The sequence below is a fragment of the Peromyscus maniculatus genome, chromosome 1 (assembly GCF_049852395.1).
Source record: "Peromyscus maniculatus bairdii isolate BWxNUB_F1_BW_parent chromosome 1, HU_Pman_BW_mat_3.1, whole genome shotgun sequence".
Taxonomy (NCBI): domain Eukaryota; kingdom Metazoa; phylum Chordata; class Mammalia; order Rodentia; family Cricetidae; genus Peromyscus; species Peromyscus maniculatus.
This window is the reverse complement of record NC_134852.1, coordinates 186,607,204-186,678,108: the sequence shown is the minus strand read 5'-3', so window position 1 is coordinate 186,678,108 and position 70,905 is coordinate 186,607,204. Positions and strand designations below refer to the sequence as shown.

At 43.3% G+C, this 70,905-nt stretch overlaps 2 protein-coding genes and 1 pseudogene across 2 annotated transcripts; all 3 read right to left on the bottom strand.

The window, feature by feature from the left end:
• Positions 1-10,661: 10,661 nt before the first annotated feature.
• On the bottom strand, positions 10,662-23,829 carry LOC121832369 (antiviral innate immune response effector IFIT1-like; annotated as a pseudogene).
• Positions 23,830-31,883: 8,054 nt separating this feature from the next.
• LOC143271189 (antiviral innate immune response effector IFIT1-like) lies at positions 31,884-34,440 on the bottom strand. The gene is made up of 2 exons (XM_076563406.1): positions 34,394-34,440; positions 31,884-33,323 (listed from the first exon to the last, which is right to left on the bottom strand). The coding sequence occupies exons 1-2, from the start codon at positions 34,438-34,440 to the stop codon at positions 31,940-31,942; spliced, it is 1,431 nt and encodes a 476-aa protein (XP_076419521.1). The 3' UTR covers positions 31,884-31,939.
• A 10,125-nt stretch (positions 34,441-44,565) lies between these two features.
• LOC143272480 (antiviral innate immune response effector IFIT1-like) lies at positions 44,566-52,841 on the bottom strand. Its single transcript, XM_076567686.1, has 2 exons — positions 52,677-52,841; positions 44,566-46,453 (listed from the first exon to the last, which is right to left on the bottom strand). Exons 1-2 carry the CDS (start codon positions 52,679-52,681, stop codon positions 45,070-45,072), a joined length of 1,389 nt encoding a protein of 462 aa, XP_076423801.1. The 5' UTR covers positions 52,682-52,841; the 3' UTR covers positions 44,566-45,069.
• Positions 52,842-70,905: the final 18,064 nt, after the last annotated feature.

The following is a 70,905-nucleotide window of genomic DNA, read 5'->3' as shown; positions in this document are numbered from 1 at the left end:
AAAATAACTATGTACACAGAGGCTTACACAACAGAACTTTGCTACTTGTAACTTAGCAAATTATAAATCTCAGATTAAATTGCCTGCCTATATATTACCTCACTTTTAAGGTGTTTCTTCTTGACTTGCAGAGGGCCACATGACCCTTCTATTGTCAGGATGTCTTTCTGGTCTGAGCCATAACTTTGAGTGTGTGTGTATATGTGTTTGTACACGCTCATGTGTGTATGTGCATGTGCATGCGTGTGCATATATATGTGCGTTTGTGTGCCTGTGTGCACATGCCTGTGCTTGCATGTGAGTGTGCATGTGCTTATGTGCATCTGTGTGTGTTTGAGTGTATGTGTTCGCATGTTTGCACGCACTTGTGTGTGTGTGTGTGTATGTGTGTGTGTGTGTGTGTGTGCTCCTCTGTGCACTTGTGTGCACACTCCTGTGTGTGTTCCTGTGAGTATGGCGTGACTTGTGTGTGTGGGCATTTTTGTGCTAGTGTGTGTATGTGTGTGTGTGCGTGCGTGCGTGTGTGTGTGTGTGTGTGTGTGTGTGTGTGTGTGTGTGTGCATGTGTGTGTATGTGTGTGTATGTGTGAGCGCGGGGGTACGAGGGAGTGTATTTATAATGGGGGCCAATGTCAAGGCATGCATACTAAGGTCAGAGGACAGCATTAGGCACTCATCTTTACCACCTTGTGTTGGGAGAAGGAAAGGCAAGGGTTCCCTCTCTTCTCTCAGCAGAAACACTGAGATTGTAATCCTCATGCTTGCTTGCCAAGCCCTTGACCCACTCAACCCTCTGAGCTGCACCATTTGATATCTCCAAGGGAAGCAAGTCTGATGCTCATTCCCTCCTTTCTTATGGCATTTCATATCTTAAGGAAAGTGGCTTCTGATTGAGACCACAAAGAGAACAGGATCAATGACCATGAAGGAAGCCAGTTTGCAGAGAAAACCTGTATCCCTTCCTTTCCTAGGCATCAAGGAAAGGACAGAGGATACTCAAAGGGCCCTTGATGTACCAACCTGGAGAAGAGACAGGGCTCTTTGTTCATGCCCTGTAAATGGTCATGTGGAATGTCATTTTGTATGCTGTGAATGTGTTTTGTTCTGATTGGTTGATAAGTAAAATGCTGATTGGCCAGTACCCGGCAGGATATAGGCAGGATCAGCAGACAAGGAGAATGCTGTAAAGAGGAAGGCTGAGTCAGGATTCACCAGCCAGACACAGAGGAGGGACATTGACAAGGCCATACTGAGGAAAGTTACCATGCCAAGTGGCTAAACATAGGTAAGAATTATGGGTTAATTTTAATGTAAGAGCTAGTCAGTAATAAGCCTGAGCTAATGGCCAAGAAGTTAGTTATAAATAATATTAAGCCTCTGTGTGACTGTTTTATAAAAGGCTGCAGGAGAGTGGGTGAGAGAATTGTCCCGACTGTGGGTCTCGCGGGACATAGGAAACTCCTGACTGTAATGAAGCTCATGGCCCAGTGTAGCATGGAATCTTAAAAGTTCTCATTAATAAAAACAAACCAGAGCCAGGTATTGGGGTGAACCCTGAATGATCAGAGAAACAGAACAAGCCACAGCCACCTCACCTTGCCAATCCTCAGCTGATCATGTTTCCTCAGACTGGAAGTCTCTGAGAACTCTTCCAAATAGATCTCAGCTCAACTGCTGTTCAAAAGCCTAAAAGCTTAACCAGCTCTAGTTCCTGATTTTCATGCCTTATATCTTTCTTCTTTCTGTCATCACTTCCTGGGATTAAAGTTGTGAGTCATGATGCCTGGCTGTTTCCAGGGTGGCTTTGACCTCACAGAGATCCAGATGGATCTCTGCCTCCCAAGTGATATGATTAAAGGTATATGTGCCACCATTTTCTGGCCTCTATGTCTGTTTAGTGGCTGTTCTGTCCTCTGAACCCAGAAGAGTTTATTAGGGTGCAAAATATATTTGGGGTCTCAATATATCACCACAGCCCAGTGCTCTTTGGGCTTATCCCTCTGCTTACTAGTCTGTTCTCATTTTTCAGAGTGCTCTTTTGTAATGAAATGTCTCTATCTCTGTTAGTAATCATGTGGCCCTGGTCCAGTTCATTAATGTTGGACACAAATACTTGGATATTTCAAAAGTGTCCCAGGGAAGCTTTCCCAGTTGTGACTAGACTCAGGTCTTTACCTGTAATATTTGATGAGCCAGGGTAGAAAGAAACAAAGGCATAAGAAGTTTCTGTCCTCTCAGTCTCTGTCTCTGCCTCTTTCTCTCTGTCTCTATCTCTCTGAAATAATCAAAGGCATGGTAATTTCTTCTTTTACAGAGCATTTAGTAAAGATGGAGAGATTTGTGTAGACAGATTAATCATGACCTGGGGCATCAGATTCAATCCTGCTTTTCTTTGCCTTCCCTGCCTACAGCAGTGCACAGTGAATTAGAGATTGTGCCCACACCTTATGGGAAATAAAGGCATTGGCAGGACAGCTAAAATCACCTGAAATCTGAACACCAGCTGTCCAGGAAGATCTGCCTAGTTGGGAGGCTCACAAGGATCCTGCTCAGAACCTGTGCCCCAATGAGGAGGCACATGCACTAGTGCATAAATCCATGAAGCTGGAAAGCTGAGCAGGACACAGACAAGAGCCATTTAAGTGTGTAACCTGGACAGAGAGCAGCCAGGATCCCACAGCCCTTTTGGTTGCTCAGGATCCCCTGTGAAGTTGGAGATCTCCAGCCTTTCTCGTTCTGCAGGAACGTCTTTGAAAACCAAATACTTAAGCACCTGGGTCACTCACTCTATGATAATGACCATCACTTGACAGGTCCTATAACTTTCTAGGCTCTACTTACTTAGGCTCTATATATTTCTAACACTGTGAACTCTGAATTCTATGTCACCACTCCCCAACAGCTGTCAGCCGCCTCCATATTCATGTACAATTGATCGTCCTATGTATAAAGTCAGAAGAAAAATTCCCCAAGTTAAGAGAGGCTCACTGTAGCAAAGAGTCAGTGCAAACACCTCCACTGACTGGCACTTTTAATCTGAATGGCAATTTCAAACATAAACCCTGGGGTCATTCACAAAAATAAGATTAGACTGGGTGCCTAGTATTTCTTGAATATATATAGAATATATTGCATATTCAGTGAATATATATGTTATATGTACTCACACAGAAACCGTGAACAGCATCTCATGAGGTCCCTTGGGGATCTGATGGGTACATCTCAAGGACAATGAAGGATTGGGGTCAGGGGATGGGAAGGAGGACACTCTAAGCAGCTGCTCTCTTTGAGGGCTAAGTAGGTAGAGTGGTAACTTGTCCATTCCCGAAGTTCTCCTTGGTAACTGTCTCTCTCTGTGAGATGAGCATGCTAAAGTCTGCCCAGGAGTTTCCAACTTCATGCTTGAGACAGCCTTTAAAACTAAAGCCAGCTTGCTGACACCCATCCAGCCCCTGCCAACAGCACACCCAATAAACAGAGTCCCTGGACACTCAGGAAAATCAGCATCCTTGTTCCCTTTTCAGAAGTAGAAAGAGAAGGCAGAAGACAGAACAAAGGAACAGAAGCAGACTCAGTCAGACCTGGTCACAAGCAAATGTTTGAGTCCTGGGTTCACACAAACTGCAGAGCAGGGAAATCCTTACCCCATGGTTGCTGTGAAGGTGGCAGCAGTTCTCTGGGTTCTCACCAGGACAGGCTCCTCAGAATCCTGTCTTCTAACTCTGCTGTCTTGTGGACTTTCACACCAACTGGACTCTCAGAGAAGGGCTGGGAAACAGCTCTGTGAGCTGTGGTGTCTGTGTGTGCTTTTATAGTCACAGTAGGAAGCTGAAAGAGAAAGTGAAACTAAAGCCTGCAGGTTTCTCCTCAGGGAAACTGAGGGCAAACAGGTGTGGGCCTTCTCCTCTCTCTGAACCAATGTTAAGAGGGAATCTGGAACAGAATGACAGGTCAGTTTCATCCACCTGTCCAGGAAGACATCCCCGGAATTAAAAGATGCTCTTACCATATTAATGGAGGTGATGTGGACATGAAGACACAGACTGGCATCTCTACAAGCACCATTGTTGCTCAGTCAAAGGAACTGCACTTCTGCACTGACTGCTTGGAACAGAGACCACACTCATGGATTTGATGTCATGGCATAGGGGTAGTTTGGGGATGGAGGAGTCCATCAGCAGGTGAGATTCCATGCAATTTGGAAGGGGTACATCCCAGCTGTTGTGGTGTGTGGCTGTCCTTAGGAACTGCTGCAGGTGTGATCATTCAAGTCCTCTTCCCTCTGCAGAGCTTCTCAGTCTCCCTGAGGCTTTAGGAGTTTACCCTTCATTAACTAGGCCAATTTCCCAGAGCCTACAGTCATGGAGTCTTGCTTTCTGTTACCTTCTACTGAGGTGTCTGTTTGTAAAGGTCTCTGGCCACCTGTCACAGCCACATAAACAAGAGCCAAGCATTGAATCTCTAGAGAATGCTGTATTCACAGCCTTGATGCTATCCTATGCTAAAGGCTGAGACCAGTGTAGGAACTGCAGAAGGTGGGGCTCAGATTGGTCCAGGCCAACATCTGGCCCCTTGGTCTGTTGTCTTGTTTTCTTGGTAACCTACTTTCTCAGCCATATTGGTGACTGTTTCTTTAGCGTGGCCATTCCTTGCAGTGTCCCCATATATAGCTCATCCCTCACTCCTCCAAATATGATAAAATCATTGAAAGGGACTTAAATATCTAATTCCATCCTTCTGATAGATGATAAACTCTCATGAAATATTTCCTGACCAGAGAGTTTTATCCTTAAACCTCATTCGGCTGTCACCAGCAGGAGATGGGGGCTCCTTGACCACTTTCCCAGGGAAGTTTAATTATGAAGAAGATGGAGGTATGTGTCTGTGTGGTGGCTAGGTGTGTGACATGGAGTTTAAATGATTTTCATAAAGTCTGCCTTTAGAATCAGTCACCAGAATCCTTGGTGTAGAGAATTAAATCTGTAGGGTTATACTGTGACCTTCACAATATGTCATGACACATTTGCTGAGGGCCATGGCAGTATATGACAGGTGACAACCAGTGTTTGACAAGTTGACCCACCAGATGTGTAAGTTCCTAATGGGGGTCTCACTTGGCAAAGCTGTGGGATCACTGGCTGTGGAAACCAGTTCCTTTCTCTTTGTAACTTTCACAGATTCCACGGGTATGCATCCCTAATAAGAACAGCTGTGGGGTGCTTTCCATGGTGCCTTGGTAGTGTGTTTTACATCTCTGGGCACACATTTAGCTGTGGATTTCTGTTTAAGCTGCATACTTCTATGAACAGAAATATTCCCAGAGTATTCTTCTTACTGACACAAGAAAGTAACAATGTTCTGTATCCATGACAGCCTTTAACTCATTTTGCAAAGACCTTAGAATAAGTCCAAAACAGATTAATCTGCTCCTACAGAGAATACACAAAGACTAATTCCCAGTGTTGTTTATTGCTACATCTAGGCCAGGCTATTTACACCAGGACATAGTCTTGTAGTGGCTCCCTTTCTTCAGGTGCACTGACCACACAGGGTTCAGCCAATCATGTAATGTCTTAGACCCCTCACCAACTTAGAGTTTAGTGCATGGGTCAATGTGACATTACTATCCTAAGAGAAGCTATGTGACTTATCTGTGCTGTGAGAATGGGTGGGGCCCTGAAAATGTAACTAATACGTGTACAGAATGTGAGTGGTTTGTGTGTGTATGTGTGTGTGTGTGTGCTGAGTGAGAGTGACAAAGATTCATGAGGAAAGTGTGAGGGAGTGAGTGGGTGAAAGAGTGAGTAAAGAGTGAGTGAATAACCTGTCAGAAGTCTGTGTGTGAGTGAGTGTGACAGAGAGAGCTGTGTGAAGGAGCTGCTGCTATGTAGAGGGGCTGTGCCTAGGAACTGTGTAAAGGGCTGTCAGGGGAGAGAGCTGTGTAAATGAGATGTTCAGCTGTGGCTGTGTGGAGATTTGTAACTGTGTAGAGGCAAGGAAGATTAGCTCATCTCACTCACAGATAGAGAAAAGGACCCCTAACAATTAAATCCTTAACCCCTTACCTTCACCTGGAGATATTTACAAAAGACCCTAATTTAGGAGATTTACAGCTCACATTCCTGGGTTGAAGTTTGAGCCATTGCTAGATACTGAGTTAAGGCAGTTACTTCCCACTATCCAAGAAGATTGCCTCCAGGCCAGGCAGACAATAGGTGCCAAGCTTCTTTCTTGTGCAAATTAAGTTTTTCTTCCTCTTCAGCCAGGTGCTATTCCTAGATTTTCTCCTCAACAATTACTGGGAGTGAAAGTGCTTTTACTAACCAAATACTACATGCTCTGACATAGGTTGCTTAGCCACCTAACATATGTCCCTCTGCCTATCAGAAAGCAGCTGCAGCTGGGATGAGTGGGAAAAGTGGCACCAAAGAGAGTTTACTTTATTGTGACTTACTGACCCCTAACATTGTATGTACCTCGCCATTTCTAGATTACAGTTTGAGCACATAAATTCCCTATCTGATCTTAGCCTTTAGTTGACCCTACCAGAGAATTTCCCTTTAGTCATTCCCCTTTTGGGTTGTAATTGGAAGCTGACAATTAATTGCTTTATGTGTGGGTCCTTATCACCTCTCTCTGAGACCCTGAAAACTCAACCCAGCATTGTTTTACCAAAAAATTACTGGGTGGGTATAAATAATAGTTCTCTGAGAGCACTGGGAGAAGAGGATTGATGGAGAAGAACAAAGATGAGGACAGAGATGGAAAGAACTAGATAGAATGATGAAAGAGCAGCAGAAGGGACTAAGAGCAGGAGGGACTCAGAGGAGCTAAGTAAGAGAGCAGAAAAGAAACTGTGTAGATAGAATCACCATAGAAGAATAAAGTGAATGGACTGAAGAACTCAGTGTGCTTAGATTCATTAAATATTTCTCAGATTAAAATCCAAACAATATAAACTGGACCCAATATTTTTTGCATTTCTGTGCTGTATCTTCAAAAAGGTGAAACAGAGAACAGGAAGGTTTTCATATGTCATTCCTTCTCTGCATAGAGTGAGTGTTCTAAAGTTGTCTGCTCACACTCTCCTACTAATTATCCTTGCTTATCATTTAAGCTCCATGGAATTATCCCACAGTGAGTAGAATGCTGCTTGTCGGGAAACATTCCTAATAACTAGGTCAACTTCTAAAACATCATTGGGTCATGTTTGGGGTAAAAGACAGTCCATGGTAAGCAGAGGACCAAAAGGGATTCTTCCCCTACTCCTATAATATGATTGGTGCTGGTTCTGTGCAGTTAGGCACAGGCTGGTATTTCACTCTTCCCCCTTTGTCTCTGTAATAAATGGAACCATTTATGACTCTGGCCAAAGAGTTTTAGGAAGAAAAGAAACAAATAGCTAACTGTATGTGGTGCATGTGCCTACGGTCATGTATATTTGATTACATGTGAGTGTGTGTGTGTGTGTGTGTGTGTGTGTGTGTAGAATGCACAGAGAAGAGACAAACGGGAACTGGAAAATAAAGAAACCTTTAGGAAATAATGTGTCTGTATAGGCTATCAGACCCATCCCAGTTATCCAAAGCACCTGCATGAGACTGACATTTTGTGAAAGACCATGGCACTTCTGCTACCTGCGATATTCCTGGCTCAGTAGTGAGTGAGTGGGATGGGCTGGCAGATTTAAATCTTCACTGCATGTTAGAATCACTGGACAACATCTAAATGAATTGTGCTCAGGCTTTTGGATAGTCCAAATAAACACACTCCAGAATCAGATTTAAAATCAGTTTTAAAACAATCAATCAAGCCAGGTGGTGGTGGCACATGCCTTTGATCACAGCACTCAAGAGGCAGAGGCAGGCAGATCTCTGTGAGTTTGAGGCCAGCCTGGTCTACAGAGTGAGTTGCAGCAAGGACTGCTTCACAGAGAAATGCTGTCTGAGAAAAACAAAATCAATCAATGAAACAAGTCAGAATTCTCAGGTGATTATGATGTGTACCTGGGTTTGAACATGGGTCAAAATGATCCTAGGCATCCTCTATCAATTTGAAATTGCATGACTATTGATCTGGGACTCAGCTGAGGCTCCAGGCCATGTTTCAGGTGTATGGTGAGGGGCCCCAGGTGCAGTATCCTTTTTACATTATACCTATTGTTCTTGCTGACTCTTTAGAGAAGAAGATGGCCAGTGTCTTCCTAATGCAAAAGAAGACATGGGAAAAGAATGTGATTATGTATGCTCTATTCACAGGAGGGTGCAGACAGATGTTAACACATGTCTGCTGACATGGCACAAATATGTAGCATTTGGGAAGGTGTTCCATACAAATACCTATGACTTGTTCAAAGCCATTACTTTTCTTTAAAATTCTGTTATCTTAAGTCTATACTGAGTAGGTTGTAGTGACTTGGCTGCCTATCACTTCAGGAACAAATTCAGCAGCTGGAGGTCACTGCCCACTCCACCCTCAGCTTGGTATCAGTGTTCTGGTCCTTCTGTCACATTAGCATGCACTGGAGACATTGCTGTGCCTCTGGGGAAATTATAGTTGAAGGAATGCATGGCAATGACGGTGAGTGATCCCAGGATGCTTTTCTGCTAAGGCCACAATAAGCGTGGGCACAAAAAAAGCCGCTGATCCACATTCACTATCTGCTTCTCCATCTTTGGTATGGAGTTTTCAATGTCAGTCCACGGAACGTCAGGTTTGTAGACATTTGTCCTACATTTGACCTACAGTTCACCATAGAACATTTGGAACAGTAGTGGTAACTAAGCACACACGATCTACATTTAATTAATAATAGAGACCTTATTAGTTGTACCTTGATACTAAAAAACATAATGCACAGTGACTTTTCTTAACATGATTAATTTGATGTATTTGACATGTATTTACTTTGTGGGCTTCCTCATTCAATCAATCTCTCTCTCTCTCTCTCTCTCTCTCTCTCTCTCTCTCTCTCTCTCTCTCTCTCTGTGTGTGTGTGTGTGTGTGTGTGTGTGTGTGTGTGTGTGTGTGTGTGTATTGTGTCACCCATGCTTGTTCCTTGCACAGCTGTGGAGGCCACACCTCATCTTGCTGTAGTTTCATTCATGCAGTTGTGTGAATGGGAAGACTAGGATAACAAAAGGAGACTATACTCAGAGGGGATAAGGAAGAGCAAAGAAAACCCCAAAGAGCTGCAGGACAGCTAAACAGCAGAAACAAGGAGAGAGGAGATGCAGAGGATGGGGAAGTGCTCCTGAGCATGGGCAGTGTGGGTCAGCAGACACAGAGCACATGGGTGCATGCTGGGCTTGCTGAGCTGGGATCTAGGAACCACAAGACACTTTAATCAAGGGGAGAATTTTAAGCATTTATGTTTTCTAGTTTAGATCCTCTAGACTAAACCTCTCATGGAGGTAAGTTAAGGGGACAAGGCTTAGACATAATAGGACACCACAGGTGTTGAAACATCCAGTGTCTGACACACATACCTTCCTTGACAAACCTAGTAAAAGTGTGTTCCCTTGGGCAAGTGTGAAAATGTTCTCCTGGAAGAGAAGAGTCTGCCTAGTTCCCATACCCCAGCTTCTGAATCAAATTGCATGCCCACCTGCTGTCTCCCAATCTTTCTGTCTCCAACCCACCTTTTGTTCCCTCAGTTGCTCTTCCTCAGCATCCATTGAGACAATTAGGGAGCAGTATTATGAATCCTGAGAGTTTTCCTATGCTTGAATGTAATAAATATGTTTTTGGCTCATCAAAGAAACATCTATTAAAAATATGAGAGGTATTTTTTCAAGTATCAGGTGAATGAACCCAAACCCATCTGGAGCATCATAATTCACAATGACAAACAGCAGCTGTCAGGTAGCAAAGCAGCATCAGTCACCCTTACTATACCATAATATGGAGAATGACATATAGCCTTCATTTTTCACAGACCCCTTGCAGGGATCATGTGCAGAACTTTCTTTCCTGCCTGCCACTAGACTTGTGTTAGTTGATTCTGCTATCCTAAGCCTTCTTGAGAGACTGAAGTAATATCTGTTCAATTCCATCAACAATTTCCACTGAAAGATTTTGTGATTCAAGGAATTTTACTGAATATATTTTAGTTGAGGGGAAAACATCACATATAACACACTATCAATAGCACAGTAAAAGTGTAAAAATCTCCTTATATCGTCTTCTGTCTGTAAGGTCCCAGCAGGTTTCCTCTGCTTTCCCCAAATTTAAGACTTTTATTAGCCGTGAATGATTCTGCAGTTAGGTGAGAATTCTCAGCTTTCAAACTCTCCTTTTTGCTCACTTGGTTTCCTCTGACACTGCACTGTACTAAGTGTATCTGCTGACCTACAGTAAAAGCTTCCTTGGAGAAGACCTCTTTGTCCAGGACACTGGCAGGCAGAGGATGGAAGACTTGCATTCCCAAGACACAGACATAAGGAAAAGATGTCCTAGGATCCCACAGCTTAAGGGAGTGCAGATCAGCAGGGGCCAGTACTGGTAATTAAGTGAGCAGGTGCAGTGAAGTGCAAGTTCCTTATAGACACCACAATGAGGGGTGAAAAAGAGGATGGAGAAAGAAACCCGGAAGGAGGCCGGGAACCCTCAGTTTTGAGTACATTTACTTCCCAGATATGAGCTGCATTCAGAACTCAGCGTTCACTCCCCTGTGAGCCTCAGAGCCTTCTCCTAGAATTGCAGGGCCTCTTCTTTGTTGCCTTTCAGTTTGTTGACTACCCCAAGCAAGCTGAAGCTCTCCACAATTTGAACATCCTGGCAACCACATCTTGTTGCCACTTTCTCCAAAGCTGTGAGTAGTTTCTTCCAGATAAAGTTTTTTTTTCTCTCAGTTTCAGACCTCTTAAATAGTGGGTGATGACTTTGTCTTCTGATTTCGGATGAAATTGTTGGTAATGTCCATAGTGTAAATGAATATCCTGCTCTTTGTGACACTCAAGATTCATGTACAGTTCCTTCATGTTCAGCGCCTTCTGGAAATTTGCCTCTGCTTCTTCATGTTGGCCAATTTCTGCCTGAAATTCAGCCATGCAAACATAAGCCATCTCAAATCTGGGCCTGAGTTTCACAGTCTTGTAGCAGGAATCTTAAAAGTTCTTATTAATAAAATCAAACCTGAGGCGAGTTATTGGGGTCCATGCTGGTAGATCAGAGAGACAGAACAAGCCACAGCTATCTCGCCTCGCCGGATCCTCAGCTGGTCCTGTTTCCTCAGACTGGAGGCCTCTGAGTCCTCATCCAGAATGAATCTCAGCTGAACTGTGTTGCTCCATAGCTCGAAAGTTTAACCAGCCAAATGCTTCTAGTTTCTGGTCCTCACGCCTTATATATATCTTTCTCCTTTCTACCACCACTCCCTGGGATTAAAGGCTGGCTTTCTGGGATTAAAGGCGTGTGTCACCATGCTTGGCTATTTCCAATGTGGCCTTGAACTCACAGAGATCCAGAGGGATTTCTATCTCTGGAATGCTAGGATTAAAGGTGTGAGTGTCACCATTTTCTAGCCTTTGTATTTAGTGGCTGTCTGTTCTCTGACCCCAGATAAATTTATTAGAGTACACAATATTTTGGGGAACACAATACCACCACATTTCCTCTCTTTTTGTCTAAAATTAAAAAAGCTTATAACTAATACAAGAAAACTATCTTCAATAAGTATATGCAATATACAGTCAAGATTACATTAATAATGTCTAGTCCATTAACATTTGACAGATCCAGACAAAAACTCCATTATATATATTAACAATGTCCAGTCCAGTAACATCTGATAAACTCAGACTAAAAAGTTTTCATTACTTATCTTATTTAAAACAGGGCCAGCGTCGGGGGAACAGGCTTTCTGGTGATGCCCCTCCTAATGTCAGGTGGACTATTAGGGGGATCAAGGGGACCCCCGGGTGAGTCTTATCTTTAGTGGGTTTGGAGAGCGTTGAACCTTCCATGTAGATGTCTCGGTGTTCTCAGCTCCGTCAGGTAAAGGGCTAAAGGGAGTAGGAGCACCCAATCTCTAGTGCCAGTTGCAAGTGTTATTTTGGTTAAAGTCTCCTTAATGGTTCTATTTGCACATTCTACCTGTCCTGAGCTCTGGGGGCGGTATGCACAATGAAGTTTCCAATCGATCCCCAGTAGCCTGGCCACCTTCTGACTTACCTGGGAGACGAAGGCGGGCCCATTGTCTGACCCCAATATCTGGGGCATTCCATACCTCGGTGAAGTCAAGTTCCCAATGGACTTCGGGGCGGTGGCCTCGCAGGCGGCTCCCTCTGCTCAGATGGGCTTTTCCTGGATTAACTTGGGCACAAGCAGGGCAGCTGGAAGTCACCTGTTGGAGGACCTTCCACCATCCGGAGGGCCTGGGTCAGCACGATCAGCTCTGCTCTTTGGGCCGATGTTCCAGGCGGCAGCGGTGAGGCCCAAACTGCCTCTGATTCGGTGGTAACGGCTGCTCCGGCCCTCCGTTCTCCTTCTTGGAGGAAGCTGCTCCCATCCGTGAACCAGATAAAATCTGGGTTCGACAGCGGTTGATCTGTTAGGTCAGAGCGGGTGCCATGGGCCTCCGCCAGAATCTGGAGGCAATTGTGCTCCTCGGATGGGTCTGGCAAGGGCAGCAGGGTTGCAGGGTTGAGGGAGACAACTGGTCCGAACACCACTCGGTCTGTGTCTAACAACAGAGCCTGGTAGTGGGTCATCCTAGAATTTGAGAGCCATCTATCTGGGGGCTGTCAGACCAGAGCTTCCACCGCCTGGGAGGATAACACAGTTAATGGCTGTCCCAAAGTCAGTTTCCCTGCATCCTGAGCAAAACAGCAATGGCGGCTACCATGCGCAGACAGGGAGGCCATCCTGCAGCTACCGGGTCCAATTTCTTGGATAGATAAGCTACAGGTCTCTTTCATGGCCCCAGTCTCTGTACCAGCACTCCTTTTGCAAAGCCTGAGTTCTCGTCCACGAATAGTTCAAAGGGCTAGGACTTGTAGGGGGGTCCCTTTGGGTCCTGTCCAGATGCCAGCTGAACCTTTCTCTCGGTGGTCCATCGATATCTCCTGCTACCTGTGGCCCCCTGGACCAAAGCTGCGCGGTCACTGAGAGAGCCTCCAGTATGGGTCAGGACTGAATGTTGAGCCCCGGTATCCATCAGGAAGGTCACTGGCTGCCCCCCAATCTTGAGAGTTATCCTAGGCTGGGGGGGGGGGCTCCTGGCCTTGACCTCCCTAATCCTCCAGATTGAGGAGGTCCGTGGCCCTTGGCTTAGTTCTCCGACCTGTCCCTGAGACATTACAGTGGCCAGGACTTTACTTATTTCCCTATGACGTTTCTTATCTCTCTCTTCTTCCCCTCAGATCCAACACCTCTTCCTCTTCCTCATTTCAGGATCTTTCCTGCCTCTTTCCCTCTCCTTCCGTGTCTCTGTTTCTCGCCCTCCCTTCCTCCTGCTCGCTCTCCGCTCTCGTTCTCTCGCTCTCCTCTCTTTTTTCTTCTCTCTTCTCTTTTATTAAACACTTTCTCTGCCTCTCTCAATAAATCTGACAAACTGAATGAATGCAATCCTTCTAGTCTCTGTAACTTGGCCCTTATATCTGGACTTGACTGATAGATGAAAGACAAGATGACACCCGGCGCCTCTCCTGGATCTTCCGGATCAGATGGTACGGGGTATACATCCTATAAGCCTCTCTAAGTCTTTCCAAGAACGCTGCTGGCGTCTCCTCCTTTCCCTGGATCACATTCCTAACCTGAGCCAAATTGGTAGGGCGCCTAGCAGTCCCTCGGAGACCTGCTAAGAGCAACTGGCGATAGAGACGTAGATGCTCCCTACCTTCTGGGGTCTCGAAGTCCCAGTTCGGGCGGGTGAGGGGAAAGGCTGCATCAATGATATTAGGCAATTGGGTGGGTCTTCCATCGTCTCCTGGAACCTGCTTCCAGTTGTAAAGATCAGAGGCCGAAAATGGCCAGTATTGGAGCTGGTGATTGGGCTGGTTCGTCGTGCCTTCCTCGTAGGCGACCAGCAATTGGGGAGGGAGCTGGAGCCTCATCCTCCCGCTCTCTCTGTAGAGGCTGTTCGGGGCCGCTGCAGGGACTGCCGGTCCCTCCGGTGCTGCTGCAGGGGCCTTAGGGGGATCCTTTCGTGGGAGAACAGGGTAAAGGGAGGAGGTAGGAGGGGCGGGAGGGAGCGGTGGTGCTGTGGAGGAGCTGTAACACTCGGGGCAGGGTGGCTCGGCGCCCACGGGTGACGCCGCCCCCCGAGCCATCTTCCCCACACCGGGCCCTCCCAGCCATCCCGGAGCCGGTCGCGGCGCACCGCCACGGTGGAAGTGCGCCCAGCGGCGGTCCCCCACCGACCCCACCCCCGGCCCTGCCCGCGCGTCCCCCGCCACACCCCGCGCCCGCCGCCGCCGCCGGAGCGGCAGGACGCAGGGAGAGGAAATGACACGCAGGTGGAGGGGTCAGGAGGAACGGGGAGCGGGAGGGATCCGCCGATCCGGCTTTCTCAGCCCCGGGATTCGGCGAGTGCTGCTGCTGGGGGGCTGGAGGAGAGAGAAATGGCTTAACCCATGGGGGGGGGTTCTGTCGCCAGGAGTCTCCACATGGCGATGTATGGGACCTGGTCCGGGTGGCCATGGGGACTTGGAGCGAAAACTTTTCCCTCCACCTGTGAAATAAGACTGAGGTTAAAGGTTCCCTCGTTGTTGGCTCGGGTCTTCACGTCTGACCAGTGGTTAAGCGTGAGGCTCAGGGGGTGGTGACAGTCTGTCCCATGGCTGTTTCTAGGAGGAGAATGGTTAAACAGAAAACAAAGAACAACAGACAAACGCAAATAAGACTAACAAGCGCTGCGCGGCTTCGGTTCCAAACCGAAAGCAAACCAGAAGGAGACTGCGAGGGTCCGGACCCCTCGTCTCTGACCAACACCACGTATCCCTCGGATACGTGAGTGGCCCCAAAAAACCATGCCCCAGAGGGGACTTCAGACCGTGCCCCAGAGGGGACTTCAGACACCCGTGGAACGTCTTCCAGGGTCATGGTGGGCGAAGTCCGAGCTCATCAGCTCCTTCAGCCCCCACCGCCACAGACAGATTATCAGGCGCGCAGACAAACAGACAACACTCAAACAGGACAGGGATGACATATACCGAGGCCGGCCGGCTTACCTCCTGACTGTGGGTCGGTGGTCCCAGGGAGCGGTCTCTATCTCGCTGGGGCCTCCAATGAAAGACCCCCAGGGGAGATCTTCCTTCAGGAGAGACCCCAAACCCAAGGAACACACTGAAACCACAGATCAGATGCAAACAGCAAGAGGGTTTATTTTGATACACAGGTACCTGGGGCGAAGTCTCTCGGAGGACTTGCGCGCCTCCCTAGGGCAAGTGGGACTTTTTATAGGATCCCAGGGGCAGAGGCACGGTTACAGAAGTGAGAAGCATAGTTACAGGGTTCCTATTGGTTGTTTCAAAGAAGGTCAGGGTGAACTTGGGGACGTACTCTTAATTTTCGGAAATTTGATGTGTGTGGCTGACTTGGCCTTGCCTAGGGTACAGTGGACATTTTTCCAGCCCAGCTGCTTATTCCTCAAGGCCAGGGGGCCAATTATAAATATCCTGATTTGACTCAACGCTTTTTCTTCCAAGGCCGGTGGCCGACCACAGTTATCTCTCTCTCAAGGCCGGGTGGCTGGCCACAGTTATCTCTCTCAAGGCCAGGTGGCTGGCCACAGCTGTGAACTCCTGTTTTTCTGATTCCTTATAATGGCGTTTCTTAGGCTAAGTTATTGGGACGGGGGGTGGGGTGGGGGGGCATTTCATCGGCCCAACGCCCCATGTCCTCATAATGGAGTGGGGGTCTTTCAAAAGGTGTGAGTGCCACCATTTTCTAGCCTTTGTATTTAGTGGCTATCTGTTCTCTGACCCCAGATAAATTTATTAGAGTACACAATATTTTGGGGAACACAATACCACCACACAGTCTCTTGAAATTCAAGAATGGCCTGTTGTGCCGCCTGCCTTTGGGCCGGCTTATCGGTGGATGTCCTCAGTTGCATCACTTGTCTATGGTAGCAGAGCCCTAGTTGGTAATGCAGGTAGCCAGAGGCAGGTGACGCCTGCAAGGCCCTGTGAAGCAGAGGGAGAGCCTTGTCTATGCAGCCTTTCCTTCGGTAATACTTGGCTATAGAGCGAAATGTGTAGGGTTGGAAGAATGTGCTACTGAGGGCTTCTTCAATGTGTGATTCTGCTTCAGCTGCTAATCCTACATCCTGAAGCTTCAGTGCAAGACAAACTTAAATATTCGGATCTTCTGGATTTAACCTTAGAGCCTTTCTTAGGGGTGCTAGAGAGAGATTATTATCATCAAAGTCTATGTGATAGGCTGCAACTGAATAGCCAAGGTTGTATTTAGAGTTTTCAGGCTCTATTCTCAGAGCCATTTGAATGCAGGTCCTAGCTCTTACATAATTTTGTCCTCCACATATGGTGGTATTTTATTTTTACTGAAATGTGATTTTAATTGTATGTTAATAAATAAAGTTGTCCAGGGATCAGAGCTATTAGAGCCATAGAAAGAGTGTGGCGGTGGTGGCACATGCCTTTAATCCTAGCACTTGTTAGAAGAGCTAGGTAGATCTCTGTGTGTTCAGGGATACAGCCAGCATTGGAGACACATGCCTTTAAGACTTGGAGGGCTGTACTTACAGGCAGTGACAAAGCAGTCACGTGTTTGGGTTTATAACCAATGAGAAGGCAGAACAGAAAGACTTGATCAAGACAAACACACAGGAAGTAGGTCTCTTTCGGAGAGGTAGGACCACCGCGGGAGCAAGGGTAAGGTTTTAGCTCTGAGCTCTGACCTCTTGCTTTCTCTTTTACATTGGTTCTGTGTTTATTATTTAATATGACAGTTGGTTACATCTACATCCACATTTCAGCAAGGCCCAGGCTTCCTCACAGAAAATCTCAGCACACTCCATACTATAGTGGAAGGGACTGCACAATTTCTTGCAATTGTTCTCCACCTTATCCAAGTAGGTCTGGGCTTCTGCAAAGCTGCCATGTGGTAATGAACCCAGGCACAGTTGCCCCAGGTCACCAAGCTTCTCTTGCCCACCTGCTCTCCCTGGATCAAGGCTTCTGCTGCTTTCAAGCTCTGCAGGGCTTCCTCATGCTGGCCTTTCAGGTGTTTCACATAGGCCCTGAGGTTGAGCATCCCCACTGTGTCCTTGATGTTGGATATCCTCCTTTGCAAATCAGGTATGTCAATGTCTTCCAACAGCAGCCCCCATGTGAAGTGACATCTCAGCTGAATCAGATTCTCCTTGACCTGATCACCTTCAGCATTCTCTCTGTGAGAAGGAAACAGGTGATTTGTTATGTGAGTAATGAACAGAAATTGCCAATTAACGCCAAGCTAAACACATTTCACAACATTCGTGCTTATTTCTTGAAAATCTGACCATTTGAACCTGTAGAATTTCTTGATATTTTGAATCAATCTCTCATCTCCATTTATTTGTACTGCCAGAGACATCTTGTACATGCATTTACATGTACCTGTATTTACAAACATAGGTTGTATGTTAATCTTTTCAGTCAAGACTGGACATTGACAAACAGATACAGGCACACAAACATACATGTCAGTGTCCTTACCTGAGGTTTGGAACTCTAAAATTCTGTTACCCTTTTCCTTATGTCTTTGAGGACTATGTGTACAAGTTTATGCCACCTGAGCTGACATAGACAGGACCTGTCTCTGTGGTAAACACTGACTGTGGAGGAAAAGTCACGGATGTCTGCCTATTTCATCTCAGACACAAACAAGCAGCTGTTCTCCATGGACTGATGCAGAACTAATGGACCTGCTCTCTGCCTTGTGACACTGGGGATATGACTCTTCTCCAGAAATTTAACTTTGGACAATGTAGCTAGGGGGCTTCTGGAGAGTAAGTCCCTTAGCCCTCACCTCCTATGGTTACAAAGAATCCCTTTATTTTAAAGATGCTTATACAACTTCATGCCTTTTCTTATTTCCCTATAGAGCAGTACAAGTAGTTCCAAACTATGTATCACTCCTGTCTCAGAGAACCACCTATAGAATCTAGTCAGTTAGCTTCAGGGTAGTAACCCAAAAGCAAGCAGCGTAGAGACCAATCTGTACTCAGAAGGCAAAAAGGCCCTTGGTCCTGTTGGTAGCTGTCTCTGCCAGAGACCAGAAATGCCATCGTGCTTAAACCAGCTGTCTTCACTTTTCACCTGGCCATGCCAAGAATAGTAGAATACAGGTGAGCTGTCCTTTTAGGTCTTACCAATAGCTGAGCACACTAGCACTGTGCTATAAGGGTAGGCTAATGGAAACAGACAGCCATCTAGACATCTCATGGATCAGTCAATTGGTCAGGTTTGCATACCCATACCTCATGCCTCCATCCATGAATGTTATGAACAATGCACTAGCAACTATTGACGGACCCTCTCTTTCAGGTCCCAATTTTACAAGAATATAGTAGTTTTCAACATTCCTAATGCTGCAGCCCTTTAATACATGTCATCATATTGTGCTGAATGCCAACCTTGAAATTATTTCATTGCCATTTCATAACTGTAATTTTGCTACTCTAATGAATCATAATATAAATATCTGATATGTGTCTCCCAGATGGATGGTGGCATATAATTGAGAACTGCTGTACAATAGAAACTTTGTTTTCTTTCTTTCAGTGAAGTTCCCTCTTACAATCCCACAATAAATCTTTTGGAAACCACCTACTGTGGAGCATTAACATCAGTTTTCTATACTGTAAGATTGAAACATAGAACTCCATTGACTCAATGGAAGTTTTGTGTGACTGTGAGCTTTGGCACACTGAGTCCTGAATTAAAATTCAGCTTAGTCTAGAAACTTTCTGTCCAACTCAAATCCTCTTCCTTTTTCTTTGACTAGTTTTCAATGTTGAACTTCCCTAAACATTATTGACTGGAGGACCATGTAGTACATGCAACAGGAAAAGGACCATGACTGATTTGATGTGATGTTTGGTCAGCATAGTGTTTTCCTCCTTTACCTCTAAAGAGTATAGATTCATGGAAAGCTTCCCAATCAGTGCAAAACTCAGCTTTCTCCTTCACCGGGTTTTTCACTATGTACATCTTATACAAGTACAGTAGGAGAACAAGTGAGGAAACTGAGGTGGTTGCAACAACACATGGACAACTGTCATTCTTCCCCTTAAAGATCTAAGCACTGGAACTGACATTCATCAGCTGATGTAGGCTCCTTTATCACCACTGCCTCCAGTTCCTGCTATCCTGGACAGGCACACCTGTACATTAGTCCTCACAGATGTTTTAACCTTTGGCAATTGTCAACTCTGTCTCTATCACTGTAATCAGTCATTTAAGAATGGTAATGGAAGTGTGAAATGACACACAAAAGGTTGTTGAATGTGTAGAAATCAGTCACTGCAACAGAGAAGGTGAGAGGAAGTTGGAGAAGGGTCCATTTTGCCCAAGGGATGCATAAAAGTTGTACATAAACAATGAACACAGAAAAGTGTACAATCATCTACAAGAAATTAAAATAGAAAGTCATGGAATGATAATTTGTATTAATGAGGCAGAGTAGCATTCATGTTGTTCACCAAAGGCCCTTGAAGGGAAAGCTGTTACCTCCTAGACTATGGGATAAAATCTGCAACTCATGGAGACCTGTCCATGTCTCCTCCATTAAGAGCTATTCATGTTGGGGACAGCATTGATCTGGCTAATGATCCACACTAAAAAGATAGGAGGAATACTTCTCCCTTCAATGAGGTAATGGAGTATTCTTTCCCAGAGTGTCTTCTCCCTGTAGTGCAATGCCTAACATCTGCCATGAATTTGGGCTGAGCCTGCCTGCCTTCTGAGCGCTGACCTGGAAGGTAGGACTGTTCTGCCCATCCCCCATACTTGTCCTTTCTTTCTCCTCTAAAGCTCCCTTCCCAGCCATGTGTCTGCTTGTGTAATCTGTTGCTATCCATCAAGAAGGCTCAACACAATATTCATGCATATCCCATACCCCTTTTCTTCTCTATTCTCCTATTCTGAGCATCTGCTGAGATTGACAACTTGCTTGCCCTGGGGCTTGCCATGAAAATTGTGATAAATTATCCTGGAACTCTCTTTTCAGTTCATTTCTAAGTTCTTTTAAAAGGCAACTAAGCACCCTAAGAGGACACCCAGTCTTCACCTTATCACTAAGATAATACAACTAACCAAAGAAGCATAGATTTAATGTAATCTCAATTCATAGGCACATGACATTTTGAAATGAAGCTATAAATCTCAAATTGTATAAAGTGTCCCAAGATGCTACAATAATAAAAGTGTTTTTGAAAACATTGAATTAGACTCACTATAGTCTAAAACAATCGACATGTTTTTGTGCTAGCATGAGTACTCCAGTAAGAGAAAAAGGACATATATGCCATGAGGATTTAATTACATAAAGACCCAAGGGGCAAACACTGAATGCATGGCTGAGCCCTTCTGTCTAGGCTGCCTCAGGGAAAAAACTATGAACACAGAGGCTTACACAACAGAACTTTGCTACTTGTAACTTAGCAAATTATAAATCTCAGATTACATTGCCTGTCTATATATTACCTCACCTACTAGGTGTTTTCTCTTGACTTGCAGGGGGCCACATGCCTGTTCCATGGTCAGGATGTCTTTCTGGTCTGAGCTATGTCTTTGAGTGTGTGTGTGTGTGTCTGTGTGTGTGTCTGTGTGTCTCTGTGTGTGTATGTGTATTTATAAGTGCCAATGTCAAGGCATGCACATGAAGGACAGAGAACAGCATTAGGCACTCATATTTACCAGCTTGTGTTGGGAGAAGGAAAGCCAAGGTTTCTCTCTCTTCTCTCAGCAGAAACACTGAGATTGTAATCCTCATGCTTGCTTGCCAAGCCCTTGACCCTCTCAACTCTCTGAGCTGCACCATTTGATGTCTCCAAGGGAAGCAAGTCTGATGCTCATTCCCTCCATTCATATGGCATTTCAGATCTAAGGAAAGTGGCTTGAGATTGGGGACCACAAAGAGAGCAGCATCAATGACCATGAAGGAAGCCAGTTTGCAGAGAAAACCTGTATCCCTTCCTTTCCTAGGCATCAAGGAAAGGACAGAGGATACTCAAAGTGCCCTTGATGTACCAACCTGGAGAAGAGACAGGGCTGTTTGTTCATGCCCTGTAAATGATCATGTGGAATGTCATTTTGTATGCTGTGAATGTGTGTTGTTCTGATTGGTTGATAAATAAAATGCTGATTGGCCAGTACCCGGCAGGAAGTATAGGCAGGATTAGCAGACAAGGAGAATGCTGTAAAGAGGAAGGCTGAGTCAGGATTCACCAGCCAGACACAGAGGAAGCACATTGACAAGGCCATACTGAGAAAAGTTACCAAGCCATGTGGCTAAACATAGATAAGAATTATGAGTTAATTTTAATGTAAGAGCTAGTCAGTAATAAGCCTGAGCTAATGGCCAAGCAGTTAGGTATAAATAATATTAAGCCTCTGTGTGATTGTATTATAAAAGGCTGTAGGACAGTGGGTGAGAGAATTGTCCGGACTGTGGGTCAGGCTGGACACAGGAAACTCCTGACTGTAATGAGCCTCATGGCCCAGTGTAGCACGAATCTTAAAACTTCTTATGAATAAAACAACCTAGAGCCAGGTATTGGGGTGAACCCTGCATGATCAGAGATACAGAAGAAGCCACAGCTACCTCACCTTGCCAATCCTCAGCTGATCATGTTTCCTCAGACTGAAGCCTCTGAGAACTCATCCAAATATATGTCAGCTGAACTGCTGCTCTAAAGCCTAAAAGCTTAACCAGCTCTAGTTCCTGGTTTTCATGCCTTATATACCTTTCTTCTTTCTGCCATCACTTGCTGGGATTAAAGGCGTGAGTCACCATGCCTGGCTGTTTCCAGGGTGGCTTTGAACTCACAGAGATCCAGGTGAATCTCTGCCTCCCAAGTGATAGGATTAAAGGCATTTGTGCCACCTTTTTCTAGCCTCTGTGTCTCTCTAATGCTGTTCTGCCTTTTTTCCCTAGATAACTTTATTAGGTTGCACAATATAATGGGGAACCCAATATATCACCACAGCCCAGTGCTCTTTGAGATTGTCCCTCTGCTTACTAGTCCCTTCTCATTTTCCAGAGTGCTGTTTTGTATTGAAATGTCTGTATTTCTGTTACTAATCATGCGGCCCTGGTCCAGTTCATTGATGTTGGACATAAATACCTGCATATTTCAAAAGTGCCCCAGGGAATGTTTCCCAATTGTGACTAGACTCAGGGCTTTACCTGTAATATTTGATGAGCCAGGGTAGAAAGAGACAAAGGCATAAGAAGTTTCTGTCCTCTCAGTCTCTGTCTCTGCCTCTTTCTCTCTGTCTCTCTCCGAAATAACCAAATGCATGGTTATTCCTTCTTTTACAGAGCACTTAGAAATGATGGAGAGATTTCTGTAGGCAGATTAATCATGACCCAGGGCATCAGATTCAATCCTGCTTTTCTTTGCTTTCCCTGCCTACAGCAGTGCACAGTGAATTAGAGATTGTGCCCACACCTTATGGGAAATAAAGGCATTGGCAGGGCAGCTAAAATCACCTGAAATCTGAACACCAGCTGTCCAGGAAGATCTGCCTAGTTGGGAGGCTCACAAGGATCCTGCTGAGGACCTGTGCCCCAAGAAGGAGGCACATGCACTTGTGCATAAGTCCTTGCAGCAGGAAAGCTGAGCAGCACACAGGCAACAGCCATTTGTGTGGGCAACCTGGACAGGGAGCAGCCAGGATCCCACAGCCCTGTGGATGCTCAGGATGCCCAGTGCAGTCAGAATTCTTCAGCCTTTCTCACACTGCAGGAACACCTTTGCAAACCAAAGTATTAAGCACCTGGGTAACTGGCTCTATGATAATGACCATCACAATACAGGTTCTACAGCCTTCTACACTCTACTTACTTTGGTTCCATATTTTTCTACCACCGTAAACTCTGTATTCTATTTCATTTTTCCCAAACAGCTCTCAGCCTCCTCCATATTCATGTATGATAGATAGTCCTATGTATAAAGACAGAAGAATAATCCCCCAAATCAAGAGATGTTCACTGTAGCAAAGTGTCAGTACAAACACCTCCACTGACTAGCACTTTTAATCTGAATGGCAATTTCAAACGTAAAAACACAGAGCCATTCACATGAGTAAGATTCCACTGGGGGCCTAGTATTTCTTGAATATGTATGGTATATATTGCATATGCAATGCATATATATGTTATATGTATTCACACAGAAACCGTGAACAACATCTCAAGATGTCTTTTGAGGATCTGATGAGTACATCCCAAGGAGAATGAAGGAGTGGGTCTGGGGATTAGAAGGAGGACATTCTAAGCAGCTGCTCTCTTTGGGGGCTCTAAGTAGGGAGAGTGGTAACTTATCCATTCCTTAAGTTCTCATTGGTAACTGTCTCTCTATGTGAGATGAGCATGCTAAAGTCTCCCCAGGTGTTTCAAACTACATGTGTGAGACAGCCTTTAAAACTAAAGCCAGCTTGCTGTTACCCATCCAGCCCCTACCAACAACACACCCAATAAACAGAGTCCTTGGACACTCAGGGCAATTAGCATCCTTGTTCCCTTTTCAGTAGTAGAAAGAGAAGGCAGAAGCCAGAACCAAGCAATAGAAGCAGACTCAATCAGACGAGACCACAAGCAAATGTTTGTGTCCTGGGTTCACTCAAACTGCAGAGCAGGAAAATCCTTACCCCATGGTTGCTGTGAAGGTGGCAGCAGTTCCCTGGGTTCTCACCAGGACAGGCTCCTCAGAATCCTGCCTTGAAACTCTGCTGTCTTGTGGACTTGCACACCAACTAGATTCTCAGAGAAGGGCTGGGAGACAGCTGTGTGAGCTGTGGTGTGTGTGTGTGTGCTTTTATAGTCACAGTAGGAACCTGAAAGAGAAAGTGAATCTAATGCCTGGAGGTTTCTCCTCAGGGAAACTGAAGTCAAACAGGTGTGGTTTTTCTGTTCTCTCCTCTGAACCAATAAGAAGAAGTAATCTGAAACAGAGTGACATGTCAGTTCCATTCAACTATCAAGAGAGAGAGAGATGCCTGGCACCAGGACATGCTGTTAGGATGTTAATGTAGGTGATGTGGACATAAAGACCCAGCCTGGCATCTCCACAAGCACCATTGATCCTCAGTCAAACGTACTGCAGTTCTGTACTGTCTCCTTGGAACTGAGAGCACACTGATGGATTTGATGGCATGGCAAAGGGGAAGTTTGGGGATGGAGGAGTCCATCTGCAGGTTAGTCCCCTGCAGTCTGGAAGGGGTATATCCCAGCTGGTTTGGTGTGTGGCTGTCCTTAGGAACTACTGCAGGTGTCATCATTCAAGTCCTCTTCCCTCCGCAGAGCTTTTCACTCTTGCTGAGGCTTTAGGAGTTGACCCTTCATTAACTAGGCCAATTTCCCAGAGCCTACAGTCATGGAGTCTTACTTTCTGTACCTTCTCCTGAGGTGTCTGTTTGTATAGAGCTCTTGCTAGCAGTCACGGCCACATAAGCAAGAGCAAAGCATAGAATCTCTAGAGGATGCTGTATTCACAGCCTTGATGCTATCCTATGCTAAAGGCTGAGACCAGTGGAGGGAATTCCAGAAGGTGGGGCTCAGATTGGTTCAGACCGAGATCAAGTCCCTTATTATGTTGTCTTGTGCGCTTGGTAATCTACTTTCACAGCACTATTGGTGTCTGGTTCCTTAGCCTGGCCATTCATTGCTGTGTACCCAAATATAGCTCATCCCTCACTCCTCCAAATATAAAAATCATTGAAAAGGACTTGAATATCTATCTCTATCTTCTTGATAGATGATAAACTCATGAAAGTTTCCCTGACCATAAAGTTTTATCCCAAACCTCAATCAGCTGTCACCAATGGGGTTCCTTGACCACTTTCCCAGTGAAGTTTAATTATGAAGAAGATGGAGGTATGTGTCTGTGTGTGCTAGGTGTGTGCGAGAGAGTATAAAAGCTTTTTATAAAATCTGCCTCCTGGGGTCAGTCATCAGAATCCTTATTGGTGTAGAGAGAATTAAATCTGTAGGGTTATACTGTGACCTTCACAATATGTCATGACACATTTGCTGAGGGCCATGGCAGTATATGACAGGTGACAACCAGTGTTTGACAAGTTGACCCACCAGATGTGTATGTCCCTTATCAGGAGTCCTACTAGGCAAAGTCATGGGGTCACTGGCTTTGGAAACCAGTTCCTTTCTGTTTGTAACATTCACAGATTCCAATGGCATCCCTCCCTAATAAGAACACCCGTGGCATTCTTTCCATAGTGCTTTGGTAGTGTGTTTTACATTTCTGGACACACATTTAGCTGTGGATTTCTGTTTAAGCTGTATACTTCTGATGAACAGAAATATTACCTGAGTATTCTTCTTTACTGACACCGGAAAGTAACAGTGTTCGGTATCCATGACAGCCTTTAACTCATTTTACAAAGACCTTAGAACAAGTCCAAAACAGATTAATCTGCCCCTAGAGAGAATACACAAAGACTAATTCTGTAGCAGAAATCTTAAAAGTTCTTATTAATAAAATCAAACCTGAGGCCAGTTATTGGGGTCAATGCTGGTAGATCAGAGAGACAGAACAGGCCACAGCTATCTCACCTTGCCATTTCCTCAGCTGGTCCTGTTTCCTCAGACTAGAAGCCTCTGAGTCCTCATCCGGAATGGGTCTCAGCTGAATTACTGCTCAAAAGCCTGAATGCTTAACCAGGCCAAATGCTTAACCAGCTAAAAACTTCTAGTTTCTGGTCCTCACGACTTATATATCTTTCTACTTTCTACCACCACTCCCTGGGATTAAAGGCTGGCTTTCTGGGATTAAAGGTGTGTGTCACCATGCTTGGCTATTTCCAATGTGGCCTTGAACTCACATAGATCCAGAGGGATTTCTATCTCTGGAATGCTAGGATTAAAGGTGTGAGTGCCACCATTTTCTAGCCTTTGTATCTAGTGGCTGTCTGTTCTCTGACCCCAGATAAATTTATTAGAGTACACAATATTTTGGGGGACACAATACCACCACATAATTCCCTGTGTTGTTTATTGCTACATCTAGGCCAGGCTGTTTACACCAGGACATAGTCTTGCAGAGGCTTCCTTTCTTCATGTGCACTGACCACACAGGTTCAGCCAATGGTTTAATATCTGAGACCCCTCACCAACTTAGAGCTTAGTGCATGGGTCAATGTGACATTACTATCCTAAGAGAAGCTATGTGACTTATCTGTGTTGTGAAAAGGGTAGGGCCCTGAAAATATAACTAATACTTGTCCAGAGTTTGTTTGGTTGTGGAGAGGCAGCAGCGATGTAGTGAAAGATGACCACGTAGAGCATTGTGACAGGTGCTGCAGAATGTGAGTGAAGTGTGTGTGTGTGTGTGTGTGTGTGTGTGTGCGTGTGCGTGTGCGTGTTCGTGTGTGTGTGTGTGTGTGTGTGTGTGTGTGTGTGTGTGCTGTGTGTGTGTGTGTGTGTGTGTGTGTGTGTGTGCTGAGTGAGAGTGATGAGGATTCATGAGGAATGTGTGAGGGAGTGAGTGGGTGAAAGAGTGAGTAAACAGTGAGTGTATAATCTGTCAGAAGTCTGTGTGTGAGTGAGTGTGAGAAAGAGCTGTGTGAAGGAGCTGCTGCTATGTAGAGGAGCTGTGCCTAGGAGCTGTGTAAAGGGCTCTCTGGGGAGAGAGCTGTGTAAATGAGATGTTCAGCTGTGGCTGTGTGGAGATTTGTAACTGTGTGGAGACAAGGAAGATGAAGCTGTGTAGAAAAGAGATGTAGAAGAGAAATGTGTGAAAAGAGAGATGAGTAGCCATGTGAAATATGTATGTATGTAAAGACATGTGGATGTGTGCAGTATTGTGGAAATATGTAGCAGTGTGGAGACAGAAAGAGCCAGAAACCATTTCTTAAGATGAAGTAAAAGAGAAAGTTATCATCAGAAGGCATGTGTGTTTCCTTGTTTCAGCAGTCATAGATAGATTAAAATTTCCTCTTAATTACCCTCCGATAAAAAAGATTCCTATCCCTCACTACTGTCTGCCATCCCTTTTGTCTTTGTTTTTAGATACAGGGTTTCTCTGTGTAGCTTTGCACCTTTCCTGGATCTCACTCCTTAGACCAGGCTGGCCTCGAACTCACAAAGAAACTCCTGGGTCTACCAACCAAGTGCTGGGATTAAAGGTGTGCCACCGATGCCCGGCTGGTGCATTCCTTTTATAACGCTGAGAGGATTGTGGAACCTGATATGTAGTGGGTAGCTATTCCAGCTTTGACCTAGAAGCACTAACCCCTAGTGAGGCTTCTCGTAACTACCACTCCTACCTATGACCTGACCCTGGGTCAGGGCTGAGATGGAAGCCCTTAAGACTGAAGATCCATATGGGCCAGCCCTTTTAGTTCCTTGTGCTGCTGGATGCTGGAAGTCAGATTTCTGCAGAGAACCCTGTTGGACTACACCTCACCTCTCCGAGATCCTGTATCCAACCCCTTTACTGGCTGTAAGTTACCCAAAATTAAAACTCCTTTTAGCTACATGGAGTTGCCAGGTTAAATCCTGACAATACTGGTCTCTCACAGTCAGCTATACACATTGGTACCCCTCCCCCCCCAGTCACAAACATTCACAAGCCTGTCACATACCTCAGAAAAAGATGGGAACAATACATTTTAAAAGCATGTCATTGAAAGGACCAAGGTAAAAAAGGGTCTTTATTCAAAATTGTCTTCTCTGTACATTGAGACTGTCTCTCTTTGAGCATTAGCTGAGTGTGAAACTGACTGTGACAACTGTCTGCTCATCTAGTTACAGGACAACTGAGAGAAATCCACAGAGTCCACATACAGCTCCTCTGAACCAGCCCTGTAACTGCCCTGCATAGAGCTCCTTGAACTGACCTTCAAGTGCATGGGTGTCACTCCAGCCTTGGCCCTACAGGAGCTTCTCAGAAGCATGTTGAGCTCAGGACATTTTCTATTTCCTCTAAGCTACTCCATGTTGTAGGTTTTTCAGGCTGTCCATTGTTAAAGGAGATTCCATTTTATAAGCCAATCTAGATTCTATTTTGAGATCTCACCAACTTTTGATCCAATGGACAGAGCCCATAAGTGCAACAAACTGATTCTTTAACAGTTCTGTGCTGTATGTTCAAAAAGGTGAAACAGAAAAGAACAGGAAGGTTTTCATTTTTCAATCTTTCACTGCATAGAGTGAGTGTTCTAATGTTGTCTGATCATAATCTCCTGCTAATTATCCTTGCTTATCATTTATGCTCCACAGAATTATCCCACAGTGGGTAGAATGCTGCTTGTCAGGAAACATTCCTAATAACTAGGTCAGCTTCTAAAACATCATTGGCTCATGTTTGGGGTAAAAGACAATGCTCTGTGTACATGCATGTGAAAGCCAATCATGTTTGAGCACAATACTTCCAAGGAAATATATTGGAGTGTTTCATTTTTCCAGTCACTACAGTTCATGGCAAGCAGAGGACCAAAAGGGAGTCTTCCCCCACTCCTATAAGGACACATTGGTGCTGGTTCTGTGCAGTTCAGGCTCAGGCCGATATTTCACCTCTTCACCCTTTGTCTCTGTAATAAATGGAACCATTTATGACGCTGGCCAAACAGTGTTAGGAAGAGAAGAAACAAATAGCTAACTGTATGTGGGTGCATGTGCCTATGGTCATGTATTTATGATTACATGTGAGTGTGTGTGTGTGTGTGTGTGTGTGTGTGTGTGTGTGTGTGTGTGTGTGTGAAGCACAGATAAGAGACAAATGAGAATGGGAAAATAAAGAAACCTTCAGGAAATGATGTGTCAGCATAGGCTATCAGACTCATTCCAGTTATCCAAAGCAACTGCACGAGACTGACCTTTTGTGAAAGGCCATGTCACCTCTGCTAACTGCCATATTTCTGCCTCAGTAGTGAGTGATTGGAACGGGCTGGCAGATTTAAATCTTCACTGCATGTTAGAGAACATCTGAATGAATTGTGCTTAGGCTTGTGGATAGCCCACATAAATACACCCCAGAATCAGATTTAAAATCAGTTTTAAAACAATCAATCAAGCCAGGTGGTGGTGGCATATGCCTTTGAACACAGAACTCAAGAGGCAGAAGCAGGAAGATCTCTGAGAGTTTTAGGCCAACCTGGACTACAGAGTGAGTTGCAGGACAGCCAGGACTGCTTCACAGAGAAATGCTGTCTGAGGAAAAAAAAATCAAACAATCAAATCAGAATTATCAAGTGATTATGATGTGTACATCAGTTTGAACTATGGACAAAAGGTCCTAGGCATTCTCTATCAATTTGAAATTGCTTGACTGTTGATTTGTGACTCAGCTGAGGGTCCAGGCCATTTTTCAGGGATTTTGTGAGGGGCCCCATTGCAGTATCCTTTTTACATTGTACCTATTGTTCTTGGGGACTCTCTAGAGAAGAAGATGGCCAGTGTGTTTCTAATGCACAAGGAGACAAGGGAAAAGAATGCGATTATATATGCTCTATTGACTGTAGGGTGCACACAGATGTTAACACACATCTCCTGACTTGGTACAAATTTGTAGCATTAGGGAAGGTGTTCCATACAAAATACCTATGACTTGTTCAAAGCCATCACTATTCTTTAAAAACCTGTTATCTTAAGCCTGTGCTGAGTAGGTCTTAGTGACTTGTCTGCCTATCACTTTAGGAACAAATCCAATAGCTGAGAGTCACTGTCCACTCCACCCCCAGCTTGATATCAGTGTTCTGGTACTTATGTTATATTAGCAAGCTCTGGAGAAATTGCTGTGCCATTTGGGGAAATTATAGTTGAAGGAAAGCATTACAGTGACTGTGGGTGATCACAATGCTTTTCTACTAAGGCCATAATAAGCTTTTGCACAAAATATGCCACTGATCCACATTCACTACCTTCTTCTATATCTTTGTTATGAAGTTTTCATTATCAGTCCATGGAAAGTCAAGTTAGTAGACATTTGTCCTACATTTGACCTACAGGTCACCATAGAACATTTGGAACAGTAGTGGTAACTAAGCACATACAATCTATATTTAATAATAGGGACATTATTAGTTGTGGCTTGATACTCAAAAACATAATGCACATTGATTTGCCTTAACTTTATTAATTTAATGTATGTCATATGTATTCGTAGGCTTTCTCATTCTCTCAGTCTCTGTGTATTGTGTCACCCATGCTTGTTCCTTGCACAGCTGTGGAGAGCACACTTCAACTTGCTGTAGTTTCATCCATGCACTTCTGTGAATGAGAAGACTGGGATAACAAAAGGGTGGTTATACTAAGAGGGGATAAGGAAGAGCAAAGAAAACTCAAAAGAGCTGACAGGACAGCTAAACAGCAGGAACAAGGAGAGAAGAGATGCAGAGGATGGGGAAGTGCTCCTGAGCATGGGCAGTGTGGGTCAGAGACACAGAGCACATGGGTGCATGTTGGGCTTGCTGAGCTCAGGATCTTGGAACCACAGGGTATTTTAATCAAGGGGAGAATTTTAAGCATTAATGTTCTCTAGTTAAGATCCTCCAGACTACAACTCTCATGGAGGTAAGTGAAGGGGAGAAGACTTAGACATAATATGACACCCCAGGTGCGTGAAACATCCAGTGTCTGACCCACATATCATCCCTTGAAAAACCTAGAAAAGGTGTGTCCCTTGGGCAAGTGTGAAAATGCTCTCCTGGAAGAGAAGAGTCTGCCAAGTTCCCAGAACCCAGCTTCTGAATCAAACTGCATGACCTCCTGCTGTCTCTCAATCATTCTCTCTCCAACCCACCTTTTGTTCCCTCAGTTGCTCTTCCTCAGCATCCATTGAGACAATTAGGGAGCAGTATTATGAATCCTGAGAGTTTTCCTATGCTTGAATGTAATAAACATGATTTTGGCTTATCAAAGAAACATCTATTAAAAATACCAGAGGTATTTCCCCAAATATCAGGTGAATGAACCCTAAAGCCATCCCAAGCACTATAATTCACAATGACAAACAGCAGCTGTCAGGTAACAAGGCTGCATCAGTCACCCTTACTATCAATCTCATAATGTGGAGGATGAAATATAGCCTTCATCTTTACACAGACCCCTTGCAGGGTTTATGTGCAACTGCCTGCCACTAGACTTCTGTTAGATGATTCTGCTATCCCAAGCCTTCTTGAGGACACTGAAGGGATAGATATCCTTTCCAATCTATCAACAAATTACATGGGAAGACTTTGTGATTCAAGGAATTTTACTGAATATATTTTATTTGAGGGTAAAACATCACATATAACACACTATCAATAGCACAGAAAAACTGGACATATCTTCTTATATCATTTTCTGTCTTAAGGACCCGGCAGGTTTCCCCTGCTTGGCTTTCCCCAAACTTAAGACTCTTATTAGCTATGAATGATTCTGCAGTAAGGTGAGCCCTCTTAGCTTATAAACTCTCCCCTTGGCTCACTTGGTTTTTTCTGACACTGCACTGTACTAAGTGTATCTGCTGACCTAAAGTAAAAGCTTCCTTGGAGAAGACTTTTGTCCAGGACACTGGCAGGCAGAGGATGGAAGACTTGCATTCCCAAGACACAGCCATAAGGAAAAGATGTCCTAGGATCCCACAGCTCAAGGGACTGCAGATCAGCAGGGGTCAGTCCTGGTCAGTAAGTGAGCAGATGCAGTGGGGTGCAAGTTCCCTATAGACACCACAATGAGGCATGAAAAGAGTTGAGAAAGAAACTGGCAAAGAGGGCAGGAATCCTCAGTTATGAGTACATTCACTTCACAGATGTGAGCTACATTTAAAACTTAGGGTTCATTCCCCCAGTGAGCCTCAGAGCCAATTCATAGTACCTCATGGCCTCTTCGTTGTCCCCCTTCAGTTTGTGGATGAGGCCTAGCAAGCTATAGCTCTTCACAAGTCGACCAGGCTGGCAAGCATATATTCTGGCCACTTCCTCCAAAGCTGCGAGTAGTTTCTTCCAGACAACGTTTTTTTCTTTCAGATTAAGACCTTTTAAGTACTGGGTAATCGCCTTGTCTTCTGATTTCCGATGAAATTGTTGGTAAAGGCCATAGCGTAAATGAATATCCTGCTGTTTGTGACGCTCAGGATTAATGTATAGTTCCATCATTTTCAGTGCCTTCTGGAAATTTGCCTCTGCTTCTTCATATTGGCCAATTTCTGCCTGAACTTCTGCCATGCAAACATAAGCCATCTCAAATCTGGGCCTTAGTTTCACAGCCTCTTGAAATTCAAGAACAGCCTGTTGTGCCGTATGCCTTTGGGCCGGCTTATCAGTGGATGTCCTCAGTTGTATCACTTGTCTACGGTAGCAGAGCCCTAGTTGGTAATGTAGGTAGCCAGAGGCAGGTGACGCCTGCAAGGCCCTGTGTAGCAGATTGAGAGCCTTGTCTATGCAGCCTTTCCTTCGGTAATACTTGGCTATCGAGCAAAATGTGTAGGGTTGGCAGGATGTGCTGCTGAGGGCTTCTTCAATGTGTGTTTCTGCTTCAGCTGCTAATCCTATATCCTGAAGCTTCAGCGCAAGGTACACTTTAACATTCGGTTCTTCTGGATTTAACCTTAGAGCCTTTCTTAGGGGTTCTAGAGATATATTATCATCATCAAAGTCTATGTGATAGGCTGCAACTGCATAGCCAATGTTGTATTCTGGGTTTTCAGGATCCACTCTCAGAGCCATATGAAAGCAGGCGAAAGCTCGATGATAATCCTGTCTTCCACACTTCAGCAAGGCCCAGCCTTTCTCATATTCCATCTCGGCACACTCCATACTATAGCGGAAGGGACTGCCCAATGCCGTGCATGTGTTCTCCACTTTGTCCAGGTAGGTCTGGGTTTCTGCCAACCTGCCCATGTGGTAATGTACCCAGGCACAGTTGCTCCAGGTCACCAGGCTTCTCTGGCCCAACTGCTCTTCCTGGATCAAGGCTTCTGCTTCTTTCAAGCTCTGCAGGGCTTCCTCATGCTGGCCTTTCAGGTGATTCACATAGGCCCTGAGGTTGAACATCCCCACTTGGTTTTTGATGTCTAGAAACTCAAGGTTCTCAGAGATCCTCATTTCCAAATCAGGTATGTCAAGGTCTTCGAAAAACAGCACCCATGTGAAGTGACAATTCAGTTCAATCAATTTCTCCTTGACCTGATCACCTTCAGCATTCTCTCTGTGAGAAGGAAGCAGGTTATTTGTTATATGGCCCAAAAATTGCCAATTAACTCCAAGCTAAATACATTTCACAACATTCTTGCTTATGTCCCAAAAGTCTGACCATTTGTTTCTATAGAATTTCTTGATTTATTATTGAATCAATCTCTCATCTCCATTTATTTGTACTGCCAGAGACCTCTTGCACATGCATGTACATGTACCTGTACTTACAATCTCAGGTTGTATGTTAATCCTTTCAGTCAAGATTGGACATTGACAAACAGATACAGGCACAAAAACATGCATGTCAGTGTCCTTACCTGAGGCTTGGAACTCTAAAATTCTATTTCCCCTTTCCTTATGTTTTGAGGACTATATGTACAAGTTTATGCCACCTGAGCTGACATAGACAGGACCTGTCTGTGTGGTAAAAACTGACTGTGGAGGAGAAGTCACGGATGTCTGCCTATTTCATCTCAGACACAAACAAGGAGCTGTTCTCCATAGGCTCATGCAGAACTAATGAACATGCTCTCTGCCTTGTGACACTGGGGATATGACTCTTCTCTAGAACTTTTATTTTTGGATGATGTATCTGGGGAGCTTCTGGAGAGTAAGTCAACTTAGCTCTCCCCTCCTATGGTTACAAAGAATCCCTTTATTTTAAAGATGCTTAAACAACTTCATGCCTTTTCTTGTTTTCCAATAGAGCAGTAAAAGTAATTCCAAACTATGTATCACTCCTGTCTCAGAGAACCACCTATAGAATCTAGTCAGTTAGCTTCAGGGTAGTAACCCAAAAGCAAGCAGCTTGGAGACCAATCTGTGCTCAGAAGGCAAAAAAGGCCCTTGGTCCTGTTGGTAGCTGTCTCTGCCAAAGACCCGAGATAACATAGTGCTTAAACCAGCTGTCTTCACTTTTCACCTGGCCATGCCAAGAATAGTAGAATACAGGTGTGCTGTTCTCTTAGGTTTTACCCATAGCTGAGCACATTAGCATTGTGCAATAAGGGTTGGCTAATGGAAACAGTCAGCCATCTAGACATCTCATGGATCAGTCAATTGGTCAGGCTTGCTCACCCATACCTCATGCCTCCATCCATGAATGTTATGAACAATGCACTAGCGACCATTGATGGACCCTCTCTTCCAGGTCCCAATTTTACTAGACCATAGTGGTTTCAACCTTCCTAATCCTGTAGCCATTTAAAACAGGTAAGCAACTTGTGGCAACTGCCAAACTTGAAATTATTTCATTGTCACTTCCTAACAGTAATTTTGCTACTGTAATGAATCATAATATAAATATCTGATATGTGTCTCCCAGATGGATGGTGACACATAATTGAGAACTGCTGTACAAAAGGAACTTTGTCTTCTTTCTTTCAGTGGAGTTCCCAATTATAATCCCACAATAAACCTTTCAGAAACCACCTACTGTGGAGCATTAACATCAGTTTCCTGTACTGTAAGAATGGAACATAAAACCACCATTGACTCCATGGAAGCTTTGTGTGACTGTGAGCTTTGGCACACTGAGTCCTGAATTAAAATTCACCTTAGTCTAGAAACCTTCTGTCCAACTCAAATCCTCTTTCTTTTCATTTGACAAGTTTACAATGCAGAACTTCCCTAAACCTTATTGACTAGAGGACGATGTAGTGCATGGAACAGGAAAAGGACCATGACTGAAATGATGGGATGTTTGGTCAGAATAGTGTTTTCCTCCTTTACCTCTGAGGAGTATAGATTCATGGAAAGCTTCCCAATCAGTGCAAAACTCAGCTTTCTCCTTTTCCGGGTTTTTCACATCTTACACATGTACAGTAGGAGAACAAGTGAGGAAACTGAGGTGGTTGCAATGACACATGGACAACTGTCATTCTTCCCCTTAATGATCTAAGCACTGGAACTGACATTCATCAGCTGATGTAGGCTCCTTCATCACCACTGCCTCCAGTTCCTGCTACCCTGGACAGGCACACCTCTAGCCTTAGTCCTCACGGATTTTTTAGCCTTTGGCAACTGGAAACTCTGTCTCTATCACTGTAATCAGTCATTCAAGAATGGTAATGGAAGTGTGAAATGACACACAAAAGGTTGTTGAATGTGTAGAAATCAGTCACTGCAACAGAGAAGGTGAGAGGAAGTTGGAGAAGGGTCCATTTTGCCCAAGGGATGCACAAAAGTTGTACATAAACAATGAACACAGAAAACCTAAAATTATCCTAAAAAAATACTGAGTAATAGAATAATAACTTGTATTAATGGGGCAGGGTAGCATTCACATGGTTCATTATAAAGAATGGCCCACGATAGAAAAAAACTATTATCTACTAGTGTATTGAAGAAAATCTACCACTAGGAGGAGACCTGTCCTTGTGTCCTCAAGTTAGAGCTACTCTAGTTCTTATTAATAAAAACAAACCTAAAGCTAGGTTTGGGGTGAACCCTGAATGATCAGAGAAACAGAACAAGCCACAGCCACCTCACCTTGCCAAATCCTCAGCTGATTATATTTCCTCAGACTGGAAGCCTTGAGTACTTGTCCAAATATATCTCAGCTGAACTGCTTTTCAAAAGCCTAAAAGCTTAACCAGCTCTAGCTCCTGGTCCTCATGTTTTATATACCTTTTTTCTTTTTACCATCACTTCCTGGTATTAAAGGCATGAGTCACCATGCCTGGCTGTTTCCAGTGTGGCTTTGAACTCACAGAGATCTGGATAAATCTCTGCCTCCCAAGTGATAGGATTAAAAGCATGTGTACCATCATATTCTGGCCTCTATGTGTATCTTGTGGCTGTTCTGTCCTCTGACCCCAGATAAGTTTATTAGGATGCACAATATATTTGGAGTCACAATATATCACCACAGCCCAGTGCTCTTATCCCTCTGCTCACTAGTCCCTTCTCATTTTCCAGAGTGCTGTTTTGTAATGAAATGTCTCTATCTCTGTTACTAATCATGTGGCACTGATCCAGTTCATTGATGTTGGACACAAATACTTGGATATTTCAAAAGTGCCCCGGGGAAGGTTTCCCTATTGTGACTAGACCCGGGTCTTTACCTGTAATATTTAATGAGCCAGACTAGAAAGAAACAAAAGCATAAGAAGTTTCTGTCTTCTCAGTCTCAGTCTCTTCCTTTTTCTCTCTGTCTCTTTCTCTCTCTGAAATAACCAAATGTGTGGTTATTCCTTCTTTTACAGAGCACTTACAAATGATGAAGAAATTTCTGTATGCAGATTATTCATGGCCCAGGGGCATCAGATTCAATCCTGCTTTTCTTTGCTTTCCCTGTCTACAGCAGTGCACAGTGAATTAGAGATTGTGCCCACACCGTATGGGAAATAAAGGCATTGGCAGGACAGCTAAAATCACCTGAAAACTGAACACCAGCTGTCCAGGAAGATCTGCCTAGTTGAGAGTTCACAAGGATCCTGGTGAGGACCTGTGCCCCAAGGAGGATGCACATGCACTTGTGCATAAGTCCTTGCAGCAGGAAAGCTGAGCAGCACAGGGGCAACAACATTTGTGTGGACATCCTGGACAGAGAGCAGCCAGGATCCCACTGCCCATGTAGATGCTCAGGATACCCTGTGAGGTTGGATATCTGCATCCTTTTTCATTCTGCAGGAATGCCTTTGCAAACTAAATACTTAAGCACCCGAGTCACTGACTCTATGAAAATAACCATCACCTGACAGGTCCTACAGACCTCTTCCCTCTACTTAGCTTGGCTCCATATTTTCCTACTGTTGTGAACTCTGTATTCTATGTCACCATTCCCCAACAACTCTCAGCCGCCTCCATATTCATGTTCGATAGATGGTCTTATGTATAAATAAAGAAAAATAATCCTCCAAGTCAACAGACGCTCACTGTAGCAAAGATTCAGTACAAACACCTCCACTGACTGGTATTTTTATTCTGAATGGCAATTTCAAACATAAAAACCCAGGGGCATTCACATGAATAAGACTCTACTGGGGGCCTAGTATTTCTTGAATATATATAGTATATATTGCATATGCAGTGAATATATGTTATATGTATTCACACAGAAACCGTGAACAGCATCTCAAGTGTTATCTCTGCTGGGTACATCCCATGGAAAATCAAGTGGAGTCAGAGGAAGGGGAAGGAGAACCCGCTAAGTAGCAACTCTCCTTGGAAGCTCTAAGTAGGTAGAGAGGTAACTTGTCCATTGCTGAAGTTCTCATTGGTAACTGTCTCTCTCTGTGTGAGATGAGCTTGCTAAAGTCTCCCCAGGTGTTTCCAACTACATGTGTGAGACAGCCTTTAAAACTAAAGCCAGCTTGCTGTCACCCATCCAGCCCCTGCCAACAGCACACCCATTATACAGAATCCTTGGACACTCAGGGCAATTAGCATCCTTGTTCCCTTTTGCAGTAGCAGAAAGAGAAGGCAGAAGACAGAACAAAGGAATAGAAGCAGACTCAGTCAGACCTGGCCACAAGCAAATGTCTGTGTCCTGGGTTCACTCAAACTGCAGAGCAGGGAAATCCTTACCCCATGGTTGCTGTGAAGGTGGCAGCAGTTCTCTGGGTTCTCACCAGGACAGGCTCCTCAGAATCCTGTCTTCTAACTCTGCTGTCTTGTGGACTTTCACACCAACTGGACTCTCAGAGAAGGGCAGGGAGACACCTCTGTGAGTTGTGGTTTGTGACTTTGTGCTTTTATAGTCACAGTAGGAAGCTGAAAGAGAAAGTGAAACTAAAGCCTGCAGGTTTCTCCTCAGGGAAACTGAGGGCAAACAGGTGTGGGCCTTCTCCTCTCTCCTCTGAACCAATGGGAAGAGGGAATCTGGAACAGAGTCACATGTCAGTTCCATTCAACTATCAAGAGAGAGAGAGATCCCTGGCACCAGGCCATGATGTTAGGATGTTAATGGAGTTGATGTGGACATAAAGACCCAGCCTGGCATCTCCACAAGCATCATAGTTCCTCAGTCAAAAGAACTGCACTTCTGCACTGTCTGCTTGAAACTAAACCACACTCATGGATTTGATGGCATGGCAAATTGGAATTTTGGGGAAGGAGGTGTCTATCTGCAGATGAGATCCCCCTCAGTCTTGAAGGGGTACATCCCAGGTAATTTGGTGTGTGGCTGTCCTTAGGAACTGCTGCAGGTGTGATCATTCAAGTCCTCTTCCCTCTGCAGAGCTTCTCATTCTCCCTGAGGCTTTAGGAGTTTGCCCTTCATTAACTAGGCCAATTTCCCAGAGCCTAAAGTCATGGAGTCTTGCTTTCTGTTACCTTCTCCTGAGGTATCTCTTTTTAAAGGGCTCTAGCTAGCAGTCATAGCCACATAAGCAAGAGCCAAGCATAGACTCTCTAGAGAATGCTGTATTCACAGCCTTGATGCTATCCTATGCTAAAGGTGAGACCAGTGTAGGAAACTGCAACAGGTGGGGCTCAGATTGGTCCAGACCAAGGTCAAGTCCCTTAGTCTGTTGTCTTGTGCACTTGGTAACCTACTTTCACAGCACTATTGTCTGCTTGATTAGCCTGGCCATTCATTGCTGTGTCCCCAAATATAGCTCATCCTTCACTCCTCCAAATATAAAAAAAAAAAATCACTGAAAGGATCTCAAATATCTAACTCCATATCCTTGATAGAATGATAAACTCTAGTCAAAGTTTCCCTGACCAGAGAGTTTTATCCCTAACTCTCAATCAGCTGTCACCATCAGGAGATGGGGGCTCCTTGACCACTTTCCCAGTGAAGTGTAATTATGAAAAAGATGAGGTATGATTCTGTGTGGTGCTAGGCGTGTGACAGTTTAAATCCTTTTTATAAAGTCTGCCTCCTGGAATCAGTCACCAGAATCCTTAGTGGTGGAGAGAATTAAATCTGTAGGGTTATACTGTGACCTTGACAATATGTCATGACACGTTATCTGAGGGCCACGGCTGTATATGACAGGTGACAACTAGTGTTTGACAAGTCAACTCACCAGATGTGTATGTCTCTAACGACTAGTCTCACTGGGCAAAGCAGTAGGTTCACTGGCTGTGGAAACCGGTTGTTTTCTGTCTGTAAATTTCTCGGGTACCACTGGTATGCATCCCTAATAAGTACAGCTGTGGGGTGCTTTCCATGGTGCCTTGGTAGTGTGTTTTACATCTCTGGACACACATTTAGCTATGGATTTCTGTTTAAGCTGTATACTTCTGATGAAGAGAAATATTACCAGAGTAGTATTCTTTACTGACACAGGCAAGCAACAGTGTTCTGTATCCATGACAGCCTTTAACTCATTGTCCAAGACATTAGAACAAGTCCAAAACAGACTAAGCAACCCCTACAAAGAATACACAAAGATTAATTCTCAGTGGTGGTTTTTTTTTTTCTTTTCTTTTTTGCTACATCAAAGCCAGGCTGTTTACATCAAGACATAGTCTTGTAGTGGCTCCCTCTCTTCATGTGCACTGACCACACAGGATTCAGCCAATGGCTTAATGTGGTGGTATTGTGTTCCCCAAAATATTGTGCCCCCTAATAAACTTATCTGGGGTCAGAGACAGAACAGCCACTAGATACAAAGACTAGAAAATGTTGGCACTCACACCTTTAATCCTAGCATTCCAGAGCAGAAAGTGCTCTGGATCTCTGAGTCTAAAGCCACACTGGAAACAGCTAGGCATGGTGACACACGTCTTGAATCCCAGGGAATGATGGCAGATAGCAGAAAGGTATATAAGGTGTGAAGACCAGGAACTAAAAGCATTTGGCTGCTTAAGTTTTTAGGTTTTGAACAGCACAGTTCAGCTCAGAGCCATTTGGATATGAGGACACAGAGGCTTCCAGTCTGAGGAAACAAGATCAGCTGAGAAGTTGGCCAGGTGAGGTTAGCTGTCACTTGTTTTTTCTCTCTGGTCTTCCAGTGCTCATCCCAATACTTGTTTCAGGGTTTGTTTTAATTAATAGGACACTCTAAGATTAATGCTACAGTTTAATGTATGAGACCCCTCACCAACTTAGAGCTTAGTGCATAGGTCAATGTGACATTACTATCCTAAGAGAAGCTACGAGAATTATGTGTGTTGTGAGAATGGGTGGGGCTCTGAAAATGTAACTAATACTTGTCCAGAGTTTGGTTGTGGAGAGGCAGTAGCGATGTAGTGAAAGATGACCACGTAGAGCATTGTGACAGGTGCTGCAGAATGTGAGTGAAGTGTGTGTGTGTGTGTGTGTGTGTGTGTGTGTGTGTGTGTGTGTGCTGAGAGTGAGGAAGATTCATGAGGAAAGTGTGAGGGAGTGAGTGGGTGAAAGAGTGAGTAAACAGTGAATGAAGAATCTAGCAGAAGAACGTGTGAGAGTGAGTGTGAGAGAGAGAGGTGTGTGAAGGAGCTGCTGCTATGTAGAGGAGCTGTGCCTAGGAACTGTGTAAAGGGCTGTCTGGGGACAGAGCTGTGTAAATGAGATGTTCAGCTGTGGCTGTGTGGAGATTTGTAACTGTGTGGAGACAAGGAAGATGAAGCTGTGTAGAAAAGAGATGTAGAAGAGAAATGTGTAAAAAGAGAGATGTGTACCATGTGAAATATGTATGTATGTAAAGACATGTGGCTGTGTGCAGTATTGTGGAGATATGTAGCAGTGTGGAGACAGAAAGAGTCAGAGACCATTTCTTAAGATGAAGTAAAAGAGAAAGTTATCATCAGAAGGCATGTGTGTTTCCTTATTTCAGCAGTCATAGATTAAAATTTTGTTCTAATGTCCCCCAGATAAAAAAAAATTTTCTATCCCTCACTACTCTGAGTCATTACTTTTATTTTTGTTTATGTTTTTCGAGACAGGGTTTCTGTGTGTATCTTTGCACCTTTCCTGAATCTCCCTCTGTAGACCAAGTTGGCCTTGAACTCACAAAGATCTGCCTGCCTCTGCCTCCAGAGTCCTGGGATTAAAGGCATGTGCACCACCAATGCCCACTGGAGGCATTGATTTTTATTACCCTGCATGATTATGACGCTGGTCTTTAGGGGACAGCTGTTCCAGCTTTGACCTAGAAGCACTACCTCTCGTGAGGCTTCTGGTAACTACCACTCCTACCTATGACCTGACCATGGGTCTGGGCTGAGTTGGGAGCCCTTAACACAGAAGATCTATATGGGCCAGCCCTTTTGTTTCCTTGTGATCCTGGATGCTGAAAGTCAGAGTTCTGCAGAGAACCCTTTTGGACTACACCTCACCTCTCCCAGATCCTGTAACCAACCCCTTTTAGTGGCTCTAAGTTACCCCAAAATAAACCACCTTTTAACTACATGGAGTTGCCTTGTTAAATCCCCACAATACTGGTCTCTCACAGTCAGGGATACACATTGGTACCCCCCCCCATCACAAATATTCACAAGCCTGTCACATAACTCAGAAACAAATGGGAACAATACATTTTAAAAACAGGATTGAAAGGACCAAGGTGAAAAGTATCTTTACTCAAAATTGGCTTCTCTTTGCATTGAGTTTGTCTCTCTTTGAGCATTAGCTGAATGTGAAACTGACTGTGACAACTGTCTGCTCATCCAGCTACAGGACAACTGAGAGAAATCCAGAGAATCCACATACAGCTTCTCTGAACCAGCCCTGTAACTGCCCTGCATAGAGCTCCTTGAACTGACCTTCAAGTGCATAGGAGTCACTGCAGCCTCTGCCCTACAGGAGCTTCTCAGAAGCATGTTGAGCTCAGGACATGTTCTATTTCCTCTAAGCTACTCCATATTGTCGGTTTGTCAGGCTGTCCATTGCTAAAGGAGACTTCGTTTTATAACCAGTCTAGATTCCATTTTGAGGAGATGTCACCAAACTTTGATCCACTGGACAGGGCCCATAAGTGTACCAAAAAGATTCTTCCTTTAACAGTTCTGTGCTATATCTTCAAAAAGGTGAAACTGAGAAAAAGATGAAGAATTTCATTTTTCCATCCTTACCTGCATAGAGTGAGTAGTCTCATGAGGTCTGCTCACACTCTCATACTAATTATCCTTGTTATCATTTAAGGGGAATTATCCCACAGTTGGTAGAATGCTGCTTGTTGGGAAACATTCCTAATAACTAGGTCAGCTTCTAAAACATCATTGGCTCATGTTGGGGTAAAAGACAACCCTCTGTGCACATGCATGTGAAAGCCAATCATGTTTGAGCACAATTACTTCCATGGTAATATATTGGAGTGTTTCGTTTTACAAATCACTACAGTCCATGGCAAGCAGAGGACCAAAAGGGATTCTTCCCCTATTTCTATTATGTGACATTGGTGCCAGTTATGTGTGGTTCATGCTCAGGCTCAGACTGATATTTCACCTCTTCCCCCTTTGTCTCTGTAATAAACAGAACCTAAAACTGGCCAAACAGTTTTAGGCTGAAAAGAAACAAATAGCTAACTGTATGTGGGTGCATGTGCCTACAACCATGTATTTTTTATTACGACTGTGTGTGTGTGTGTGTGTGTGTGTGTGTGTGTGTAATGCACAGAAAAGATAAATGAGAAATGGAAAAAAATTAAACTGAAAACACCCCAGGATTAGATTTAAAATCAGTTTTAAAACAATCAATCAAGCCAAGTGGTGGTGGCACATGCCTTTGATCACAGCACTCAATGAGCAGAGGCAGGCAGATCTCTGTGAGTTTGAGGCCAGCCTGCTCTACAGAGTGAGTTGCAGGACAGCCAGGACTGCTTCACAGGGAAATCCTGTCTGAGAAAAAAAAATCACTCAAACAAACATATCAGAATCCTCAGGTGATTATGAGGTATACCTGTGTTTGAACCAGGGACTAAATGGTCATAGGCATCCTCTATCAATTTGAAATTGCTTGACTGTTGATCTGGGACTCAGCTGAGGCTCCAGTCCATTATTCAGGGGAATGGTGAGGGGCCCCAGGTGCAGTATCCTTTTGACATTATACTTATTGTTCTTTGTGACTCTCTAGAGAAGATGGCCAGTGTCTTCCTAATGCAAAAGAAGACATGGGAAAAGAATGCAATTATGTGTGCTCTATTGACTCTATGGTGCAGAGATATGTTAACACACGTCTCCTGACATGGTACATATATGTGTCTCTGTCTCTCTCTGTGTGTATGTGTGTGTGTGTGTGTGTGTGTGTGTGTGTGTGTGTGTGTGTGTTGTATCACCCATGCTTATTCCTTGCACAGCTGTAGAGGCCTCACCTCAACTTGCTGTAGTTTCATTCATGCAGTTGTGTGAATGGGAAGACTAGGATAACAAAAGGAGACTATACTCAGAGGGGATAAGGAAGAGCAAAGAAAACCCAAAAGAGCTGACAGGACAGCTAAACAGCGGGAACAAGGAGCGAGGAGATGCAGAGGATGGGGAAGTGCTCCTGAGCATGGGCAGTGTGGGTCAGCAGACACAGAGCACATGGGTGCATGCTGGGCTTGCTGAGCTCAGGACCTAGGAACCACAGGGTACTTTAATCAAGGGGAGAAATTTAAACGTTTATGCTCTCTAGTTTAGGTCCTCCAGACTACAACTCTCATGGAAGTAAGTAAGGAGGACGAAACTTAGTGACAACCTAACACCCAGGTGTCTGAAACATCCAGTGTCTGACCCACATATCATCTCTTGAAAAACCTAGAAAAGGTGTGTCCCTTGGGCAAGTTGAAAATGCTCTCCAGAAAGAGAAGAGTCTGCCAAGTTCCCAGAACCCAGCTTCTGAATCAAACTGCATGACCTCCTGCTGTCTCCCAATCATTCTCTCTCCAACCAACCTTTTGTACCCTCAGTTGCTCTTCCTCAGCATCCATTGAGACTATTAGGGAGCAGTATTATGAATCCTGAGAATTTTCCTATGCTTAAATGTAATAAACATGATTTTGGCTTATCAAAGGAACATCTATTAAAAATATCAGAGGTATTTCACCAAATATCAAGTGAATGAACCCAAACCCATCCCGAGCATCATAATTCAAAATGAAAAACAGCAGCTGTCAGGTAAAAAGGCAGCATCAGTCACCATTACTATCCCAGGATGTGGAGAATGAAATAACCTTCATCTTTACACAGATCCCTTGCAGGGTTTATGTGCACAACTTTCTTTCCTGCCTGCCAGTAGACTTCTGTTAGTTGATGCTACTATCCCAAGCCTTCTTGAGGACACTGAAGGGATATCCTTTCCAATCTGTCAACAAATTACACTGGAAGACTTTGGGATTCAGGGAATTTTACTGAATATAATTTATTTGAGGGGAAATATCACTTATAACACACTATCAATAGCACAGAAAACCTGCACAAATCTCCTTGTATCGTCTTCGGTCTGTAAGGTCCTGGAAAGTTTCCTCTGCTTGGCTTTTCCCAAACTTAAGACTCTTATTAGCCATGAATGATTCTGCAGTAAGGTGAGTCTTCTCAGCTTTCAGACATTCCCTTTTGCTCACTTGGTTTCCTCTGACACTGCACTGTACTAAGAGTATCTTCTGACCTACAGTAAAAGCTTCCTAGGAGAAGACCTCTTTGTCCAGGACACTGGCAGGCAGAGGATGGAAGACTTGCATTCCCAAGACACAGACATAAGGAAAAGATGTCCTAGGATCCCACAGCTCAAGGGAATGCAGACCAGCAGGGGCCAGTCCTGGTCAGTAAATGAGCAGGTGCAGTGGGGTACAAGTTCCTTATAGACACTACAATGAGGGGTGAAAAAGAGGATGGAGAAAGATACCGGGAAGGAGGCCGGGAACCCTCAGTTATGAGTACATTCACTTCCCAGATGGGAGCTGCATTCAGAACTCAGGGTTCATTTCCCCAGTGAGCCTCAGAGCCTTCTCATAGAACTGCAGGGCTTCCTTCCTATCCCCTTTCAGTTTGTGGACTAACCCAAGCAAGCTGGTGCTCTCCACAAGTCGAACATTCTGGCGAACACGTCTTGTGGCCACTTCCTCCAAAGCTTTGAGTAGTTTCCTCCAGACAAAGTTTTCTTCATTCAGACTAAGACCTGTTAAGTACTGGCTGATAGCCTCATCCTCTGATTTCCGATGAAAGTGTTGGTAAAGGCCATAGCGTAAATGAATATCCTGCTCTTTGTGACACTCAAGATTCCTGTACAGTTCCTTCATGTTCAGCGCCTTCTGGAAATTTGCCTCTGCTTCTTCATGTTGGCCGATTTCTGCTTGAACTTCTGCCATGCAAACATAAGCCATCTCAAATCTAGGCCTGAGTTTCACAGCCTCTTGAAATTCAAGAATGGCCTGTTGTGCCGCCTGCCTTTGGGCCGGCTTATCGGTGGATGTCCTCAGTTGCATCACTTGTCTATGGTAGCAGAGCCCTAGCTGGTAATGCAGGTAGCCAGAGGAAGGTGACGCCTGCAAGGCCCTGTGTAGCAGAGGGAGAGCCTTGTCTATGCAGCCTTTCCTTCGGTAATACTTGGCTATAGAGCGAAATGTGTAGTGTTGGCAGGATGTGCTACTGAGGGCTTCTTCAATGTATGATTCTGCTTCAGCTGCTAATCCTATATCCTGAAGCTTCAGTGCAAGGTACACTTTAATATTCAGATCTTCTGGATTTAACCTGACAGCCTTCCTTAGGAATTCTAGAGGGATATTATTGTCTTCAAAGTCTATGTGATAGGCTACAAGTGCATAGCCAAGGTTGTATTCAGGGTTTTCAGGCTCCATTGTCAGAGCCATTTCAAAGCAGGTCATGGCTCCTATATAATTCTGTCTTCCACACTTCAACAAGGCCCAACCATGCTCATTGACCATCTCGGAACACTCCATACTATAGCGGTAGGGACTGCCCAATTCCTTGCATGTGTTTTCCACCTTGTCCAGGTAGGTCTGGGCTTTTGCCAAGCTGCCCATGTAGTAATGCACCCAGGCACAGTTGCCCCAGGTCACCAAGCTTCTCTGGCCAAAATGCTCTTCCTGGATCATGGCTTCTGCTTCTTTCAAGTTCTGAAGTGCTTCCTCATCCTCTCCTTTCAGGTGTTTCACATAGGCCCTGAGGTTGAGCATCCTCACTGTGTTTTTGATATCTAGGAATTCAAGCTCATCAGAGATCCTCATTTCCAAATCAGGTATGTCGATGTCTTCCAAAAGCAGATGCCATGTGAAGTGACATCTCAGCTGAATCAAATTCTCCTTGACCAGATCACTGCCAGCATTCTCTCTGTGTGAAGGAAGCAGGTGATTGGTTATCTGAGAATTGGCCCCAAAATTGACAATTAACTCCAAGGTAAACACATTTTATCACATTCTTGCTTACTTCCTGGAATTCTGACATTTTGTTCTTTTAGAATTTCTTGATTATTTTAAATCAATCTCTCATGTCCATTTATTTGTGCTGTCAGAGACTTCTTGTACATGCATATACATGTACCTGTACTTACAATCTTAGGTTGTAAGTCAATCCTTTCAGTCAAGACTGGACATTGCCATACAAATACAGGCATACAAACATACATGTCAGAGTCCTTATCTGAGGTTTGGAACTCTAAAATTCTATTCCCCCTTTCCTTATGTCTTTGAGGACTATGTGTACAATTTTATGCCACTTGAGCTGACATAGACAGGACCTGTCTGTGTGGTAAAAACTGACTGTGGAGGAGAAGTCACGGATGTCTGCCTATTTCATCTCAGACACAAACAAGCAGCTGTTCTCCATGGGCTGATGCAGAACTCATGGACGTGCTCTCTGCCTTGTGACTCTGGGGATACGACACTTCTCCAGAACTTTTATCTTTGGACGATGTAGCTGGGGAGCTTCTGGAGAGTAAGTCAACTTAGCTCTCCCCTCCTATGGTTACAAAGAATCCCTTTATTTTAAAGATGCCTATACAACTTCATGCCTTAATTTGTTTCCCTATAGAGCAGTAAAAGTAATTCCAAACTATGTATCACTCCTGTCTCAGAGAACCACCTATAGAATCTAGTCAGTTAGCTTCAGGGTAGTAACCCAAAAGCAAGCAGCTTGGAGACCAATCTGTGCTCAGAAGGCAAAAAGGCCCTTGGTCCTGTTGGTAGCTGTCTCTGCCAGAGACCAGAGATAACATAGTGCTTAAACCAGCTGTCTTTACTTTTCACCTGGCCATGCAAAGAATAGTAGAATACAGGTGAGCTGTCCTCTTAGGTCTTATCCATTGCTGAGCACACTTGCATTGTGCCCATAAGGGTAGGCTAATGGAAACAGAGAGCATCTAGACATCTCATGGATCAGTCAATTGGTCAGGCTTGCTCACCCATACCTCATGCCTCCATCCATGAATGTTATGAACAATGCACTAGCGACAATTGACAGACACTCTCTTCCAGGTCACAATTTTACTTGTGGTTTTCAACCTTCCTAATCCTGTAGCCCTTTCATACAGGTAAGCATCTTGTGGTGACTGATAACCTTAAAATTATTTCATTGCCACTTCATAACTGTAATTTTGCTACTGTAATGAATCATAATATAAATATCTGATATGACTACTCCAACTTTGTCTTCTTTCTTTCAGTGAAGTTCCCAATTATAATTCCAAAATAAATCTTTTGGAAACCACCTACTGTGGAGCATTAACATCACTTTTCTATACAGTAAGAATGGAACATAAAACATCCATTAACTCCCTGGAGGCTTTGTGTGACTGTGAGCTTTGGCACACTTAGTCCTGAATTAAAATTCACCTTAGTCTAGAAAACTTTTGTCCAACTTTAATCCATTTCTTTTACATTTGACAAGTTTTCAATGCAGAACTTCCCTAAACCTTATTGACTTGAGGACCATGTAGTGCATGCAATAAGAAAAGGACTATGACTAAAATGATGTGAAGTTTGGACAGGATTACATTTTCCTCTAAAAAGTATATATTCATGGAAAGCTTCCCAGTCAGTACAAAACTCAGCTTTTCTCCTTTACACGGGTTCTTTCAATATGTACATCTTATACAAGTACAGTAGGAGAACAAGTGAGGAGACTGAGGTGGTTATCAAGAGAACCCTATTGGACTATACCTCAACTCTCCCAGATCCTGTAAACAACCCCTATACTGGATGTGAGTTACCCCAAAATAAACCTCATTTTAAGTACATGATGTTGCCAATGCATGAGTTGGCTGTTTGAAACCTGGAGCTTATGAAGGGACGCTTGGCTCAGTCTGGGAGGAGGGGACTGGACCTGCCTGGACTGTGTCTACCAGGTTGATCGCAGTCCTCGGGGGAGGCTTTGCCCTGGAGGATGTGGGAATGGGGGGTGGGCTGGGGGTAAGGTAAGGGGGTGTGAGGGGGGAGAACAGGGGAACCCATGGCTGATATGTAGAACTAAATTGTATTGTAAAATAAAATAAAAGGAAAAAAAAAGTATATGGAGTTGCCTTGTTAAATCCCCACAATACTGGTCTCTCACAGTCATTGATACACAATGGTACCCCACCCCCAATCACAAACATTCACAAGCGTGTCACAATACCTCAGAAATGGATGGGAACAATACATTTTAAAAGTATGGGATTGAAAGGAGCAAGGTGAATAAGAGTCTTTACTCAAAATTGGCTTCTCTTTGCATTGAGTTTGTCTCTCTTTGAGCATTAGCTGAGTGTGAAACTGACTGTGACAACTGTCTGCTCATCCAGCTACAGGACAACTGAGAGAAATCCACAGAGTCCACATACAGCCCCTCTGAACCAGCCCTGTAACTGCCCTGCATAGAGCTCCTTGAACTGACCTTCAAGTGCATGGGAGTCACTCCAGCCTCTGCCCTGCAGGCAGATTCTCAGAAGCATGTTGAGCTCAGGACATTTTCTATTTCCTCTAAGCTACTCCATGTTGTAGGTTTTTCAGGATGTCCATTGCTAAAGTAGACTCTATTTTACAAGGCAGTCTAGATTCCATTTTGAGGAGATGTCACCAAACTTTGATCCACAGGACGGAGCCCATAAGTGTACAAAAATGATTAACAGTTCTGTGCTGTATCTTTACAAAGGTGAAACAGAGAAGAACAGGAAGGTTTTCATTTTTCAATCCTTAACATCATAGAGTGAATGTTGTCTGCTCACACTCTACTACTAATTATCCTTGTTATCATTTTAGCTCCACAGAATTATCCCACAGTGGGTAGAATGCTGCTTGTCAGGAAACATTCCTAACAACTAGGTCAGCTTCTAAAACATCATTGACTCATGTTTGGGGTAAAAGACAATGCTCTGTGCACATGCATGTGAAAGCCAATCATGTTTGAGCACAATACTTCCATGGAAATATAATGGAGTGTTTCATTTTCCAAATCACTACAGTCCATAGTAAGCAGAGGACCAAATGGATTCTTCCCCTACTCATATAATGTGACATTGGTGCCAGTTCTGTACTGTTCAAGCACAGGCTGGTATTTCACCTCTTCCCCCTTTGTCTCTCTAATAAATGGAACCATTTATGATACTGGCCAAAGGGTTTTAGAAAGAAAAAAACAATTAGCTAACTGTATGTGGGTGCATGTGCCTACAACCATGTATTTTTGATTACGAGTGTGTGTGTGTGTGTGTGTGTGTGTGTGTGTGTGTGTGTGTGTGTGTTGTCTATGTTTGTGGAAAGCACAAAGAAGAGATCAATGAGAATGGGAAAATAAACCTTCAAGAAATGATATGTCAGCATAGGCTTTCAGACCCATCCCAGTTATCCAAAGCATCTACATGAGAATGACCTTTTGTGAAAGGCCATGGCACCTCTGCTAGCTGCAATATTCCTGGCTCATTAGTGAGTGATTGGAATGGGCTGGCAGATTTAAATCCTCACTGCATGTTAGAATCATTAAAAAATATCTAAACGAATTTTGCTTAGGTTCGTGGATAGCACAACAGAACACACCCCAGGATCAGATTTAAAACCAGTTTTAAAACAATCAATCAAGCCAGGTAGTGGTGACACATGCCTTCATCACTGCACTCAAGAGGCAGAGGCAGCCAGATTTCTGAGAGTTTGAGGTCAGCTTGGTCTACAGGTCAGTTGCAGGACAGCCAGGATTGCTTCACAGAGAAAAGCTGTCTGAGAAAAAAAAAAAATAAGCCAAGGGGCTAAACATAGATAAGAATTGTGGGTTAATTTGAATGTAAGAGCTAGTCAGTAATAAGCCTGAGCTAATGGCCAAGCAATTAGTTATAAATAATATTAAGCCTTGGTGTGAATGTTTTATAAAAGGCTGCAGGACAGTGGGTGAGAGAACTGTCCCGACTGTGGGTCAGGCGGGACACAGGAAACTCCTGACTGCAATGAGGCTCATGGCCCAGTGTAGCAAGAATCTTAAAAGTTCTTATTAATAAAAACAAACCCAGAGCCAGGTATTGGGGTGAACCCTGAATGATCAGAGATACAGAACAAGCCACAGCCACCTCACCTTGCCAATTCCTCAGCTGATCATGTTTCCTCAGATTGGAAGTCTCTGAGAACTCATCCAAATAGATCTCAGCTCAACTGCTGTTCAAAAGCCTAAAAGCTTAACCAGCTCTAGTTCCTGGTCCTCATGCCTTATATACATTTTTCTTTCTGCCATCATTTGCTGGGATTATAGGCGTGAGTCACCATGCCTGGCTGTTTCCATTGTGGCTTTGATCTCACAGAGATCCAGATGAATCTCTGCCTCCCAAGTGCTAGGATTAAATGTGTGTGTGCCACCATTTTCAGGCCTCTATGTCTATCTAGTGGCTGTTCTGTCCTCTGAACCCAGAAAAGTTTATTAAGATGCACAATATATTGGGGGTCACAATATATCTCCACAGCCCAGTGCTCTTATCCCTCTGCTTACTAGTCCCTACTCATTTTCCAGAGTGCTGTTTTGTAATGAAATGTCTCTATTTCTGTTACTAATCATGCGGCCCTGGTCCAGTTCATTGATGTTGGACACAAATACTTGGATATTACAAAAGTGTCCCAGGGTTGGTTTCCCAAATGTGACTAGACTCAAGTCTTTACCTGTAATATGTGATGAGCCTGGATAGAAAGAATCAAAGGCATAAGAAGTTTCTGTCTTCTCTGTCTCTGCTTGTTTCTCTCTGTCTCTGACTCTCTGAAATAACCAAATGCGTGGTTATTCCTTCTTTTACAGAGCACTTACTAATGATGGAGAAATTTCTATAGGCAGGTTAATCATGACCTGGGGCATCAGATTCAATCCTGCTTTTCTTTGCTTTCCCTGCCTACAGAAGTGCACAGTGAATTAGAGATTGTGCCCACACCGTAAGGGAAATAAAGGCATTGGCAGGACAGCTAAAATCACCTGAAATATGAACACCAGCTGTCCAGGAAGATCTGCCTAGATGGGAGGCTCACAAGGATCCTGCTGAGGACCTGTTTCTGGAGGAGGCACATGCACTTGTGCATAAGTCCTTGAAGCAGAAAAGCTGAGCAGAACAGAGGCAAAAGCCATATGTGTGGGCAACCTGGACAGAAAGCAGCCAAGATCCTACAGCTCTGTGTTTGCTCAGGATCCCCTGTGAAGTTGGAGATCTCCTTCCTTTCTCATTCTGCAGGAAAGCCTTTGCAAACCAAATACTTAAGCATCTGGGTCACTGACTCTATGATAATGACCATCACCTGACAGGTCCTACAGCCTTTTGCACTCTACTTACTTCGGCTCCATATTTTTCTACCACTGTGAACTCTGTATTCTATTTCATCATCCCCCAATAGCTCTCAGCCTCCTCCATGTTCATATATGAGAGATGATGCTATGTATAAGACAGAAGAATAATCCCCCAAGCCAAGAGATGCTCACTGTGGCAAAGCGTCAGTGCAAACAACTCCACTGACTGGCACTTTTAATCCAAATGGCAATTTCAAACATAAAAACCCAGGGCCATTCACATGATTAAGACTCCACTGGGGGCCTAGTATTTCTTGAATATATATAGTAAATATTGCATATTCAGTGAATATATGTTATATGTATTTACAGGGAAACCTTGAACAAGCATCTCAATAGGTCCTTGTGGGATCTGATGGGTACATCCCAAGGAGAAAGAAGGAGTGGTGTGAGGGGATTGGAAGGAGGACATTCTAAGCAGCTGTTCTCTTTGGGCTCTAAGTAGGTAGAGCGGTAACTTGTCCATTCCCGAAGTTCTCATTGGTATCTGTCTCTCTCTGTGAGATGAGCATGCTAAAGTCTTCCCAGGTGTTTCCAACTACATGTGTGAGACAGCCTTAAAAACTAAAGCCAGCTTGCTGTCACCCTCCAGCCCCTACCAACAGCACACCCATTAAAGAGAGTCCCAGGACACTCAGGGCAATTATCATCCTTGTTCCCTTTTCAGTAGTAGAAAGAGAAGGCAGAAGACAGAACAAAAGAACAGAAGCAGATTCAGTCAGACCTGGACACAAGCAAATGTGTCCTGGGTTCTCTAACTGCAGAGCAGGGAAATCCTTACCCCATGGTTGCTGTGAAGGTGGCAGCAGTTCTCTGGGTTCTCACCAGGACAGGCTCCTCAGAATCCTGTCTTCTAACTCTGCTGTCTTGTGGACTTGCACACCAACTGGACTCTCAGAGAAGGGCTGGGAGACAGCTCTGTGAGCTGTGGTGTGTGTGTGTGCTTTTATAGTCACAGTAGGAACCTGAAAGAGAAAGTGAAACTAATGCCTGCAGGTTTCTCCTCAGGAAAACTGAGGGCAAACAGGTGTGGGCCTTCTGCTCAGTCCTATGAACCAATAGGAAGAGGGAATCTGGAACAGACTGACATGTCATTTACATACAGTTGTCCAGAGAGAGAGAGATCCCTGGCACCAGGCCATGATGTTAGGATGTTGATGGAGGTGATGTGGCGATAAAGACCCATCCTGGCATCTCCACAAGCATCATAGTTCCTCAGTCAAAAGAACTGCACTTCTGCACTGTCTCCTTGGACCTGAACCACACTCATGGATTTGATGGCATGGCAGATGGGAATTTTGAGGATGGAGGTGTCCATATGCAGGTGAGATTTCCCACAGTCTGGAAGGGGCACACCCCAGCTGGTGTGGTGTGTGGCTGTCCTTAGGAACTACTGCAGGTATCATCATTCAAGTCCTCTTCCCTCTGCAGAGCTTCTCAGTCTCCCCGAGGCTTTAGGAGTTTACCCTTCATTAACTAGGCCAATTTCCCAGAGCTTACAGTCATGGAGTCTTGCTTTCTGTTACCTTCTCCTGAGGTGTCTGTTTATTAAGGACTCTTGCTTACAGTCACAGCTGAATAAACAAGAGCCAAGCATGGAATCTCTAGAGAATGCTGTATTCACAGCTTTGATGCTATCCTATGCTAAAGGCTGAGACCAGTGTAGGAAACTGCAGAAGGTGGGGCTCAGATTGGTCCAGACCATGGTCAAGTCCCTTAGTCTGTTGTCTTGTGCACTTGGTAACCTACTTTCACAGCCTTATTATCTGCTTGCTTAGACTGGCCATTCATTGCTGTGTCCCCAAATATAGCTCATCCTTCACTCTTCCAAATATAAAAAAAAAATCACTGAAAGAGTCTCAAATATCTAACTCCATATCCTTGATAGAATGATAAACTCTCCTGAAAGTTGCCCTGACCAGAGAGTTTTTTTCCCTAAACCTTAATCAGCTGACACCAGCAGGAGATGGGGGCTCCTTGACCACTTTCCCAGTGAAGTTTAATTATGAAGAAGATGGAGGAATATGTCTGTGTGGTGGTTAGGTGTGTGACACAGTTTAAATGCTTTTTTATAAACTCTGCCTCCTGGGATCAGTCACCAGAATGATTGGTGTAGAGAGAATTAAATCTGTAGGGTTATACTGTGACCTTCACAATATGTCATGACACATTTGCTGAGGGCCATGGCTGTATATGACAGGTGACAACCAGTGTTTGACAAGCCGACCCACCAGATGTGTAAGTCCCTAATGGGGAGTCTCACCGGGCAAACCGTGAGTTCACTGACTGTGGAAACAGGTTGTTTTCTGTCTGTAAATTTCCTGAGTACCACAGGTATGCATCCCTAATAAGTAGAGCTGTGGAGTGCTTTCCATGGTGCTTTGGTAGTGTGTTTTACATTTCTGGACACACATTTAGCTGTGAATTTGTGTTTAAGCTGTATACTTCTGATGAACAAAAATATTACCAGAGTATTCTTCTTACTGACACAGGAAAGTAACAGTGTTCTGTATCCATGACAGCCTCTAACTCCTTGTCCAAGACTTTAGAACAAGTTCAAAACAGACTAAGCTGCTCCTACAGAGAATACACAAAGACTAAATTCAAGTGTTGTTTTTGCCACATCAAGACCAGGCTGTTTACATCAAGATAGAATCTTGTAGTGGCTCCATTTCTTCATGTCCCCTGGCCACACAGGGTTCAGCCAAACGTTTAATGTCTGGGATACCTCACCAACTTAGAGCTGTGTTTATGGGTCAATGTGACATTACTATCCTAAGAGAAGCTATGTGACTTATCTGTGCTGTGAGAATGGGTGAGGCCCTGAAAATGTAACTTACACTTCACAAAGGTTGGTTGTGGAACAGCAGCAGCAGCAGTGATGTAGGAAAAGATGGCAGTGTACAGCTATGTGACACCTGGTGTAGAATGTGAGTGAAGTGTGTGTGTGTGTGTGTGTGTGTGTGTGTGTGTGTGTGTGTGTGTGTGTGCTGAGAGTGAGGAAGATTCGTGAAGAAAGTGTGATGGAGTGAGTGGGTGAAAGAGTGAGTAAACAGTGAGTGTATAACCTGTCAGAAGTCTGTGTGTGAGTGAGTGTGAGAGAGAGCTGTGTGAAGGAGCTGCTGCTATGTAGAGGAGCTGTGCCTAGGAACTGTGTAAAGGGCTGTCTGGGGAGAGAGCTGTGTAAATGAGATATTCAGCTGTGGCTGTGTGGAGATTTGTAACTGTGTGGAGACAAGGAAGATGAAGCTGTGTAGAAAAGAGATGTAGAAGAGAAATGTATGAAAAGAGAGATGTGTAGCCATGTGAAATATGTATGTATGTATAGACATGTGGCTGTGTGTGGTATTGTGGAGATATGTAGCAGTGTGGAGACAGAAAGGGTCAGAGATCACTTCTTAAGATGAAGTAAAAGAGAAAGTTATCATCAGAAGGCATGTGTGTTTCCTTATTTCACTAGCCATAGATATATTAAAATTTATTCCTATTTACCCTCATATTAAAAAAAAAGTTTCCTATCCCTCACTACTGTGAGGCATTCTTTTTTTTTTTTTTTTTTGAGATAGGGTTTCTCTGTGTATCTTTGTGCCTTTCCTGGATCTCCCTCTGGAGACCAGGCTGGCCTTGAACTCACAAACTTCTGCCTGCCTCTGCCTCTCGAGTGCTGGGATTAAAGGCATGTGCACCACCAATGCCTGGCTGAGGCATTCCTTTTATTAAGCTGCATGATTGTGGAATCTGGTCTTTAGGGGTTAGCTGTTCCTGCTTTGACCTAGAAGGACTACCCCTAGTGAGGCTTCTGGTAACTACAACTCCTACATATGATGTGACCCTGGGTCGGGGCTGAGATGGGAACCCTTAACACAGAAGATCTATGTGGGCCAGCCCTTTTGTTTCTTTGTGATCCTGGATGCTGAAAGTCAGAGTTCTGTAGAGAATCCTGTTGGAATACACCTCACCTTTCCCAGATCCCTATCTAACCCCTTTACTGGCTGTAAGTTATCCCAAAATAAACCTCCTTTTAACTACATGGAGTTGCCAAATTAAATCTCCACAATACTGGTCTCTCACAGTCATTGATACATGTTGGTACCCCTATCCCCAATCACAAACATTCACAAGCCTGTCACATACCTCAGAAAAAGATGGGAACAATACATTTTTAAAACAGGATTGAAAGGACCAAGGTGAATAAGGGTCTTTACTCAAAATTGGCTTCTCTTTGTATTGAGTTGTCTCTCTTAGAGCCTTAGCTGAGTGTGAAACTGACTGTGACAACTGTCTGCTCATTCAGTTACAGGACAACTGAGTGAAATCCAGAGAGTCCACATACAGCCCCTCTGAACCAGCCCTGTAACTGCTCTGCATAGAGCTCCTTGAACTGACCTTCAAGTGCATGGGAGTCACTCCAGCCTCTGCCCTGCAGGCAGATTCTCAGAAGCATGTTGATTTCAGGACATGTTCTATTTCCTCTAAGCTACTCCATGGTGTAGGTTTTTCAGGCTGTGCATTGTTAAAGGAGACTTTCCTTTATAAGGCAGTCTAGATTGCATTTTGAGGAGATGTCACCAACCTTTGATCCACTGGACTGAGCCCATAAGTGTACCAAAATGATTCTTTCTTTAACAGTTCTGTGCTGTATTTTCAAAAAGGTTAAACACAGAAGAACAGGAAGGTTTTCATTTTTCAATCCTTACCGGCATAGAGTGAATGTTCTATTGAGGTCTGCTCCTACTCTCCTACTAATTATCCTTGTTATCATTTCAGCTACTTGTGGTGGTAATCTAATTGTACTGAATTATTATTTTGATTGTATGTTAATAAATAAAGTTGTCCGGGGGTCAGAGCTATTAGAGCCATAGCAAGAGTGTGGCGGTGGTGGCACACGCCTTTAATCCCATAGATATCTGTGTGTTCAGGGTCAGAGCTATTAGAGCCATAGCAAGAGTGTGGCGGTGGTGGCACACGCCTTTAATCCCATAAGATCTCTGTGTGTTCAGGGATACAGCCAGCATTGGAGACATATGCCTTTAAGACCTAGGGGGCTGTACATTCAGACAGTGACGAGGCAGTCATGTGTTTGGGTTTACAACCAATGAGAAGGCAGAACAACATACTATAAAAAAACGAACCGACAGGAAGTAGCTCTCTTTTCGCGAAGCTGGGACAGCAGGAGGAAGGGTGAGATTTTAGCTCTGAGCTCTGACTTCTCAGCTTTCTCTTTTACATTGTTTCTGTGTTTCTTATTTAATAAGACGGTTGGTTACATCTACATCTGGCGCCCAACGTGACAAGAATCCATTAAAAACTGCTTGGCTTGGCGGCAGGTCCGCTTTCCCGCAAGGGCGGCAGGCGGCCCGCGGCGGCGGCGGCGGCGGCGGCGGCGGCGGCGGTGGCGGCGATCGGCTTCTTAGTCCGAGCAGCAGCCTCTTAGCCTGGGTCTAGTTCTGCTTGACCTCAGGCTGGACTATCGGTGAGCTGCTTGCTTAAATCCTGCTTGCTTAAAGCCGGTGCTACAAACAACTCAGACCTGCCCTGCCGAACAGGGCCCTGCCTGTAAAGCCAACGCACGTGGTCGGAGCTTAAGGAAGTCAGACCCAAGCCTTGACTCGGCACAAGAGGGAACACGTGGCTGCATTTAAACTTTAGCCAGCTACGCTTTCTTGTTCTCTCTCTCTCTCTCTCTCTCTCTCTCTCTCTCTCTCTCTCTCTCTTTCTCTTTGGATTTACACCTGGGACACTAGGTGGCTGCTTTGAAAATCCCCTCAGATTTCTACTGTTCTACGCAGATTTGGTAAGTCATAACATATCAGATATTTTAAAGGAAACTATCTAAAAGAGAATTTTTTTCCACATTAAAAAACAAATGGGTTTTATGTGTACATTGGAAGAAAATTGGTTTTTGTTTGAAATTTTAGGCAGTCTGGCAATGGAACAACTATATAATATTAGTATTGGTGGAATTATGCACCTCATCACTATAATAATCCACATTTTAATATTTAAAAAGATAGTCAATTTAAGTGCCAGGATAACAGCTTTAGAAGAACTTGTTAAACCTGTAAAAATTCAGACAGAAGAAATTAACAGTGAAGTTGTTTCAAGTCGGGATCATAAGGTTGCAGAAAGAAAGCCTGTTTTCACACAGTCACCCTTAATTTATCCTGTAACTGTACAGCAGATGCCTGATCAAATGGCTACACAAAATACTTGGGCTCCAATTGAAATGTTGGATTTAAAAAGGTTTAAGGAGGCAATAGTATCTTATGGCATGCATTCCCCATATGTAAAGCAAATGTTAAACACTTGGTCAACATATAATAGGATAGTACCACAGGACTGGCGGGACCTTGCACAAGGTGTTCTGGAACCCAGCCAGAGACTTCAATTTCTGACTTGGTTTAAGGAGGAGGCTAAAAACATAGAAAAACAATGGAGGGATAAAGGAGTACAAGTTTGCCAGGATCAGCTTATGGGCGAAGGCCAATATGCTTCAGCACAAACACAATGTTTATATGATGTCCAAACCCTAATTTTATGTCGAACGGCAGCCTTGAATGCATGGGACAAAGTTGAGGAACCAGGAAAAAAATCTGAGTCATTTACAAAGGTGAAGCAAGGCCCAAAAGAGTCTTTTACAGATTTTTTACAAAGACTGGCTTCAGCAGTAAAGAGAATGGTCTCGGATTCAGAAGCTGGTAAGGCAATAATTGAATCTTTGGCCTTTGAGAATGCGAATGCAGCATGCAAAAGAATAATCAGGCCATTAAGGGCAAGATCTGCACCTATGGAAGATTGGATTAGAGAAACAATTAATGTTGAAGCTGATGAGCATGATGATACATGGGTAGGAGAAGTAATTTCAAAAGGTTTGAGGAGTGTTAGATGTTTTGGATGTGGAAAGCAAGGACATTTGAAAAGGGACTGTAGACAGGTCATTCCCAGAAACAATGTTTCTTCAAGGAACAATGGCAACAGAATGCCCCTTCCTTCTGGAGTATGCAGAAGGTGTGGTAAGGGAAAACACTGGACCAACGAATGTAGATCAACAAAGGACAGACAGGGTAATCCTTTGCCTCAGTCTTCGGGAAACTCCCAGAGGGGCCTCAGGCAGGCCCCCAGTGCAAATCCAGTTCAAACCTTTCCTGCAGCCATAGAGGAAATGCCTGCTCTGGAGAGCGATTAAATAACCAAATGCCTATTGGAATAAATCATGCTGGTCAGGATGATGAAACAGAGAGAATAGAAAATTCAGGAGAAAACATAAAGAAAATTTTTTGGCAAACTTCTATTAATGAACAAAGACCAAAATTAACGATAAAAATAAATGGTGTTTTGTTGTCTGGTCTGGTAGACACAGGTGCGGACGTTACCATAATTGCACCAGAATTTTGGCATCCAACTTGGCCTCTTCAGGAGGTAAACGTTCAACTGTTAGGAATTGGGACATTATCTCAGGTGAAACAGAGTGCAAGATGGCTCGAATGTATAGGTCCAGAAGGACAGAGAGGAAAATTAAAACCATATGTGGCTAACATAACTATGAACCTGTGGGGTCGAGACTTGTTGCAACAATGGAATACTCAGATTAACATCCCTCCAATCTCAGAAACAAATCATAAACTAGCACATGTTACTGAGAGAAATATTAGAAGATATTGTTCTAATGAGTGGTCACCAGCCATCCATATTATACAAGAACAGGGCACAATAACTGATGATCTTCCAAAGACACCAACAGCTCTACCTTTAAAATGGTTAACAGACAAGCCTGTATGGGTCCAGCAATGGCCTTTAACAACAGAGAAACTCCAGGCTTTAGAAGAGCTGGTAGAAGAACAGTTAAATGCTCAGCATATTGAAGAATCAACCAGCCCTTGGAATTCTCCTGTATTTGTTATTAAAAAGAAATCTGGTAAATGGAGAATGGTAACAGACCTTAGAGCAATTAACAAAGTAATTCAGCCAATGGGCTCTCTACAATCTGGGATGCCTTTGCCTACTCTGTTACCAAAAGGATGGCCTCTCATAGTTATTGATTTAAAAGACTGTTTCTTTTCAATACCCTTACACGAAAAAGACAAAGAAAGATTTGCTTTTACAGTGCCTACTTATAATAATTCTCAACCGGTTAAAAGATTTCAATGGAGGGTCCTCCCACAGGGAATGTTGAATAGCCCAACTCTGTGCCAATATTTTGTACAACAGCCATTGGAAGTGATACGTAAAAAATTTCCTAAATCTATAATTTATCATTATATGACGATATTTTACTAGCTGACTCAAATGCAGATACTTTAGAAATAATGTTTGAAGAAGTAAAGAAAATTTTGCCTCGCTGGGGATTACAAATTGCTCCTGAAAAGATACAAAGAGGAGATTCTATTAATTATTTAGGATATAAAATAGAGCTACAAAAATTAGACCCCAAAAGGTGCAAATTCGGAGAGATAGACTACAGACTCTTAATGACTTTCAAAGATTATTTGGAGATATTTCTCATCTACGAACTATTGTTGGGGTAAAAAATGATGAACTGACTAATTTGTTCAAAACCTTAGAAGGTGACAAGGACTTAAATAGTCCAAGAGAATTATCACCTGAAGCTGAGAAAGAATTAGCCTTGGTAGAAAAGAAAGTGCATGAAGGACACGTGAATCGTATTGATCCAAAGCTGGATTGCATTTTGGTTATTTTACCTTCTAGGCGTTCTCCTACTGGAATATTAATGCAGAGGGAAGATATTATATTGGAATGGATATTTTTACCAAATAAACCAAATAAAAAATTAAAAACTTATGTGGAAAAAATCTCTGACTTGATTTACAAAGGAAAAATGAGACTTCGTCAATTAGCAGGCATAGACCCAGCAGAAATTGTCGTACCATTAACTAAGGAGGACATTGAAAAATTATGGACAGAAAGTGAACCTTGGCAAAGAGCTTGCAGTAATTTTTTGGGAGAAATTAACAGCAAATATCCCAAAAGCAATAGAATTGATCTTATAAAGAGAGCTGATTGGATCTTGCCTCGAATTGTAAGGCAAAAACCCATATCTGGAGTTCGTACATTTTATACAGATGCCAACAAAGAAGGAAAGGCAGGTTACAAATCAGAAAATTTAAGTAAAGTGGTTCAAAGTCCGTATAATTCAGTTCAAAAATCAGAATTGTATGCTATTCTGTTGGTATTAATGGATTTTTCAGAACCTCTCAACATAGTAACTGACTCTCAGTATGCTGAAAGAGTGGTGTTACATATTGAGACTGCAGAATTTATCCCTGATGCTTCAGAATTAACTTCACTATTTATTCAATTACAAGATACAATCAGGAGAAGGAATCATCCTTTATATATAACTCACATTCGATCCCATACTGGTCTGCCAGGCCCTCTAGCACAAGGCAATGATGAAATTGATAAATTATTGATAGGAAATGTGCTGGAGGCCTCAGAATTTCATAAAAAACATCACGTTAATAGTAAAGGTTTTAAAAAGGATTTTTCCATAACCTGGCAACAAGCCAAAGAAATAGTAAAGAAATGTCCTACTTGTTCCTTCTACAATCAGACGCCATTACCAGCAGGATGTAACCCAAAGGGTACTCAGAGAAATGAAATCTGGCAGATGGACGTGTTTCACTTTGCAGAATTTGGAAAATTGAAATATGTACACCACACTATCGATACTTATTCAGGATTTCAATGGGCAACTGCTTTGAGTTCTGAAAAAGCTGATTCTGTAATCACTCATTTGCTAGAAGTTATGGCCATCATGGGTATACCTGCACAAATCAAAACTGACAATGCTCCATCATATGTCTCTGTTAAAATGAAACAGTTTTTTGCTTATTACAATATAAAGCATATTACAGGCATACCACATAATCCTACAGGTCAAGAAGTTATAGAAAGATCAAACAGAACTCTAAAGGATATGCTAAATAAACAGAAATGGGTAACAAAAACCCCCAGAAATAGACTGCATAATGCTCTTCTAACTTTGAATTTTCTGAATGCCAATGAGAAAGGAACAACAGCTGCAGAGAGACATTGGATAATAGAAAAAACTACAGAATTAAATCAGCCTATATACTTTAAGGATGTGCTGACCTCAGAATGGAAACCAGGGTATGTATTACATTGGGGACGTGGTTTTGCTTTTGTTTCTACAGGAGAAGATAAGCTGTGGGTACCATCAAAATTGATAAAGGTTCGATTTGAACAAGAGAGACCTCTTAATTAGAGGAGGTGATAGTTCATCAACCAGCATGAACATCCAATTTAAACTAACTTGTATCAATAAAACATGCCTTTTCATTTCATCAGATAATAACTTGCCAAAAAGGAACATCCCCAAAATTAGTCTTGGGGAAAGGTTTTTGTTTTTGTCTTTTAGGAGAATGAAGGTTAAGGAATCTGAAGAACACTGGACAAATGAGACAACTGAAGAAAAGGGACAAATCATCTATCCCAAGAAACAGAGTGAAATGGTGTATGGGTATATATTATCTAAAAAATTTTATGTCTTCCTAAATGTTTGTTTCTGCTTTTCTCTAAAGATTTAACACTCTTGGTTTTCTAATAGTCCCAGTTCAATTAAAATTTAAAGCTGACTTTGGAGTTGGAGAATGGCTCTCTCCTTCTTTAAAATCAAGCATGTTGTTAAAAGGAAAATGCAAACTCCCTGTATCATGCCAGAATAAGAGCCATCTTCTGCTATGGTACAGGACAAAAGCAAAATTAATTAAGGGACTATTCTATTACTAATCTCAACTCTTTGATTCTATTCTGATTCTTTAAACTTTTCTCAAAGTATAAATTTTATATCAAAATTTACAAGATTAATATATATATATATACATTTTAAACTTTGTTAAGATATGAATGGTCACATAGAGTACTAACTAATTCTAGAAAAAAGGCTAGCTGCATATATATGTTTTTGTGTTCGAGTCTCTTATCAGTTTTCTGCAGGAAATCATGGCCAGGCCTAACATCAACTGAAGTCTCCAGAAAGTAGATGGGGCCCCACAACAACAACAATTCCACTTGGACAATAATAATATCATTAAGCTGACAAACATCATCCATAGATCAGCTTTGAACTACAAGGTGCTCAGAGCAAATTTGAGATGACTAGCTGAGATGATCCAGTCTCAAAGACTACTTGAATAATGACTTGAGATAAACCCTAAACTTTGGCATTATACACAGACTGGATAATGAAGGATATAGTTACCTCTCCTAGAATTTGACAATTAACCTAAAATTTTTCTTTCAGGATAAAGAAAACTTTGCCCATACCCAGCAGGAAGCAATTTTAAGAATACGACGCCCACATTCCCAAAGAGGTGGTGTGGGGCAGGTGGTTTTTTTGTCTTTTTAATGGGTTTTGGGTCTGGGATAATTTTCAGTATTTAGGGGGGTTGGTTACAAGTTATTGTCAAGGGTTAGGAAAAAGGCTAAGCAAAGGAGATTAGATTTAAGGTTCTTGTTTAAAAAAAAAAAAAGAAAGAAAGAAAGAAAAAAAAGAAAGAAAAGAGAAAGACAATTACTAGTTTTAAATACTTTACATTGGATTGAATTGTTTTATATTGTACACAAATTTGAAACTGATATTGTTAGAAAATGCTATATGTATATTTCTAATTGTATTTATTCCATCCATTTAACAATGTAATGCAAATTTCTGATCCTTGAATGTTATTATTATCAACTATTAGGATATAAAGAAATGAAAGCTAGTAGTTAGACATTATCATAGAACTTGTAGTCATATTAGATATGTTTTAAAAATTGAGCAGAGATGTTTTAGACAGGTCATCTTCAAACCCTTCAGAGATCTACAGAATATGGCATTTAAAATGTTTTAATAACTTAGAAAATTTTTCTTTTTTGAGACATGTCGGCTCCTGGCAGTACTAATCTACTTCAGAGAAAATATGGGCATTGAAGAAACTGCATATGGAGTCAACTTTCATTCTGGCAAAAGTTAGCCACTGGACAACAAAGTATCCTCGAATCAACAGGACAAAATGGACAGACAGATTACGAAACAAGGGACTACTGATTCTTGCCAAAACAAGTGTGGTTATGGCTTTATCAAAAGGCATCTTCTGAGGCCAGGACAATATGGCCCCATCCCTGAAGTGGCCTTCGCATCCGTTAAAGGTACAGTGCCCTTTTCTTCGAAGGCAGCTTAACAGGCAGAGGGCCGATGGATTCTGTTGTACAATGGAACAGCAGCTGAAAGCTCATGCCTCTCAAAAGTAGACTGGCATTTAATAGAGGGATGTGGAGAAGAAGGGGATGCTGAGATGAAGCCATATATACACAGCCAAGAAGAATGGACAGCTGAATTAAAAAACTGTCAACAATTTCCAGAATTTAAAATCCTGAATCATGACAGGACACTAGTGGAATTCAGGTGTTTCTGGTACGTGGACTGCTCTCACCCAATGTGAGGTTGAACTGTTGACCTTGTGTACATCCTACTTCACAAATGAGTCTGTCAGATACACTAAGCCTAGAGGCTGAAGATGATGCCCCAACACTGCGGAGAAACCTCAGGTGACTGCCCAGGCAGCTGGCTGTTTCTGTCAACTCACAAATTTTTTGGAAGTTGCTTGCATGCACTTCCTGTTTTTATTTTTGTTAGCTACTATTATTCCCTTCTTGGGTCTCTGAGGGAGTTGAAGATTAGTTAGTTATGGTTGAAGATTAGTTAGTTATAGTTGAAAATTAATTAGGATAGAAAGTGCATTAGATACATCTTGGATTTACCAAAATAGGATAGATAATGGAATTGTTTTCTCTGATTTGTCAAATACCTGTTTAGGTATTTATTACTTGTATATATTGTATATAGTTATTGTACTTTTGTATATAGTTTTTCTTTTGTTAGTTATAACCTTTTGCTTTTTTTCTTTTTATTAAAATAGAAAAGGGGAAATGTGGTGGTAATCTAATTGTACTGAATTATTATTTTGATTGTATGTTAATAAATAAAGTTGTCCGGGGGTCAGAGCTATTAGAGCCATAGCAAGAGTGTGGCGGTGGTGGCACACGCCTTTAATCCCATAAGATCTCTGTGTGTTCAGGGATACAGCCAGCATTGGAGACATATGCCTTTAAGACCTAGGGGGCTGTACATTCAGACAGTGACGAGGCAGTCATGTGTTTGGGTTTACAACCAATGAGAAGGCAGAACAACATACTATAAAAAAACGAACCGACAGGAAGTAGCTCTCTTTTCGCGAAGCTGGGACAGCAGGAGGAAGGGTGAGATTTTAGCTCTGAGCTCTGACTTCTCGGCTTTCTCTTTTACATTGTTTCTGTGTTTCTTACTTAATAAGACGGTTGGTTACATCTACAGCTACTTGGAATTATCCCGCAGTTGGTAGAATGCTGCTTGTTGGGAAACATTCCTAATAACTAGTAGCCATCTGAAATATGTATGTATGTATAGACATGTGGCTGTGTGCGGTATTGTGGAGATATGTAGCAGTGTGGAGACAGAAAGAGTCAGAGATCATTTCTTAAGATGAAGTAAAAGAGAAAGTTATCATCAGAAGGCATGTGTGTTTCAGCTTCTAAAACATCATTGGCTCATGTTTGAGGTAAAAGACAACCCTCTGTGTACATGCATGTGAAAGCCAATCATGTTTGAGCACAATACTTCCATGGAAATATATTGAAGGGTTTCATTTTACAAATCCTTACAGTCCATGGCATGCAGAGGACCAAAAGGGATTCTTCCCCTATTTCTATAATGTGACATTGGTGCCGTTTCTGTACAGTTCATGCTCAGGCTCAGACTGGTATTTCACCTCTTCCCCCTTTGTCTCTGTAATAAACAGAACCATTTGTGATGCTGGCCAAACAGTTTTAGACTGAAAAGAAACAAATAGCTAACTGTATGTGGGTGCATGTGCCTATAACCATGTATTTTTTTTATTACGAGTGTGTGTGTGTATGTGTGTGTGTGTGTGTAATGCACAGAAAAGATATATGAGAAATGGAAAAAAATGAAACCTTTCTGGGTGGTTACAGTATGTGCTTTTAAACCCCGAATTCAGGAGGCAGAGACAGGTGGATCTTTTTGAATTAGAGGCCAGCCTAGTTGACAGCACGAGATCCTGGAAAGGCGCAAAGCTACACAGAGAAACCCTATCTCGGGAAAATAAATGAAAAAAAGAAGAAGAAGAAAAATATAAACCTTCAGGAAGTGATATGTCAGCATAGGCTATCAGACCCATCCCAGTTATCCAAAGCAACTGCATGAGACTGACGTTTTGTGAAAGGCTCATCACCTCTGCTAGCTGCAATATTCCTGGCTCATTAGTGAGTGATTGGAATGGGCTTGCAGCTTTAAATCCTCACTACATGTTACAATCATTAGAGAACATCTAAATGCATTTTGCTTAGGCTTGTGGATAGCCCAACTGAACACACCCCAGGATCAGATTTAAAATCAGTTTTAAAACAATCAATCAAGCCAGGTGGTGGTGGCACATGCCTTTGATCACAGCACTCAATGAGCAGAGGCAGGCAAATCTCTGTGAGTTTGAGGCCAGCCTGCTCTACAGAGTGAGTTGCAGGACAGCCAGGACTGCTTCACAGGGAAATCCTGTCTGAGAAAAAAAAAAATCAATCAAACAATCATAACAGAATCCTCAGGTGATTATGAGGTATAACTGTGTTTGAGCCAGGGACTAAATGGTCATAGGCATCCTCTATCAATTTGAAATTGCTTGACTGTTGATCTGGGACTCAGCTGAGGCTCCAGGCCATCTTTCAGGGCTATGGTGAGGGGCCCCAGGTGCAGTATTTTTACATTGTACCTATTGTTCTTTGTGACTCTCTAGAGAAGAAGATGGGCAGTGTCTTCCTAATGCACAAGAAGACATGGGAAAAGAATGCAATTATGTGTGCTCTATTGACTCTATGGTGCAGAGAGATGATAACACTTGTCTCCTGACATGGTACAAATATGTAGCATTAGGGAAGTCATTCCATACAAAATACCTATGACTTGTTCAAAGCCATCACTGTTCTTTAAAAATCTGTTATCTTAAGTCTACACAGAGTAGGCCCTAGTAACCTGGCTGCCTATCACTTTACGAACAAATCCAATAGCCAGAGGTTACTACCCACTCTACCCACAGCTTGAATTCAGTGTTCTGGTCCTTCTGTCACATTAACATGCACTGGAGTAATTACTGTGCCATTTTAGGAAATTATAGTTGAAGGAAAGCATGGCAGTGACTGTGGGTGATCCCAGGATGATTTCCTGTAAGGCCATAACAAGTGTGGGCACAAAATAGGCCACTGATCCACATTCACTACCTGCTTCTCCATCTTTCTTTTTTTTTTTTTTTTTTTTTTTTTTTTTTTTTTTTTTTTTTTTGGTTTTTCGAGATAGGGTTTCTCTGTGTAGCTTTGCGCCTTTCCTGGAGCTCACTTGGTAGCCCAGGCTGGCCTCGAACTCACAGAGATCCGCCTGGCTCTGCCTCCCAAGTGCTGGGATTAAAGGCGTGCGCCACCACGCCCGGCCTGCTTCTCCATCTTTGCTATGGAGTTTTCATTATCAGCCCATGGAAAGTCAGGTTTGTAGACATTTGTCCTACATTTGACCTACAGTTCACCATAGAACATTTGGAACAGTCGTGGTAACTAAGTACACACCATCTACATTGAATTAATAATAGGGACCTTATTTGTAGCTTGATACTCAAAAACATAATGCACAGTGATTTTCCTTAACTTTATTAATTTAATGTTTCTCACATGTATTTATTTTGTGGGCTCTCCTTTCTCTCTCTCTCTCTCTCTCTCTCTCTCTCTCTCTCTCTCTCTCTCATTCTCTCTCTCATCCTCTCTCTCTCTCTCACTGTCTCTTGCTCCCTGTGTGTGTGTCTCTCTCTGTGTCTCTCTGTCTCTGTGTGTTAGTGTGTGTGTGTGTGTGTGTGTGTTGTATCACCCATGCTTATTCCTTGCACAGCTGTGGAGGCCACACCTCAACTTGCTGTAGTTTCATCCATGCAGTAGTGTGAATGGGAAGACTAGGATAACAAAAGGAGACTATACTCAGAGGGGATAAGGAAGAGCAAAGAAAACCCAAAAGAGCTGACAGGACAGCTAAACAGCGGGAACAAGGAGCGAGGAGATGCAGAGGATGGGGAAGTGCTCCTGAGCATGGGCAGTGTGGGTCAGCAGACACAGAGCACATGGGTGCATGCTGGGCTTGCTGAACCCAGGACCTAGGAACCACAGGGTACTTTAATCAAGGGGAGAATTTTAACCATTTATGTTCTCTAGTTTAGACCCTCCAGACTACAACTCTCATGGAGGTAAGTGAAGGGGACAAGACTTAGACATAATATGACACCACAGGTGTCTGAAACATCCAGTGTCTGACCCACATATCATCCCTTGAAAAACCTAGAAAAGGTGTGTCCCTTGGGCAAGTGTGAAAATGCTCTCCTGGAAGAGAAGAGTCTGCCAAGTTCCCAGAACCCAGCTTCTGAATCAAACTGCATGCCCTCCTGCTGTCTCCCAATCATTCTCTCTCCAACCAACCTTTTGTACCCTCAGTTGCTCTTCCTCAGCATCCATTGAGACTATTAGGGAGCAGTATTATGAATCCTGAGAATTTTCCTATGCTTGAATGTAATAAACATGATTTTGGCTTATCAAAGAAACATCTATAAAAATATCAGAGGTATTTCCTCAAATATCAAGTGAATGAACCCAAACCCATCCCGAGCATCATAATTCACAATGACAAACAGCAGCTGTCAGGTAACAAGGCAGCATCAGTCACCCTTACTATCCCATAATGTGGAGGATGAAATATAGCCTTCATCTTTACACAGACCTGTGGTGGTATTTTGTTCCCCAAAATATTGTGTACTCTAATAAATTTATCTGGGGTCAGAGAACAGACAGCCACTAGATACAAAGGCTAGAAAATGGTGGCACTCACACCTTTAATCCTAGCATTCCAGAGATAGAAATCCCTCTGGATCTCTGTGAGTTCAAGGCCACATTGGAAATAGCCAAGCATGGTGACACGCCTTTAATCCCAGAAAGCCAGCCTTTAATCCCAGGGAGTGGTGGTAGAAAGCAAAAAGATATATAAGGCGTGAGGACCAGAAACTAGAGGCTTGTTCTGTCTCTCTGATCTACCAGCATGGACCCCAATAACTCGCCTCAGGTTTGATTTTTATTAATAAGTACTTTTAAGATTCCTGCTACATCTGGCGCCCAACGTTCGTGTTACGAATTCATGAAAAAGCTGTTTACCTGTGGCCTTGTGAGCCCCAGCTCAGGCCCAAGCTACACTCAGCCAGTGGTGGTGGTGGCACACGCTGGTAGGATTTGCTGAAGGAGACAGAGGCAGGAGGATCCCGAGTTTGAGGCCGGTCTAGGAGGCTTGGGAGAAGCTTTGGCCCGGACTGAACCACAAACATTGGTGGGACCATGGAAGCAGTGGCTACTACTCCACGTTGCCAGCTCCTTCTCATCATGTTTGTGACTGCGGTGATGCTGCTACCTGGGATGAAGGGTTTACTGCTGCTGGTTCAGAGAAGAATTGCCAGGACCATCGTGTTACAAGAAAGCATCGGCAAAGGTCAGTTTGGAAAAGTTTGGCAAGACAAATGGTGGGGAGAAATTGTTGTGAAGATTTTCTGTTCTAGGGAAGAATGTTCATGGTTCTGAGGGACAGACATTTATCAGACTATGATTGCTCCAAACCACAGAGGAGGCAAAAAAAAAAAAAAAAAAAAAAAAAAAAAAAAAAAAAAAAAAAAAAAAAAAAAAGTCTGCAGGAAACCATGACCATGCCTAACAGTGACTTTGAAATCTTCAAAAAGATGACAGGATCCAACAACGATGATTCCACATGGACTATGATAAAGCCATTAAGCCGATTAACACCATGGAAAAAGCGACTTTGGACTACAAACTGGTCAGGACAATTTTGAGAGGACTAGTTGAGATGATCCAGCCTGACAGAGTACTCAAACAAGGACTTGAAACAAGCCCTGAACTTTCCTATTATCCAGAGACTGGACAAACGATACAGGACTTGATGATTAACCCCAAAATTTTCTTTTCAAGATTCCCTAAAGATATCTTCACCCCTAGAAAGAAAAAAGAAAAAGAGAATATCAATATGAGATAGATCATCGAATCTACTCTGAGAAAAAAGATAAAGAAATAATAGGATAAATAGGTGGATCATTGAATCTACACTGAAGAAAAAGGGGAAGATATAAAAATGACAAAAGGTAGATACTGAATCTATTATGAAAAGAAAAAAGAGAAAATATGGATATGATAAGATAAAAAGGGAGATTATGGAATCTACTTTCAAAAAGGAACTACTTGTTTTAAATAAGATAAGTAATGAAAATTTTTTGGTCTGAGTTTATCAGATGTTACTGGACTGGACATTGTTAATATATATAATGGAGTTTTTGTCTGGATCTGTCAAATGTTAATGGACTAGACATTGTTAATGTAATCTTGACTGTATATTGCATATACTTATTGAAGATAGTTTTTCTTGTATTAGTTATAAGCTTTTTCAATTTTAGACAAAAAGAGAGGAAATGTGGTGGTATTGTGTTCCTCAAAATATTGTGTACTCTAATAAGTTTATCTGGGGTCAGAGAACAGACAGCCACTAGATACAAAGGCTAGAAAATGGTGGCACTCACACCTTTAATCCTAGCATTCCAGAGATAGAAATCCCTCTGGATCTCTGTGAGTTCAAGGCCACATTGGAAATAGCCAAGCATGGTGACACGCCTTTAATCCCAGAAAGCCAGCCTTTAATCCCAGGGAGTGGTGGTAGAAAGCAGAAAGATATATAAGGCGTGAGGACCAGAAACTAGAGGATTTTGACTGGTTAAGCATTCAGGCTTTTGAGCAGTAATTCAGCTGAGACCCATTCCGGATGAGGACTCAGAGGCCTCCAGTCTGAGGAGACAAGACCA

Bases quoted from the DNA above. Each gene is read 5' to 3' on its own strand.
- LOC143271189 (XM_076563406.1), bottom strand. From the start codon at position 34,440: ATGGTCGCTAGTGCATTGTTCATAACATTCATGGATGGAGGCATGAG. The intron at 33,324-34,393 runs GTATGGGTGAGC...TCCTTCTCACAG, and splicing joins TTCATGGATGGAGGCATGAG to AGAGAATGCTGAAGGTGATC.